Source organism: Cricetulus griseus, chromosome 8 (genome assembly GCF_003668045.3).
Source record: "Cricetulus griseus strain 17A/GY chromosome 8, alternate assembly CriGri-PICRH-1.0, whole genome shotgun sequence".
NCBI lineage: Eukaryota > Metazoa > Chordata > Mammalia > Rodentia > Cricetidae > Cricetulus > Cricetulus griseus.
Genome location: NC_048601.1, coordinates 99,125,157 through 99,196,523, shown reverse-complemented (window position 1 = coordinate 99,196,523; position 71,367 = coordinate 99,125,157). Strand labels below are relative to the sequence as shown.

The 71,367-nt window shown below is 45.1% G+C and overlaps 2 protein-coding genes and 1 long non-coding RNA gene across 8 annotated transcripts in view; 1 reads left to right on the top strand and 2 right to left on the bottom strand.

Annotated features, from left to right (window-relative positions):
- Nucleotides 1–26,270, bottom strand: part of Znf777 (zinc finger protein 777) — a 27,840-nt gene extending 1,570 nt beyond the window's left edge. The window contains exons 1-5 of one of the 3 annotated variants that reach the window (XM_027428503.2): nucleotides 26,133–26,270; nucleotides 21,297–22,145; nucleotides 20,044–20,170; nucleotides 15,497–15,610; nucleotides 2,783–3,034 (exon numbers count right to left, since the gene is read on the bottom strand). In XM_027428503.2, the coding sequence (XP_027284304.1) occupies nucleotides 2,783–3,034; nucleotides 15,497–15,610; nucleotides 20,044–20,170; nucleotides 21,297–22,130 (1,327 nt within the window). In that variant the 5' untranslated portion in view covers nucleotides 22,131–22,145; nucleotides 26,133–26,270. Of the gene's footprint in view, nucleotides 1–2,782; nucleotides 3,035–15,496; nucleotides 15,611–20,043; nucleotides 20,171–21,296; nucleotides 22,146–25,050; nucleotides 25,238–25,399; nucleotides 25,541–26,132 lie in introns of those variants that run through there. The other 2 variants (XM_027428504.2, XM_027428501.2) reach the window with 2 other exon arrangements.
- Nucleotides 26,271–30,573: 4,303 nt separating this feature from the next.
- On the top strand, nucleotides 30,574–39,431 carry LOC118237783. The gene is made up of 2 exons (XR_004771018.1): nucleotides 30,574–31,004; nucleotides 37,178–39,431. It is a non-coding gene; the product is annotated as an uncharacterized LOC118237783 (long non-coding RNA).
- A 583-nt stretch (nucleotides 39,432–40,014) lies between these two features.
- Nucleotides 40,015–61,128, bottom strand: Znf746 (zinc finger protein 746). 4 transcript variants are annotated; one of them, XM_035448595.1, is made up of 7 exons: nucleotides 60,827–61,126; nucleotides 57,932–58,231; nucleotides 57,735–57,816; nucleotides 56,772–56,885; nucleotides 44,438–44,629; nucleotides 43,722–43,847; nucleotides 40,015–42,555 (listed from the first exon to the last, which is right to left on the bottom strand). In XM_035448595.1, the coding sequence occupies exons 1-7, from the start codon at nucleotides 60,848–60,850 to the stop codon at nucleotides 41,459–41,461; spliced, it is 1,935 nt and encodes a 644-aa protein (XP_035304486.1). In that variant the 5' UTR covers nucleotides 60,851–61,126; the 3' UTR covers nucleotides 40,015–41,458. The 4 variants fall into 4 exon arrangements, with proteins under 4 accessions (XP_035304486.1, XP_035304487.1, XP_027284300.1 ...); XM_035448596.1 differs by having other exon boundaries at nucleotides 40,015–42,552; XM_027428499.2 differs by lacking the exon at nucleotides 60,827–61,126 and adding an exon at nucleotides 60,122–60,718.
- Between the last annotated feature and the right edge of the window lie 10,239 nt (nucleotides 61,129–71,367).

Genomic DNA, 71,367 nt, shown 5'->3' with positions numbered 1-71,367 from the left:
AGAGGTCTCAATGGCACTGCTGACTGGCTCATAGTATCTTCTCCCTCTTCAGGCTGGTTTCTCCCTAAGCCCACCTGGTTTTCTCAGCATGCCTTCATTCACCCCCCTCCTCCTCAGTCTCTGTCTTCCTTTGTGATACTGACCTGTGAGTGACATTCAACATTAACCGAGCTCCTCTCTGGTGGTACTCAGGCTCTGGTTTTCTGTGGCAACCCAGGGACTACACAAGCAGGTCTCATTGTGCAGCCTGGAACAAGGTGCTTTGAAAACACCAGGCTCATGGCTTCCTTCAGGCTCCAGAGTTCATGCATGCCCAATTGGTGGAATGATTCTGCTTACCTCTAAGCCTGGCTTGTCCCTATGGTGTAGGGGAAGCTGTAGCCACGCCATTGTTGTATCTTCTTATATTTCACCTTTATGATTGTTAATTTTGGATACTTTACACTGTTAAGTTTTAATCCTCTTTCAGACTAAAAGGGGGATTGTAGGGGAAGCTGTAGCCATGCCTGCTTAGGGGCTGGCTAAAGGTCTGCCTGACCTGCGAGGGCGTGGTCAGGGTGACTAGAGTGAGAGTTGGTCAGGTGGCTGGTTTCTGGTTTCGGCTTGCTGTACAGACTGCTGCCCACTGGCTGGCTAGGTCACTCTATAAGTAAGGCTTTTTCCCTATTAAAAACCTGGCTCCGTATTGGTAATTTCCCGCCATACTATGGGACCTAAATAAAACTATATTCTACAGGGATCCATGAGAACCTAAGCAATACTTGTCTTATTTGAATTTCTCCAGGTGCTTTGCAGTCTGTCATCTGGCATTTCCTAACTAGTGTTAACTGGAAAGGACTTTTGTTTGCTTTTGAGACAGTGTCTCTATGTATGGATGGCTGGCCTTGAAATCAAGAGTTCACCTGTCTCTGCCTCTTGAGAATTAAAGGCTCAGATTTTTTTGGGAAATATAATTACATTTATTCCCTTCCTTTCCTTCCTCCAAGCACTCCCATTTGCCTCTCCTTGCTCTCTTTTCAAATTCATGGCCTCCTTTTCAGTTGTAATTCTCCCTCTCTCTCTCTCTCTCTCTCTCTCTCTCTCTCTCTCTCTCTCTCACACACACACACACACACACACACACACACACAAATTAATCTATTCAGTCTGTGTAATGTTACTTGAATATATGTTTTCTGGGCTGACCATTTGGTGTATAAGATTTTTTAAAATTATCTTTTAATTATGTATCTGTGTGTGGGTATAGGATCCCACTGGAGCTGGAATTACAATTTTGAGTTGCCCAACATGAGTGAGTGCTGGGCACTGTCCTCTTAACCACTGAGCCATGACTACAGCCCAGTTTTTGAATTCTAACAAAATCTTTCTAGACATTTAAACCTGTCCTTTGTACCTGACCCATTGGGGGTCAAATGACCTTTATACAGGGGTCACCTAAGACCACTGGAAAAACACAGATATTTACATTATGATTCGTAACAGTAGCAAAAGTACAGTTACGAAGTAGCAACAAAAATAGTTTTATGGTGGGGGGGGTCACACAATGTGTGGGACTGTATTAAAGGGTCACAGAGAATCACTGCCCTAAAGCTTGTAAACTGCAGTGTTAAATAGACAACATAGGAGTAGTGAGAGCCTCCAAACCTGGCCTCTGCATACTTATTTAAGGCATTAGATCCTGAGCACTTGACCAAGGATTAGTTGAAAATATGCAAATTATAGCCAGATACGGTGATGCATGCTTGTACTCTCAGCATTTGGATGTCTGAGGCAGGAGGATCACAAATAAGGCCAATTTAAGCTACAACTAGAAGCCCCCAATTTCAAAAACAAACAAAACACAAACACCCAACCAAACAGTGAAAACCGGAGCACCAGAAAAGCTGTCACGAAGGACATTCCAGGATCAGCATCGAATGCCCACTGTTACCAATCTGTACTCATGGGAGCAGAACCAGGACACTGGGATTATATAGTCACAAGGATTGTGACTAGAGTCGGCCAGAGAAGGATAGGAGCCAATCTCTCTCTTTCCCTCCCTCCCTCCTCTCTCTCTCTCTCTCTCTCTCTCTCTCTCTCTCTCTCTCTCTCTCTCTCTCTCTCTCCTTCCCTCCCTCTCTCCTCTCTCAGCTTAAAAAGAAAACCCCATGGCAGGCAAGCTATAAATCTCCTCAGCTGCTCGGAGGAGGAGAACGGACAGGTGAGGGAAAAAGCTATGCTGTTTGACCTGGGCTGGCACTGAGGCACTTCAGAGAAATAGTAAAGAGAAAGAAAGCATAGTTAGGCTCTGGTCAGCATCAGGGTGGGATGGGCAGGAAAGGAAAGAGAAGAGTTAACCCTTTCTAGGTTAGGACTCAGAATGGCAGGCAGAGTCAGCAGACCCTTGTATTGGCTCACAAGGACTGCCACAGTTGTTTTTAATACATTATTTTCTCGAAGGGTGTGTTGGCACACACTTTCATTGCCAGCACCAGGAAGCTAGCCTGGGCTACTTAGTGAGACCTCTGTCTCAAAAATAGACACCACCACCCAAACAAAACAATCAAACTCCAAAGTCACAATGATGTTGAGGTTAATGAGAAGAAAGTTTGAGCTTTGCCACTACCGTGTGACCTTGGACATGTTTCTGACCACATCGGCCTTTGAGCCATTGGCTTGTTTGAGCCAATCTTGGGCAGAACAACTTCCTTCCTAGATGGGGAGATTCTAATAATTTCTGAGTTTATTAGGACCACTATTCAGGAGACAGGGCCCTCTGCAGCCCCACCCACCCAGAACTTACCTGTGCAGTTTCTCTGCTGCACCAGCATCTGCTTGAGCTCGCTGAATTCACTGGAGCCTTCGGTGGACTCCTCTAGTGTGTTCTCTTGTTCCTGCATGTCCAGGTCTGGCTGCTCTCCACAGGGGTCACCCAGCTCTGAGTCCTGAAAGCCGTGTTCCTCCACTTGTCCCATCAGTGGCTCTGGTGTCTCCAGACCTTCTGAGCCCTCATCATTGGTCTGCACCTCAATCTTGATCACGATGCCATCGTGTGCTGAGGGAAGGTGAGGACACACAGAGCGGTCATGCCACCTCCCCAGGGTTCTACAGTCCTAGCATTAACATTCCAACAGGTCTTTTTAAAAAAGAGACCCTAAAAAATACAACAGAGTTAATGGTGAGCAGAAAGAATTTTCTGGACACTTTGTAGTCTTGAATGCTAATACGAATTAGAGTCAAGTTATAATAAATTAAAACCTTATTCTCTACAAACTCTAAGTTGTTTAGAAAACTATTTCGCTTTCCAGACCAGGCATCCAAACCCAGTTTTTCTCTTGTTTGTCCATTCATGTTCCAAAGGCCATAAAAAGGTGGGCTATCTCCTCACTTCTCCATCTGACCTGTTTCTAACAGACAGAAGCCCTACTCTTGACCCACATGACTTCCCAGCATAGGTGTGACTGTGAGAGTGATGTCTGGGTTTTGTCTGTTTCTAGTTAGACAGAACACCATTAGATACACAGCTGTAACATGTGTTTTCTTGCACAGATCTACATTAGCTTCAGATGAGCTTTATAGATATAGCATCACTCTACACAAATGGGAGCATAATACACACTTTTGCTTTTCAGTACAGTCTTTTGTTCCTGCTAATTTGCTTTCTCCTCTCATTTCACCATTAGAACCATGAAGATAACTCCTGTAATTAGTTCTGATTGCCTCCATGCTTATATAGTTACATTCAAATCAGCATACATACATTAATTTTATTATTGGGTCACTGTTGGAGTTAAAATAAAACAGCCTTCTTTTCTCCTCTTCGATCAACTATCTTGTAGAAATCCCTTCAAGATGATTTTCCATAGTGCTAACCAGTCTTTTAAATGATCCATATATCTCATCCTGTGGCTCATACTGTAATTTAGCAAGTTATTCCCTAAAGAAAAAAAAACACTTTTTGTCCTCATCTTTTGCTATAGTAAACAATAGTACAACAAACATCTGTTTATGTCCCTGATTACAAAATAGTGGTTTCATTTCTATGAGACACTCAGCAATGGGACCACAGAATCCAAAGATTAAATATTGTTAATTTTGGTGGATGCAATCAGGTTGCTTTTCAATAATGTAACAGCAGCTCATCCTCCCACTAGGCTTGGGAAGACAACCCTCTCCCCATATCCCTGCCAGCAACATTTTCATATGCTCATTGTCCTCACCTCAACAAATGTAAAAAGTGGCAACTTTGACTCTGTTGTTGTTTTGTTTTTATTTTTTGAAACAAGGTCTCATCATGTAGCCCTGGCTAGCCTGGAACTCACAGTTTTGCCTGCCCCTGCCTCCAAAATGCTAGGATGAAAGTCACTAACATTAAAGTGTACCAACATGCCTGGCTGATTATATTTATTGGATAGGGGGATTTAGATATCAGTCCTTTAGAAGGATTTTGTGTAGTGAATACCAACTATTGTTAACTTTTTTCTAGAGGTAAGTTTAGTGATGCATCCTAGTCCTTGGAGGTAGAGGCGGGAGGATCAAGAGTTCAAGGTCATCCCTGGTTGCATGTGCTCTTAAGTGAGGAGCTGTCTCTCTAGCTCCTATTTTTCACTTCTGAGAGAGGTTCATGGTAAATTTTCCAAGCTGTCTTTGAACTAACTCCAGCCAGTTTAAGACCAGTCAGGTCTTAAATTTGTGATCCTCATGCCTCAGCCTCCCAAACTTCTAGTCCTGGTGGTCTTTTGAGTATCTTCTAAATGAGTGGTTTTCAACCTTCCTAATGCTGTGACCTTAAATACAGTTCCTCTTGTTATGTTAACCCTCAACCATAAAATTATTTTTGCTGCTAATTTTTTTTTTATTTTTTAATTTTATTAGTTTAAATTAGGAACAAGCTTGCTTCACATGTCAATCCCTTCTCCCTCCCCTCCCCCCAGCCTCCCACCTGCTCCCCTCGCCATCCACCCTCCACTCCCCAGGCTGGGTAGGGCCCTCGACGGGGGCTCCCCAAAGTCCACCACATCATCCTGGGCCGGGCCTAGGCCCTCCCCCATGTGTCCAGGCCGAGACGTGGGATGGGCTCTCAAACTCCCTTCTTACACCAGGGAAAAATACTGATCCACTACCAGGGGCCCCCTAGAGTGCAGAGGCCTCCTCATTGACATCCAAGTTCAGGGGTCTGGATCAGTCCCGTGCTGGCCTCCCAGACAGCATCTGGGGTCCATGTGCTCTCCCTTGTTCAGGCCAGCTGTTTCTGTGGGTTTCACCAGCCTGGTACTGAACCCTTCCATCTTCATTCCTCCCTCTCTGCAACTAAGTTCCAGAGTTCAGTTCAGTGCATTTCTGTGGGTATCTGCCTCTGCTTCCATCAGTCACTGGATGAGGGCTCTCAGTAGGGGTCAGGCCGGCGGACTTGTTGCTAATTTTTAACTATTTTGTTACTGTAATGAACTGTAAATAATTTTTGTAGAGGTTTGTCCTTGAGAACCACGGTTTGAAAGGCTCACATGCATTGTGTTTGGTCCTATGCAGTGGTATGGGGGGAGTAAGGCTTTAAAAGATGGGTGGATTGGAGGCATTGTTCTTGTGAAGGCAGTGATGCTGGCTTAGAAAGTCATGGGTTTCTTTTCTTCAGGATGCCATCTGCTGTGCTATAATGCAGCCAAAAGGACTTCTAAGAGTAACGAGGTGCTGGCAACAAGCTCTCCACAGCCAAAACTGTAAGCTAAACACACTTGCTTTTTTTTCTAGTGTCAGGGTCTCACTTTTCAGCTCAGACTGGTCTGGAACTTACAGTACGGCCCAGGTGGATCTTGAATTAGCTTTACAGCCAGGGATGACCTTGAACTCTGATTTTCCTGACCTCTACTTCCCAAGTTATGAGATTACACACCACAATGTCTACAACAAAATTACTTTTTGTATAAATTACCAATTTCAGGGTAGTTTGTTAGAGCAATACAAAATGGATTAAAAACCTTCCCCTTCCCCAATCTCTCCTCCCTCCTTTAACTTGTGACCACTGTCTTTCCTTACTGCTGCTTCTGTCTTCACTCTGCAGGTCCCCAGAACTGTGCCTCTTCGCCCTGCTTCAAGCCTATATCAAATCATTACATGCCCTCCCTAACTTACATAGACTCCTGAAAGTATTTACTTGTCTACTCCCTAAAATAACACTTCAAAACTGCCTCTCTGTACCTTTTTTGAATAAATATACAGGTAAACTGGGTCACCACTATAACCCTAGCACTTGGGATGCTGAGGGAAAAGTGTCACAAGCTTGACACCGTTCTGGGGTACAGTGAGACCATCTTTAAAAAAGTCACAACAAAAATGTAATTTCTAGAGTAAACATTGAGCTAGAAATAAGCTTTTTCCTCATCCCTTAATGTTACCCATGGAATCTAAAAACTCCAGCAGTTTTAAACCCAACATTATTTGCTTAAAAAAAAAAAAAATCAACAGACAAGTTCTCCTTTGATAGCTGGGATCTTTACTCCATTCCTTGTCACCCTGAGCTGGTTTCCAACCCCACTCTGCCCATGGAATGCTATCCTAATAGAATGCACTTTCATGCCTAGGAGCCTTTTGCTGATCCCCTCATCTGCCACAAAAATGTTCCTGTAAATTGAAAGAGAATCTTGCTTTCATTTCTAACAGTCACAAGGCTGTGCATGTTCATTTCTTTCTGATTGAAGTTATCCTTAGCAACAATTATGCAGAACAATAAACAGTCATCCAACATGGGGGGGGGGGACTTTGGAAACAAATCCCTTTTAAGAATAAACAGGGTTTCCCTCAATTAGTTCACTTACTAAAGAATGAGCATTCTTACTGTATGATTAGACAGGTCAGAGTCAGGTGTATTCTCTTTTTCATTTTTTACAGACACAAGTACTGTGGATGGGCTACAAGTTGCTCAGTTTGGAAATGTCACTTGATTCTTTGAACTTACTCTAAATTACATGTTGCAAAAACCATGGGGTTAACACTTGATCAAAAATTCTTTCTTTCTTTTCTTTTTTTTTTTTTTTTTTGGTTTTTCAAGACAGGGTTTCTCTGTGTAGCAAAAATTGTTTCTTAATGGCCATTGGCAGACACCTATATTCTTTTAATTTTGTTGTAAAGCAAAATATTGCAAAAACTTAACTAGTAATAGGACTGCCATGCATGTCCCAGAGCAACGCCCTTCTGCACATGTCTCCACCAGTTTGAATGATATGGGTGGTGATGCAGGGGTTCACCTCAGAAATGTTCCATGTAAGATTGGAACAGGCAGGGTACACTCTCATTTCTTGTGGTCCCTGGGATAGAACCTGGGATCCCATGCAAGCCAGACATGTCTACCACTGAGCTGAGCTCCCAGCCCCCATTTTACTGAGACAGGGTTTCCTGTCCAGGCTGTCCTGGAACTCAGTCTGTAGACCAGGCTGGCCTTGACCTTACAGAGATCCGCCTGCCTCTGTCTCCTGAGTGCTGGGACTAAAGGCATTCGCTACCACTGCCTGGCATTTTACTTTTTAAAATTTCAGACTACACCTTAAATGTGAATAATGAAATCATATTAATTCTATAGTAGAAAAAAGCCTGGGCTTGTAAACCTTACAATTTGAGCTGAGAAACAGGCTGTCTGGTTGTGCACACAAACCATTAAATGCTGCAATTCCACATCAACTATAAGCTTTTGCTGTTGATCCTTTTTTTTTTGGCTATGTAGCCCAGGCTTGCCAATTAGAACTTGGGGTTCTTTTGTCACAGCATCACAAGTATTGGGGTTACATGTCTGTGCTACCATGCCTAATTATTTTGTTATTTTATCACAGTTGTGTGTATATGCTCGCCAACGGATACATGTGCCACACTTGCACAGGAGGTTGGAAGACAGCTTTTAGGTCTTGGTTCTTGTTGTGGAATAATCCTTTTATGAATATGTACTGCTCTTACTGTTAACAAATAGCTGACTGCACAATAGCTGCGCAGGAAGAGGTTAGGCGGGAGAACCTAACTGAGAGAATACTGGAAGAAAGACAGAGTCACAAGGAGTCACCAGCCAGATGCAGAGGAAGCAGGAGATGAAGCAGACATGGTAGAAAAGGTACTGCATGTGGTCGTGTAGGTAAGAAATATGGGGGCGGGGCTGGAGAGAGGGCTCAGAGGTTAAGAGCACCGACTGCTCTTCCAGAGGTCCTGAGTTCAATTCCCAGCAACCACACGGTGGCTCACAACCATCCGTTATGAGATCTGGTTCTCTCTTCTGGTGTGCAGATATAGAATGTTGTATGCATAATAAATAAAATCTTTAAAAAAAAGAAATATGGGCTAATTTAAGATGTAAAGGCTAGTTAGTAACAAGCATAAACTATTGGCTGAGCATTTATAATTAATAATGAGTTTCTGTGTGGTTATTGGGGAGCTGACTGGTGAGACAGGAAACCCCGCTTACAAATGGCATCCAACATGGAGCAAAGTATATCCACATAAGACCTGAAAAAAACTTTTAAAAAGGTTCCAAATACACAAAAATGGAGCCAAACATGGCTCCATTTCTAGTCCCTCAGTCTCTCACATAGGCTGCAGTACAAAGAGGTGTCTCCAGGCTGCTGCTTGTGGGCTGCAGGGACCAGGGCAAGCCGCACCAGCACACCATGAGCAAGTCACATGGCAGGTTTAAAGTTTTGCTCATGTAAACAGAACAGATTACAGATATGCAGTAAAGACAGATCTAGATGAATAAAACATCAAAACAGGTTACAGTGTGTTTAAAATATACATAGGCTTGGGAAAGAAAAGATATAGACAGTCATAGAAAAAAAAAGTATGTAGTTTAAAAATAATAATGTCTTTAAAGAGGGAAGTAAAATAATAGAAGTAAAATCTATTATTTTGTATGTTATTGTATTGTCTTTGAATTCTTTAATTGCTGATGAATGAGCAAGAGTTGCTAAGAGACATTGGATTATGGAAGCTGCCAGATTAAAACAACCTATATATTTCAAAAGTGTCTTGACTTCAAAAATGTAAGTCAAAATATGTGTTTGTTTTGGGGAAGAGGTTATTCTTTCATTACCAGAGAAAATGAAAAGCTGTGAATTCTTCAAGGTTAAAGATGATCAGGTTTGGGGGCTGGAGAGATGGCTCAGTGGTTGAGAGCACTAACCCAGGTTCAATTCCCAACACCCACATGGCAGCTCACAGCTGTCTGTAGCTCCAGTTCCAGGGGAATCTGATACTATCATTCCAATGCACATTAAATTAAACTAATAAAAAAAAAAAAGATGACCAGGTTTCTTCAAGGAAGACCCCCTGAAAATCCTGGCTACAGACATAAAGAAATAAACCTAGAAAAACTACAAGACATGAATGTGTATTTCACCTGCTCAAACATAAAACAAAAAATCATCTTTGACTGACTTGTGTACAAATACTTGTATTAATGTAGATATCTTACCTTTAAAAATTTATGAATTTTCAGAGCAAGGAGACCAGACAGCATTAAAAACAAATGGCCCAGGTGCCAGCACCCCCAAACAAAAGGAAGCAGTCTAGAAGAAACAATACCCACATTCTCCAGAGATGGATTATGGATGTTTGTCATCATTTGTGGGGGGTTGGTTACGAGTTATTATTGGTCATGGTAAAAAAACAAAAGCTAAACAAAGGAGTTAGATTCAAGGATCTCTTTCTGAAGGAAAAAGATGGATATGATATAAAATAATAGGATAAAAGGATAGATTATTGAATGTACTTTAAAACTGAATGAAAAAAACCTACTAGTCTTGAATATTATACATTGGTATGGATTTTTGTTTATTGATACAAATTTAAAGTTATTTTTGTTATACTGTATGTATGTTTCTAATTTTGTTTTAGGTACTGTACCTATGGAGCCTGTTTAATGATATAATATAAAGTTTTAGTCCTTGAAAGCTATTTAGGATAATAATGAATACAGGTTAATAGTCACTTATAACTCTTAAACTTATAGTAATGTTAGGTATGTTTTCAATGTCATACACAGATATATTTAGATAGATGAGTGATCTTCAAACACTTTAAAGATCTACAGGATATGGCATTTAAAATGTTTTAATAGCAAAGTTTTTTTTCTTGATAGTGAGACATGTCTGCTCCTGGCAGCACCAAATTACTTCAGAGAAGATGATGGCCATTGAAGAAACTCCATATTGACTTTGCTTTCTTTGTGGCAAAAGCTAGCCAGTAGGCAAGAAACTGCCCTTGCCTCAATTACTGACAGTATACTGTCCAAACTGGACCAGCAGGATGCAAAAGAAAGCAACTGCCAAACTTTGCCAAGACAAGGTAGGACAGTCTTTCAAAATTCCCTGCTTCTCAGAAATGTTTGCCAGACACACTAGGCCTGTAGGCCAAAGATGGATGCCCTAATGTTACAGAACTTTGGATGACTGTCCAGGCAGCCAGATGTCCCTGTCATTTATACCCTTCTGAGGTCTTTGATGAAGTTAAAGACTAAATAATTAAACTTATAGTTTTCCTTAGTTATGATAAAAGTAAATTAGATATAAAACTTTAGACTCACAAAGATAGATAAGAGTATTTTCTCTGATTTTTGCCTAATACAAATGAACTGGATATTGTGACTGTAATTCTTTTTTTTTAAATTTATTTTATTTCATGTGCATTGGTCTTTCTTTCTTTCTTTCTTTCTTTCTTTCTTTCTTTCTTTCTTTCTTTCTTTCTTTCTTTCTTTCTTTCTTTCTTATGTATACAGTCTTCTGCCTGCATGCCAGCAGAGGGAACCAGATCTCATTCAGGGTGGTTGTGAGCCACCATGTGGTTGCTGGGAATTGAACTCAGGACCTCTTGAAGAACAGTCAGTGCTCTTAACCTCTGAGCCATCTCTCCAGCCCTGTGACTGTAATTCTTGATAACGATTTTTGTTGTATATAGTTTTACTATGTTGAAGTTAAAACCTTCCTTTTTAATTAAACAAAAAGAGGGAATGCTATGGAACAATCCTTTCATACACTGCGAATCTATACTGGTCTCATTGTTAATAAAGAACTGACTGGCCAATAGCTAGGCAGGAAGAGCTTAGGTGAGAGAGCCACACTGAGAGGATTCTGGGAGAAAGAAGGGTGGAGTCATGAAGAGTAGCCAACCAGATGCAGAGGAAGCAGGAGATGAAAATGCATGCTAAAAAAAAAGGTACTGACACGTGATTGAGCATAGATAAGAAATATGGGTTAATTTAGTATGTAGGGGCTAGTTAGTAACAAGCCTAAGCCATTGGCCGAGCATTTATAATCAATAATAAATCTCTGTGTGGTTATTTGGGGAGCTGGCTGGTGGGACAGAGCTGACTAGCAGGACAGAAAATCCCACCTATAGGTTCTTTCTTTACACCACATATGGGCTCAAGGATCAAATTGTCAGTACTCTTACCCACTGAGCCATATTATGGTTCCTGTAAGTCATTTTGAAAGTATTTTTGCAGCTTGTTTTTATTTGTTTACAAAAAATTAATTTAATCTGTGATGCTATATCCTGGCTAGCTGAGATTAGCTGTGTAGACCTGGGCTGGCCTCATCATTGCCGGGATCCTCCTGACTCTGTGTCCCAACTGTTGGGATGACAAGCATATATTACTGTGCCATCTGTGTGTGACTGATTTTTAATCTCTGTAGTCACTTTTCATAAAAACTGTTATAAGACAGGGTTTCTCTGTGTAGCTTTGGAACCTGTCCTGGAACTGGCTCTGAAGACCAGGCTGGTCTTGAACTCTGCCTCTCAAGTGCTGGGATAAAAGGCATGTGCCACCACTGTCTGATATAAATGGTTACTTATTAATAGAGCTTATGCAGTGTTATATTTGGAGAAACTTAGCTAATTATGTTTAGCATTTTTTGTTTATTTTGTTTTGTTCTTCAGGGCACAAAGTTGTTTAAGTTTCAAATATTTTCAGTGTTAGTCCTAGTCCTTTTCTGCCTGCCTCTGCCTCCCAGGTGCTGGGATAAAAGGCATGTGCCACCACGCCTGGCTCTTCTTTTGACTTTTGAGATGGCCACTCACTAAGTTGCACAGGTGGGCTGTGAACTTTGGATCCAACTCTCATCTTTCTAATTAGCTGACATTATAGGCTTTTATCAGTTTTTCGGAAGCCCATAGTATCTCCAGTATATACTGATTAAAATGGCTCAGTATTTCTGTAGTTCATGTGAAACCCAAACACCACAAAGTGACTGATTAATCTCAATAAATAAAAACTGGAAGTGGTTAGACCAACACAAACATAAATACCATACACAAAAGTACTCCCCAAATTAGGGAAATATTTTCATAGATTTGACAGACAGGAGCTAGTATCTTTGGTTCTGTTTGTTTTTTGAGTTACAGAGATCTCACTATGTAGTCCAGCCTGACACTCACCGAGATCTGCCTGCCTCAGCCTCCCTAGAAAATCCATTTCTAAAAGTTTCAGGCCATTGCAGAGATCTATTTATGAGGGTCTTTACTGATGGACTAAAACTTGTGAGCCTCCTAAATGCATATCAACAGGAGAGTATGCAAGTAGATCATAAACACTAAAATATGTTATTAAAAGTAATCTAGATTTAAATATTTGGCACATATTAATCCTCCTGCCTCTGCCTTCTGATTGCTGGGACTGAAGGTGTAAACTATTTAACCAAAAACAGCTGGCAAGCGATGTGCTTCTGTATTATTTGAACTTGTTTTACAGTCGAACCAACTTACTATAATTTACAACACATGTGCAAGCATACACAACACTGGAAAGAATAAGAAGGTGACTTACAAGTTTACTCTTACCCCACCCCAGCTTGCCTTTTCTTTCTGAGAACTGCTGGTATAGACAGAACTCTAAAGCCCTTCTACAGTTCTCAGCAGACTGATGTGCACAGTTTTACCTTTGTGTCTATTCTGCTAACTGTCCTACAGGCAGGGCCTCAGGTAGCCCAGGCTGGCCTCAAACTCACTCTGTAATCAGGGATTCCAAGGATTCGTGTTTCTCACCTCCAGACTCCTAAAAACACACCTGCATGGGTACTTCCTCAGCTGGCTAGATAGGACCATTCCCTCCAAACCCCTCACCAGCCACCAAATCCCTTCTGGTTTCAGTGAGCCTGACGTGGACCCACGGTCAGCATGGATCACATCTGCAGTTGCTTTTATCCCCTAGAGGTGATCATCTTTTCTTTTGCTTTACTCACTGTTAAAGGCCACACACTTAGCTCCAAATTCTCCTCAGTTCCCTCAGCATTTATCAGTTTCATCTACTTGTAAAAGCTCTGGAACCTTCTGGTATACCAGGGTCTTTCACAGCTTTCCACTTTGTCTTCAATTCTCTCTCCCACCCTTTTATTTGTTGGATCTCTCTGAGTTTGAGGATAGCCTGGCATACACAGCAAGCACTAGGACAGCCAAGACTAGAGACCTTGTTTCAAACAAAACAACAAAAAAGGAACACTTTTTCTTGCAGAGAACCTGGGTTTAATTCCCAGCCACCACATAATGACTCAAACTGTCAATAACTCCAGTTTCAGGGGACCCAAAGCCCTCTTCTGACTTCCATGGACACCAGGCATGCATGAGGTGTGCACAGACTGATATTCAAGCAAAATACTCAGACACATTAAATAAAATAAATAAAAATTACGCTAGGGAGATGACTCAGTGGTTAAAGTTTTTGCTATATAAGCAACCACTTTGGATCACCAGAACCTATGCAAATGCTGGTTGGGCATAGTGGCCCCCTGTAATCCCAGCAGGGGTGGGGTAGGTTTTGAGACAGGGTTTCTCTGTGGCTTTGGAGGCTGTCCTGGAACTAGCTCTTGTAGACCAGGCTGGTCTTGAACTCACAGAGTGAGTGCTGGGATTAAAGGAGTGCTCCACTATTGCCCGGCAAGTTTTCAGTGTTTTAGATGCTCCTACTTGGTAGCATACTGTTGTATCTGGTTCAGGGGTGCCTCTGCCACCTTCTTGCTAGGGAGAAGACACTGGACAGATTATTCCATGTATGTAGAAGGCCGACACTAGTTTCCCAGGTAGCAATTGCCTTTAGCTAAATACTCTTGTGCAGTGGTCCTGTGTCACCTATCCTTCTTATTCATGTTAGCTCCAAGGCTGGAAAGGAGAAGTGCAACAAGTGACACAAGTGACTGTCTCTGTGGAAGCTCAGGCCATGGACATGTGTGCCAGACTAAACCCAGCTCAGGACAAAGTAGGCTAGGTCATTTGCTTTCACTTTGAACCCTATTCAACGGGAGGCCTGTCTGGGATACAGATGACAAACGTAGATAGGGAAAGAGTTAAATGTTACCAGTGCAGCCCCTGAGCCTCAAAACCAGTCGGGGCAGCAGCCATATTTCCGGGTTTTGGCCACAAAGCATTCCTGTCAATTGTCAAATTAAGCGTCCCTGTCTCTGAGCTCTTCCACGTGGAATCTCTCTATCTCACCCAGTTCCTGTTTCAAATGTGGTCTCTCAGACTTTCCTCTAACAAAAATGTAGCCCTAGATTAACCCCTCAACCTTATCTACTTTCAAATTCATCTTTTTTTTTTTTTTTAATCTGTGGTATTGAGTTGGGGTAAGCCTCACCCTCCCACTAGATGTTTGGCATTGAGTACACAGGCCCAGCATCCATGGCCTGACCCCTCTGAGACTGGGAGCTCAAACAAACCTTCCCTGCCTTAGAAGAGCTAACAGTCTTCAAATCAATGACATTAAATCATAACAAAGCCTGTCTGTTGGTCACCAACTGAGCTCCCCAGCAGGATAATCTCCTTTCTGCAATCAATAGAATATGCAATGCTTTTTCTAGTCTTGCCCCCCACACCCCCAACAGGGTTTCCCTGTGCTGCTAGCTTTGGCTGTCCTGTAACTCACTCCCAGATGAGGCTGGTCTTGAACTCAGAGATCCACTTGCCTCTTCCTCCCTAGTGCTGGAATTAAAGGTGTGTACCACCACCACCTGGCCGATGTTCTATTATTCTTGATTGTTATATTCACCCACCAAGAACAAAGGGATGTTTCTACTGAAAATTTCTGAGGCAAATCCAAAGGAAAATCACCAAGCAGAGCCTACAAAACTGATGCACCAAGAGATCACTCACAGTGAATGTGTATGGTTACTGCCTAGTAAATAAAGTCCATGTCTGCCTTCTATTCTGCAGAGATATGGCCCTTGTATGGGATGTCTAGGAGGAATGAGCATAACATAGGAATGCTTTCTCTGTGATTCTTCCTATAAAAGAACGGCAAGAATGGGTCATGTCAAAAACAAAAACAAAAAAAATCTCCACGACAATGAACTCTATGCATTCCTACTCATCAGCTACCTGGGCTACTGGTGATCACGGAGACCCAGGAGGAATATCTACCTGCAGGCCTCCTTCCCCAACAGTATGCCAGCATATCATGCCTTTCAGGCCTTCTCTTGACTGTGGCACTCCAAACTGAAGCCACAAATATTGAAAAGACCCAGGATGTAGGGCCCTGGGACATCCACCTGCCACTCACCAGCACTGGGGTCTGTGGGTGTCTCACCCTCCTCAGAGTCCTCTTGCTCCTGCATGGCTGGCCTTTCCCCGCGCTCCATCTGTGACATGAGGTCTGGTTTGGATATTGCATAGTCTGGGCAGAAGGAAGGAAAGAAAATATATGTGGTATGAGGTGGCATTGTATGCTGTAAAGGAGTCATCTGTGGGGATTTGATGTAGTATAGTCCCTCTACCAGGGACTGGCAATGCTGGAAAATAAATGGGCAAGTATCCAGCCTCTTTCTCCAGGGCACTTTGTGCATGTGTGTCTCATGCAGCTCACAGGTACTGAAGCTCGCCCAGGAGCTTCATGACAAAACTGAAATTATATGAAGTAAAAACTAATCCTGATAAAGTATGAAATCCATAAAACAAAATACTGATAGGAGTTCCTTGTATAATAAAGGGTTGCCAATCATGATGGCTCATGCCTGTAATACCAACACTTGGGAGGTAAAGACAGAATTGTTGTGAGTCCAATGCTGGCTTGGGCCACAGAGGGAGATCCTGTTCCAAAAAAAACAAAATAAGAGGCCGGGTATAGTGGCACACACCATTAATCTCAGCATTGGGGAGACAGAGGAAAGTAGATCTCTGTAATTCAAAGTCAGCCTGGGCAACTTTGTGAGCTTCAGGCTGGCTGAGGCTACAGAGGCCTTGTCTCCAAAAGAAAAAGTTAGGGCACGTAGCTCAGTGTTAGATCATGTGCTTAACGTGTATGAGACCCCAAGTTCAATCCTCAATACTCCTCAGAAAATTTAAAATTATTCTGAAGTAAAAAGATGAAGAAACACGGAAAAAATATTACAAACATAGACATTCATCAAATATAGCAAATGGCTAATATTCATAATTATGTAGAAGCAACCTTTATAACCAGTGAAAAAGGAGCAAAAGTATGAATGGGTAATTCACAGGAGACATAGTAATGACCAGCAATTATATAAAAAAGACGCACAGTTCACCAATTACCAAATAAACACATTCAAATAAAAACAGTATCACTTTTTCATCTATCAAATATCTGCCTATATTAAGTACTTGGGATGCAGAAGGATCGGGAGTTCAAGGTGAGCACATCTGAGGCAGTCTGGGTTACATGATCTTGTCTCAGAAAACAAAACGAAACACGACAGAGTTAACAAACAGAATAATCCAGGGTGTGGAGAAATGGCATTCTCATGTGCTGCTGTAGACAAGATGCTAGCTAGGTCAGCCATCGAGGAGGCTCCATGCCATGGTAGTGCATCCTCTGCCCCCAGCCCTGCATTTCAATCACCGGGCTGCTTATCACAGCACTCAGCAGTGAGAGAGACAGAAGAGCCATGGCTTAGCAGCAGTACTGTCAAGAGCCAGAGTTCAAAGGGCCAGCAAGAAGGCTAGGGACTAAGAGCATTTACTGCTCTTGCAGACAACCTGGGTTAGGCTCTCAGCACCCACATGGTGGCTCACAATCACCTGTGACTCCAGTTCTAGGGGCCTCAGTACCTTCTTCTTCTCCATGTGGTACACATGCTACCATGCAGGCTGAACACCCATACACGTTAAAAGAAAAGCCGAAGTTCACCTGGATCCTGGATACTGCACTTTCTTCCTAAGGATTTCGGCCTACAGGTGCTGATAAAGAAAGCCGTCCCGGTCTAATATGAAGTACTACTGTCAGTGAACTGTCACCTTTGTGCAAACTTGACACTACATGTGTAATAGGGCACACACTGTACATATGTTACATATGTACAGGGAAGATGAGAAAGAAGGGAACCTAAGGGGGCCTGGTGGCTTCCTCTGTGGGGTGGCTGCTTTTTATTATGTCATTATAAATTGTTAACTTTTCATAATTGATGCTGTATTTAAAAAAACACAAATTTTAAAGAGTAATGTTAGCCTATGGAAAGGTATGTCTAAAATTATCTATTCTAGCATGAATCAAAGTTTTTTAAAAAAGGATTTTTTTTTTTACTTAAAAGTTTTTGAGATTTTCACATTATGTCTATGGCTACATGTATGCTCATAGAAGCAAGAGGGCATCAGATCCTTTGCATAAAGTTACAAATGGTGTGGGCTACCACGTAGGAACCAAGTCCAGGTCCTCTGGAAGAGCAGCCAGTGCTTTTAAATACTGAGTTCTCTCTCCAACCCCATATTTACTTATTTTTACTTTATGTGTATGAATGTTTGCCTGCATGTGTGTATGTGCACCTTGTGTGTGCCTCATACCTACAGAAACCATAAGAGGATACTGGAGTTACAGATAGTTGCCATGTGGGTGCTGAGAACCAAAATGAGGTCCTTTGCAAGAGCAGCAAGTGCTCTTAACTGCTGAGACATCTCCAGCACCTAAATCAAAGTTTCTGTCCAGCAGTGTATTCAATATTCAAATCTTTCTCTCTTGTATTTGTGTTTTAGGGTGGGGTAGAGGTGTGTATGCAGGGATGCCCACTGGTATGCATATATGGGAGCCAGCCAGAGTTTTACATCAGGTGTCCTTCTCTTTCACTTTCCCCCCTTATTTTTTGAGACAGGATCTCTCACTGACCTGAAGCTATTTTTAACTAGATAGTAAAGCTCCAGGCACCTGCAGAACTGGAGTTAGACACACATCACTGTGTCTGGCCTTTATGTGAGTGGTGGCAATCTTAACTCAGGTTTCCTATGTTTGCAGAGCAAGCTCTTTATCCACTGAGACCCTCAGATTTTTGTTTTATCTATGTCAAAAAATTCTACACATGTGAGAAAAGGGTACATACATACATGAGGTCCATCTTTCCATTTTCTTTATCCTTACATGTTATTTTTGTTTGTTTTTTGTTTTTGAGACAGGGTTTCTCTGTGGCTTTGCAGGCTGTCCTGGAACTAGCTCTTGTAGACCAGGTTGGTCTGGAACTCACAGAGATCTGCCTGCCTCTGCCTCCCGAGTGCTGGGATTAAAGGCGTGCACCACCACCGCCCGGCTCCTTTCATGTTTTTAATGAAAACAAAAATCCACAGATCTTGGTATAAGACAAACTTTTGTGAGATTGTGACTTCCTAATGGGACCAGGACCCTGGGCCATACAGCCTCAGTAAGTGATGGCATTCAGTTGTATGAGTAAGAAAACTAAATCTCTAATCATGTCCTCAGTCCCTCACTTCATGTTACTCTTGGGAAGTATTTTACACACTGCTGACACACAGTAGGCCCTCAGTACATTTGTTCTCTTCTAGTTTCTTTCCTTTTAACAATAAATTGCTAGATAAATGAATTTTGTAAGCAGGATGCAGGGGGAAATGCTCTGATGTTGAGGCCTGCCAACATCCAGCCAGCTCTTCCCATGTTGCCCCAAGTACTTCCCTGCAGTGTGGGGTCTCCATGTATAGATTGCTCGAGCTTATGCCATACTGACATATAAGAGCATATGAGAGGTTTGGTTTTTTGATTGTGTTTTTCAGTTATGTCACTTTTTTTAAAAAGAAAAAAATTACCTTATTTTTAATTAGATGTATATGTATGTTTGTACACATGTGATTCCAGGTGCCTGCAAAGTTCACAAAAGTGTGTCAGATCCTCTGGAGCTGGAGGTACACGCAGTAGGCTACCTGATGTGTGTGCTGGGAACTTTTAACCACTGACCAATCTCTAGCCCATTTGTGGCACTCTTTAAAATTCTGTTTGTAGGGCTGGAGAGATGGTTCAGTTGGTAAAGTTGCCTGCTCTGTATGAATGAGAACAAGGGTTTGATTCCTAGTACCCATGTAAAAGCTAGGTGCAGTGGTGACCATCTGTAACCCTAGTGCTGGCAGGAGAAGGGAGGGGGAGGGGAAAGAGAAGGACATAGGTCCCAGAAGCACTCTGGCCAGCCAGCCTAGTCAAGTGAACTAGTTCTGTGACAGGCCTCATCTCAAAAAACTAATGAAGAGAACAGAGGAAACATTTGAGATCGACCTCTGGCCTCCACATGCACCACATTATACACACACACAAAAACAAGCAAAACTCTGTTGTCTATGTCTATAATCTCAACATTCAAGAAATTGAGGCAGCAGGATTGTGAATTCAAGGTCAGTCTGGGCTAAATGGTTATTTCAGGCCAGCCTCTCTCAACAATAAGATCCTTTAATCCCAGCACTAGGGAGGCAGAAGCTGGAGGATCTCAGTGAGTTTGAGGCCAGCCTGATCTACACAACAAGTTCTAGGCTAGCCAGGGCAGCCCTATCTCAGAACAAAAGAACACACACACACACACACACACACACACACCCAAACACACACACACACACACACACACCAAACACACACACACACACACACACACACACACACACACACACACACACACACACACACACACACACACACACACACACACACACACACACACACACACACACACACACACACACACACACACACACACACACACACACACACACCACACACACACACACACACACACACACACACACACACACACACCCACCCAAACCCAAACAAGCACTCCCATCATTTAACCAATAATCCAAAACCAAACAAAACGTTTGCCTTCTCACCCATGGAGACCAGAGACTCGTAGTTGCCCCTCATTACATTCTTGTAGAGCTCCTTCTGCCACTCAGAGAGGTTTCCCCACTCCTGCTCTGAGAAGTGGACAGCGACATCATCGAATGTGACAGGGACCTGAAACCAAACAACTGGGTCAGCAAAGACCAGAGGGACAACAGCACAGACTGTCAGACCCAACTCCCTGCTTTAAGGACTAGGGAGGGAAGCCCTCCTCCCCTGCTCCTGCTCAGGGGGCTTTACTAAAACCCTGTTGAAATCTGGCCACATGCCTGGCCAATGGGGAGGGGGGAGGGGGAGGTCTCGACTTGCCCAGGCCCTTCCCCAACTTTAAGACATGCAGCACCAGTAGTAGCATGGAACCTGCTGCAAATGCAGACTCTTAGGCCTCACCCTGGACCTTCAGAAACCACTATGCCTTTAGTGAGATCCTAGAATTCTAATGGACAACAGTCTTCAAGAGGCTCACACTCAGTCTGTTTGGAACAAAAAGAAACCAGTCTACATTCATGATGTTAGTCTTCTGGAAAAATAAGATTAAAGCCTGTTTCTTAGCTCCTTAAGGATACTTTCTGAAATGAGTTTTATTGGCATTAAAGATTTATAAGTAAATTGACAAGAAATGTTAAACAGCATAAAACCTCTAACAGTTAAACTATATTCTTCTTCCTGTCCAGGCTGATGGTAAACCATTAAGCACTGCTTATTGGTACAACTGTCTCTTGGTACCTGCAAGGGATTGGTTTAAGAACCTCAGGACACCAAAGTCTGCAGATGCTTACTTAAGTCCTTATATATAAAGGCACAGTATTTGCATAAAACTTATATATATAAAAAAAAACCTCCAGCACTTTAAGTCATCCTTTGATGACATGCAATGCTGCCTCAATGTGTCAGGTACAGTTGTTATAATCTGTCATTCAGGAGTCAGCTAAAAAACTTGTTCATGTTTAGTGCAGACATATTACCCGGAGTGCACAGAAAGAACTCCGCATGCAGAACCAGAGCATGTGGAGGGCAGACTGACAGGACAGGCTCTCTGCACACCTTCACAAGCCTTCCTTTTGCATCATGTCTCAGGCTCTGGGAAGGGCTTTGCTCATTCCTTTCTAAGTGGACTTTTGCTCTTGGTGAAGCAATACTGAATGTTTTTTCTTTCCCAACCATCACTTTCCCTTTCTTTCAACTGAAGTAAATCCCTGCATATGGTTTCCTTGGGGAGACCCCAATGGAATGGGTGTACCTTGGGAACTTCTCCATTGCTGCCTGGGGGCAGCCGCAGGATCCAGAAATTTCTGTTTTTCAGCAGGTTCTCCATGTTCTCCAGCCTCCGCTGCAGCAGTCCATACTCCTGCAGCAGGGTCCCCAGCACAACCCACTTGCTCTCCAGATGGTTTGCAAACTCCACAGCCGTTCTCTCACAGTCTGCTATCTTCTTCTCATTGGTCCCCGTCCTGCCCTCCAGGGTCAGTAGCCGCATGGCCTGGGCTTCCAGCTTCCTCTCCACTGCCTGGACAGCAGCCCACACAGCCAAGCGAGTGATCTCTGCGGTGGGCAGTGGCTGTTCCTTCTCGGCTGCAGAAGAGGTATGGAAAGGAGTGTCCTTTTGCAAAGTGGGACTCTGGAGCAGGGTGTCCATGTCAGTCTCTGGACCAGTAGGTGACAGGGTCAGCGAGTCTTTCTCAGGAACTTCAGGAGAGTGGGGTGGGGCTTCCTGATGGTGGGTGGAGTGGGAAAGGAGAGGGGTCCCCTGACCAGCAGCTGAAGGAGGGCACTGGGTTTCTTCTTGGGAAGCCAGGGATACCTGGTGGTGTGTGTCTTGCTCAGGATACAGGAGTGAAGGTCCCTTCCGGAGAACATGTGACATCTGGCCAGAAGCCTCTTGCTTAGGAGTACTGTCAGTCTGGGGCAGGGCACCTTGCTGGGGGGCAGTGGGAGACAAAGAAGGAATTTCTTTGGGGGGAAGAATGCAAGAAGGGAACACAGTTTCTCTGGAGAGTCCAGCAGGGGCCTGATGCACAGACTCTTCGTGTAGAATGCTGGAGAATGACAGAGGTGATGAGTGTTCGTCCTCCATGTCCAGCTGCTGGACCTGTGTTCAAGGAGAAAAGGAAAGACAGCATTGAAAGTCATGGTCTCCAGCTGGCAAAACAAATCCAAGAGACAAGCACTCATGCTAAAAGGCCCTCTGTCTTTGCAACAACAAGACACATTCCAAGGAAGCAAATCTCTTCTGATAGTGGCACTGATGGAGACATCAAAGATAAAGCTATTAAGAAAAACACATAAAAGATGGCTATGCCACCTTCTATTTTCTACAGAGCCATCTTACCCCCCAACTCATTTCAGATATGATAAATGGTGTGCAGGACGGGACGGGTACTGGGGAAGAAATCAGAACACTCAGCTGTTGGCTCTATCAATACCTATTGCTACCCTTTCTACTACAGCCTGCTCGTGTGACTGCTGCCCTTGTTTGTCTGAAAAGATCTGCAGAAGTTGGATGGGCTTGGGGCATGACAACTGGTTTCTGCTCCAGGTAAAGGACACTGAGACATGGTGACAGCTAATGCAGGCAATTCAGCCTCCCTAGGAGCCCAGGTTTCCTAGGTAGATGGTCCACCGGGGCAGGTGTACATTGCTGGGCTGGGCTCCCTCACTGTGACAGTGAGGTAGGGAATAAGGGAAAAGTAGGCCTGTAGTGACTGAAGCCATGCAGACATTACACTAGTTCTGAGAGTTGGTGAGAGTGTTAGGGACTAGAGGCAGAATAAAGACGAGTTTTCTTTTGGCACTCTGATCCCCATCTTGCCACATCCATATTAAAATCTTGAAGCACTAGGGAGGTGAAGTCATGCTCTTCTGTGAGTGCCCAGTCCATTTACCTAGCCATTCAATACCTTTACTGGGTCTGAACGGAATTTCTCTATAACCATTTTTATTCTTTATATTCCTCCAATGAATCGGTTCAGCTTCTATACTGTCTTTAAGAGTGTTCTGTAAGGTAGCTAAAACTTGCAAAACTAGCATATCCCTTATGTGTGTGCTCAATAAATGCTGGTTTAATGAGTCAACTGTATACTAATAGGTTAAAAAGATTATCTAAGTAATGAGGTCCTTTCGCCATCTATCAAAGACTTATCTAAACTCACATCATACCTCCCATAGCTGTCTTTCTTATGTCTGTCCACTTATTCACGTATAGGTGACTTCACTAAAGCAGCATTCTACTTTTATGCCAATGATTGAAGATTCTGAGACCTTGTCCAGCAAAAATCTTTGAGAAAGGATGACCCATAGCTCTGCTATATGGGAGCTCATTAGCAGAGTAAATGTTTAGCATTTACTATGTGACATAAACTGTGTTTTAAAGGATTATCTCATTTGAGCCCCACAAAACCTGATGAAATAGGCACAGCTAGATTACCCGCCTTTAGCCTATGAAAACCCTGAAAATAGGAGAGGCTACATGCACCTTGCCTCCGGTCACAGACACTCCAGGTGACTCAATTATAGACAGAGGCCGCTGATAGGTTTGAGACTTGAGTCAGAGGATTGGTAATTTAACAGACCTATGGGAGGTTTACTACAGGGTCATGTTGGGATGGAAGGCTCCATCTCTTAAAGATATCACTGATTATGGTGTGTCAGGAGCCCCTTAGAAAACCAAATGCAAGTGATGAGTTCTCCTTAAAATACATATAGATGCACAATTCCACAAACACCGAAAGAGTTCAAAGACCACTGAACTGTCAACCTTCCACTGTTAAGTTGGTAGCAAGACTAGACAGCTCTCTTGGGCAGAAGCCTCACTCACACAGGTAAAGGAATCAACAGAGCCAACACAAAAGGTACATTAAGACTGTTGACCTGAGGGGTATTTGCCTACAATTAGTAGGAAGAGGGGAAAAAACAGCTGGAGGGCAAGTTAGCTGTCCTGGTAACACAGGGTTTTAACTCTAAAGAGAAAAAAAGGCTCACTGTAGTAAAATAAAGCCAGCAGAGCAAGACATCTGTATTAGCCAGTTGAATCAGAGCTTAAAGGAAATGGTAATTTTTGTTTTCTCCATTTAGGGGTTTGGCGTACTGGAAAGGGGCGAAGGGTCACAAGATAATGTCCTTTTCCCCATCTGCCACTTAAGTCTTGATACAATGTCATCAGTTCCAGTAAACCTGTGGCTTGATCTTAGCCTCAAGGAAAGATATCTAAAAGGAATAAGCTCAAATTCTCAAACTGCTAGCAGAGAGGTTAGTACTCCTCTGCATCACACTTCATAGATCCTACCTGTTTCTCTTTCTCCCTCCTTGAGGGACTCCAGGACCCATGCCAACATTCCAGAAAAATGCACAACAAACACATCTGACTTCTTATAAAAGATGTGCCATTTTCTTACATGACCCTGGATGGTTCACCCAGAATTACATGCTATGAAAGGGCTCTGGAGACCTAAGCCCAGAGCTAGGCATGTTTAAATTTTTTTTTTTTCGTTTTATTTCCCAGGAGTTTCGTTATTTTAAGAACTGCGAGGCTTTGAGAAAGCCATCCCATCTCTTCCTGTACACATAGGAAAGAAACAGGTTCAAAGGCACGGACTCCCGAGCAGCAAGCCTGCCTAGCTCAGCCAGGGTGCCTCAGAGAGCACGTTGGGTGAGAGGGCGTTTAATTATCGAACGGCCCTCCGAAGAGAGAGGCACGCCAACCTCTTGGGTGCTCAATCCCCAGACCGCATCCATCCGTACCCCAAGTTTGACTCGGGGTCCTCCCGACGCGGAGGCTGTGGGTCACGGAGCTGCCCACACCGGAGCCGCTGGGCTGGGCGCTGCCCGGCCTTCCCCTCCTCCCCCGACGGGCCGCAGCCGGTGCTCGGCCAGCCCAGGCCGCCCACCCCGGTGAAGCCCGCCGCCAGCGCCGCCCCCTCCCCGTCCAGGCCCGCAGCACGCCAGGCAGGCCTCAACGGGGCTGCGGGCACCCAGCCCGGGCCGACCCGCTACGTGACCTTGGGGCAGGCAGGGCAGGTCGCCGCCGGGTGTCCGTGCCTCAGTGTCTCCGCTCTGCGAAATGGGAGAGCCGCGTCAGCGCCGCGCCCAGGCCGGGAGCCGCTCCGCGGGGCCGAGCTCTGCGGAAAACGTGCCGCCGGCCACCCCGACGGACGCAGCGCCGGCTCCGCAGCCAGGGAGCGAGCGCGCGCCCGCGCCCCACCTCGGGCCGCCGTGTCCGGGCGCCGTGCGGCCGCGCGTCGCACGGACGGCCGCCGCTCCCGCCGCCGCCCCGGCGGCCTCCCCCAGGGGGCCGCGCGAGCCCGCCAGGGCGCCCCCTCCCCGCAACGTCGCCGCGCCGGCCCTTACCGAGACCCCAGGCCGGGCCGCCGAGCCCGGAGCACGCAGGCAGTCCCCCCGGCCCCGAGGCCGCGCGTCCGTGCGCGCGCGGGCCGCCCTCCCGGAGCCGGGGCGCCTCGGCCATGGCCCCTGCGCCGCCCGGCCGCGCGCGCAGTCCCCGCCGCCGCCGCCGGCCGCCGCCGCCGCCGCCGGCGCGCGCCCACCGCGGCCCACGCAGGCCCGAGCCGTGGGCGGGCGGGCGGTGCGGCGCGGCCTGGCCTCGCCCGCGGGGTGCGCGGCCGTCGGGCCCCGGCCTGCTCGGGCCGCGCGCGGCGGGCAGGCGCGGAGGCGGCGGCGGCGCGGCGGCGGCGGGCGGCGGCGGCGGCGGCGTCGGAGCGCGGCGCTGTGCCCCGGCGGCGAGCTGGGCCCCAGCGCTCCGCGGCCGCCCCCGGCGCGCTCGCCCGCCCGAGCGGCGACGCTGCGACCCCCGGCTGCGGCCCGGACCCCGGCTGCGAGCTGCGCGGCCGTCCCGGCGCCTCTTCAGCAGGGGAGCTGCACCGCAGCTGCCATGTTGCTGCAAACTGCATCCTGGGAGGCATGTCCCTCTCAGGCGTTTCAAGAGGAGCGCCCGGAGGCTCGTCGGAGGCGGCCGGAACCCAGACAGCTCCATCTACAGCCGGTAGGAGCGAACAGTGAGGCGCGGGCCGCCGCGGCGCCAGACACGCCCTGAGCCCGTCGCGGCTCCCGGGCCCTCGCGGCTCACCTGGCGTCCTGGCGGCCCGGCGCCCTCGGGCCAGGCCGCGGCGGGCGGGCGGCGGAGCGGAATCCCGGGCGCGCGGCTCGCGCGGCGCGCCGGCTCTGGAGGCGGGCCGATGGGCTCCGACAGCCTTCCGCCCGCGGCCGCCTGCGCGTCTCAAACCCAGAACCCGGTCGTTGGCTTTCAAAACCTGCGCTCACAAAGGGATCGGTGGGAGCCGTCACACCAGAGAAAGCCGGAGTTCATGTGACCAGCGCGGTGCAGCCCGGGTTCCAGGGACGCGGGCTGTGGAGCTAAGGGGAGCGAGGGGTGGGGGTGGGAGTGCTTTGTGAAAAGCCTCAGTGTTGTTTTCGGCCAGAAAGGACAGAATTCCCGGAATCCTGGAGGGCACGGGCTGGAGGGGGCCGGACGGGCTGCTTCGGAGGAAACTGAGGCCGAGCGGCAAGAGGCTTGTTGACCCCAAGTTGCTGTTTGGCCCCCCGTGTTCACAGGGCTCTTTCCAACCTCGAGAGATGACCCTCTTTCTTGGACAGGTTCGTTGGAACCCGTGCTTATTGAATGCCGAGGAGCTAGCGAGATCTTGGAACGGAATGAAAACAGAAAACAGAAGAAGAAGAAAAAAAAAAAGAGTCTGAGCAGGTGCCCTGGTTACAGTTAGGATGCACCCCAACTGGAACAGAGAGGAAAAGGCAGAATAATTTTTTCACTTTATGGAACCCTGGGGATGTCTGGGTTGGAACGGGTCTTAGAAGGCAACCGGGATAATACGCAGCCCTCGATAAAATGAAGACCAGGCTAGGGACATCTCATTCTGCCTCCTCACCAGCTCTCCAGTATGTCTGTGAATTGCTTATCATGTATGCATCCACATTGCTTATCATGTATGCACACTACTGGATTCAGTATTCTTGAAATTTTACATAAATGTTATTTATTCAGCCAGCCCACATCCTCTTTCAGCGTTTAGTTTTCATGGCGGATCATTGTTACTTTGAGATACAGCATGTATAAACGAGTCTATTTATTTGGTCTATTCATTTTGACCGATATATAGTATTTCATTATCCTTTGGGGGAAATGAAAACAAACCTGCTGCCAGGATGCCGCCACACACACATCACAGGCACAGCGGCTCATTGTGCTGTTCACCGGCAAAGGAGTAGTGGGTGGCAGGAGTACCTTCAACTCTCCCAGGCTTCAAACTGCTCACTAGAGAGGAGCCCACTTACCCCACCACCCAAAGCATGACTTAGTGTTTTCATGTCTTAGCCAACGTCTACTGATAAGTGACTTGGAAAATTTGTCAAAAACTTGAATGAGAAATGCAACTCCTCATTATCATTTACATTTGTCTTTATGTTGCCCTCATTAAAGAAATTGTCTTTTTATATTTACAGCACTAACAGATTTCTCACCCTGTGAAGTTTTCTTCATATCCTTTGCCTGTTATGTTGGGTGGTTTTCCTCTCACTGGTTTATTGTGTTTTATCAAAACTACATCCTAGTTATTAAGCCTATCACTCACCAAAAATTTAATGTAACTACTGATGCAGCTACATTTATTTATTTGTTTGTTTGTTTGTTTGTTTGTTTAACGCAGTGCCGAGGCCCAGGGCTTCATGTATGCTAGAACACTGTTCTAACCCTGAGTTAGATCCCCAGCCCTTATTTTTTTTAATTTACATTTATTTATTTAACTTACTTATTCGTGTGCACGTGTGAGTGCCATGGGTGGGAGTTGGGTATGGGTGAGCACCTGTAGAGATCACAACTTTCCAAGAGTCAGTTCACCCCTTTCATCAAGTGAGTTCAGGATTGAACTCAGACCATTAGGCTTGGTAAAGTACACTATGGCATTTCATCATTTCAGTTTGTCTATACAGCACAGATCAGGACAACTGCCTTATTCCTTAGTTCATACCTTTACCGTTTTTTTAGGTTGGAACTACCCCAGATCCTCTTGGCTCAGGCTTCAGCCATGCTAGGCAAGCACTCCACTACCCAGCACCCCCAGCCCTCTGCTGGCTGTTTTGAAATACCCAGTCAACGGGAGCCACAGTTTACTCTGCTTTGCTGTAAGAATACAAAGATGATTCCATTTAAATCTACAGTCTTATGAGTTATTTTCTCTTACAGATGTTCAAAGATTTCTCCGCACCCTGTTTCCCCTGCCTTTTATAGGCTAAGTATATTAGCATTTACTTTGTTGTTTTTTGAGGCAAGAGTCTTACTCTTTGTAACTTAGGCTGGTCTGGAACTCACAGTGCATCCCAGCTAGCCTTCAACAGTAGCGTTATTTATTGCCTTAGCTCCCAAGTGCTGGATTACAGAAGTGGGTTTAGCACCCATGGCAGCATTCTAATTCTAAAGTTACTTTTTGCTTTTCACCATTTACTTACTAGTTACACTTAATTTTAAGTGGTTGCCTTAAGTTATAGAGTATCTAGACAGGTTAGTTTTTTGTCAGTTTGACACAAGTTCCAGTCATTTAGGAAGAGGCGATCTCAATTGAGAAAAAGCCTTCAACCTTCCTAATGCTTACCGCATTTAATACAGTGTGTTTCTGATGGTCTTTGGCCACCTCTGTGAAAGCTTCCTTTCATCCTCCAAAGGGGTCACGAGAACCTTTGAGAACCATTTGAGAACCCCTTTGAGAACCATTGCTAGCAGATTGGCTGGCAGGAAAGGCTGTGGGGCATTTTTTTTTTTTTGATTGATGATTGATATGGGAGGATCCAGCCAATTGTGGGTGATGCCATTTCTGGGCAGGTGGAACTGGGTTGTATAAGAAGGTTGAACTGGGCAGTGGTGGCGCTCGCCTTTAATCCCAACACTCGGGAGGCAGAGGCAGGAGGATCTCTGTGAGTTCAAGGCCAGCCTGGTCTCCAGAGCGAGTGCCAGGATAGGCTCCAAAGCTACACAGAGAAACCCTGACTCGAAAACCAAAACAAACAAACAAAAAAAGAAGGCAGGCAGGTTGAACAAGCCACGAGGTGGCAAGCCAGTAAGCACTAGCTCTCTGTTTCAGTTCTTACTTCCAGGTTCCTACCTTGAGGTCCTGTCCTGACTTCCTTCATGAGGTGTGTAAGCAAAATAAACCATTTTGTTCCCAAGTTACTTATTGGTCATGGTGTTTATATCACTGCAGTAAAAAAGCAAACTAAGAAAGTCGTGCTATGTAGCCCACTCCCTGGCATCAAACCCAGCATCTTCCTGCATCTGTCTTCTGAATGCTAAGATTAGAGGTGTGTCACCATCACAGCTATCATATCCATCCAGCTATGTCTTTCATTAGAACTGTTTCACATGGGCTGGAGAGATGGCTCAGCAGTTAAGAGCACTTGTTGCTCTTGCAGAGAATCTTTTTTAAAAAATTGTGTGTGGGGCTAGGCAGATGGCTCAGTGAGTAAAGACATTTTCCCTCAAGCTTGATAACTGTAGTTTGATCCCTGGGACCCAAATGACAGAAGAAGAGACTCAAGCCCCACAAGTTGTCCTCTGGCCCTCCACACATGCCTCATGGCACCCCCGTAATATATAAATGTGTAAGAACATCTAGAAAATTGTATCTCTACAGAATTTTTTCTTTGCCATTCCCCAAACAATACTGTATAGCAAGAATTAGGTATAACTAATTTAGTGATGATATAAAGTGTAAGAGAGGGCACACATAAGTTCTGTATAAGTACACTGACATTTTAGATGAGAGCCTGAGCATCCACTGGTTTTGGTACTCTCGGGTGTTCTGAAACAACCGTCCTGGGTACCAGGGTGCAGCTGTGTGGGGTGCCATGCCTCTGGGGCCCTGGACTGCATTCCCTTTCACACCTTGCAGGAATGTACTTTTTTCTGTTTCTCGGCATTTTCTTTCTTACACAGGTGTGTTTGTTTCTGTAATTGTATGTACTCTTTGTATTTCCCCTTTCAGGGTTACCAACTGTATATTTAAATATCAGTGTTTTATGTTCTGTAATCAGATGAAATTTTGTTATGAACTTCCCATAGAAAAGATTGCTCTGACCTGTGCCTTGAACTGGTTTTAGAAGCTAAACCAGGCCAGGCCTGGTTAGTACTTGGATGGGAGTGAGGATTGCTTCCCCAAAACACTATTAAATATTTTACATTTCCTTCAGTAAATGGCTATTCTCTTTACAGATTTTTTTGTTTTGTTTTGAGGTTCCACTGTGTATTCCTCTGTCCTGGAACTCAGTTTGTAGACCATACTGGCCTTGAACTCCGAGAGCTGCCTGCCTCTGCAGGGATTTAAGGAATTCACCAACATGCCTGGTTACAAAGACGTTTTATAGGGTCACAATTATAGCTGGAAGGTAAAATATTTGCCTAGCATGTAAAAGGCTCCAGGTTAAGTTCTCAGATATATATATATATATATATATATATATATATATATATAGTGTATTGTGATTTTTAAGAGCAGTCTGGAAAAAATAGGCTATTTGAAAGTGCTATGGTTTGCTTTTCAGCAGTACTTTTTAGATTTTTTTTTTTTTTTTTTGAGATTGGATCTCACTTAAGTTGGCCAGGAACTTGCTTTGTAGATTAGGATGACCTTGAACTCAATCCTTCTGCTTCTGTCTCCTGAGTGCTGGGATCACAGCTGCACACCACCTCACCCAGCTATTGATTTTTGTAAATCACTGAAAAAAAAATCTGGATAAAAACTAACCATACCTTCCAGGGTTTTGGGGTTGCCCATTGGACTTCACGCCACAGGGTGAGATGCCTGTATCACAAAGAGGAGGGATTTCCATCTACCTCTCTAGGACCGAGTTCAGTATCTTGGGATCAGGATGACACCTGGATCAGCTACTCACAATCCGCTACTCACAGGCAAACATGGACCCAAGCTGATGGCAGGTTGTGTATCCTCTGCCCCTAATTCCTGTGTAAACACTTTTGTCTCTTTTCTCCTTCCTTCCTTCCTTCCTTCCTTCCTTCCTTCCTTCCTTCCTTCCTTCCTTCCTTCCTTCCTTCCTATGTACCTACCTTCCTATTTTACTGGGTCTCTCTATAGCCCTGGCTATTGCAGAACTCTATGTAGACCAGGGTGGCCTTGAGCTCACAGAGATCCACCTGCTTCTGCCTCTCAGGTGTGGGATTAAAGTTCTGGGCTACTAGGACCTGCTCCTGTATAAACTCCTAAAGCCAGAAGAATGCACCTTCTGCATTAAAAGGTGGCACACTTTTAATCCATTGCTTAGGACTCAAAGGCAGGCAGATCTCTGAGTTATAGGCTGGTCAGGACTAGTGAGACCCTGTCTGAAAAGTAAGTCTAGGCCAAAGTCTGAGCAAAGGAAATAAGGGAAGAAAAAAAAAGGCTAGGAGGGAAGGTGGGAAGAGCATTCTGCTGTGTTCACCAACTGCTGAATGTTTCACCCTGAACCCTAAATACAATCTGGACTCAGACAAGCATGCACTTTTCCTGGTGAGAGCGAGTGACAAAATCTTTTGGCATTTTAGCAAGGTGTCATTGTGGTACCAAATAGCCAGAAAGAAAGGAAGGTTTGACACAGGGTAGTCGCTAGAGAAAGGAAAGCACTTTAATGTTTCTGCCCCAGGGTTCATGCTCCTGAAACTTGAAAGTATGATTTGTTCTTCATCCAAAGAGCTTTTCTGCTTCATAGTGAAGGTTTGTATTGTCCCCTATCATTAAAAAAAAGTTAAAGGGTTGGAAAGACGGCTCAGTGATGAAGAGCATCTGCTGTTTTTCCAGAGGATACAAGTTCCTTTCCCAGCACCCACGTCAGGAGGTTTACAGCCACCCTGACTTCTGCTCTGGAGACTCGGGCACCTTCACTGGGCTGCTTTGGGCACCCGCATATATGTGGCATAAACACAAACATACACAGAAATTAAAAATTACTTAAAAGTAAAAACAGAAAACATTCTTAAATTGGGCATGGTGGCACACACTTTAATCCCAGAACTCAGGAGGCCAAAGCAGGTGGATCTCGAGTTCCATGTCAGCCAATTTTATATAGCTTGTCACAGGGATGCACAGTGAAACCTAGCCTCAAAACAAACAAACAAACAGCACATACACTAAAATTGGAATGATTTGAAGATTAGCATGTCCCCTGAGCATGAATGACATGAAAATTTGTCTTATTTTTTTTTTTTGAGTTTTAAAATTATATTCACCTCTTCATTTTGTGTGTGAGGAGGTACATGGGGAATGAGAGGACGGCTGTGGTGAGTTGGTTCTCTCCTTCCATTACGTGGACCTCAGGATGAGACTCCGTCATCAGGCTTGGGAGCGAGTGCCTTAACCTGCTGAACCATCTTGCTAACCCTTCCCTGTTATTTTACTTTTTGGGTTACTTTCTCCTTTACTTAGATTAAGCAGGTTTCCTTCCTTCCTTTTCTTCTGGGGGGATGTGCACCTGTGCAGCCAGCTTTATTGATGGTATTTAAGAGTTCCCTAAGCCCCTCCTCTTCTTCTGAGGGTCTGGGATGGAAACAGAGAGATCCTGCCAAAATTAAATGAGGTTATGCTGGGATCTCCCCTGGAAGATGGAGATGATCTTCCCAGTGATGACAAGTTTCCCGTTCTCAGCCTTGACTGTGCTATTGAACTTGCCATGGGCAGAGTCACACTGGAACATGGGGCCCTGTTGTTGAGGTCAATGAAGGGGCTATTGATGGCAACAATGTCCACTTTGCCCAAGTTGAAGGCACCCCTGGTAAACAGGTGCCTAATACAACCAAGTCTGTTCCTTCAAGTTTCACCATCATGTCTCAGGGATGAGGCTGGTACTGCACAAGAAGAGAAGATATGGCTGTCTCTGGAGAAGCAGAGAGCCCCCCTCCTCCTTCCTTTCTTTTTGTTTTTAAAGATAGTGTCTCACTGTGTACCCCAGGCTGCCTGGAGCTCAACAGATCCCTCTGCCTGTGGGTGCTGGGAACAGAACTCAGGACCTCTGCTGGAGCACTAAGTGCCCTTAACTGTTGTGGGATGTTTGTCACGGTGTGAAGGTGTGTTGCTGTGATTGGTGTAATAAAAAGCTGGACGGCCGAGAACTAGGTAGGCGTTATAGGTGGGGCGTCTGGGCAGGGAGAGGAAGTAGGAGGTGCATGAGAGATGCCAGGAGACACAGAAGAAGAAGGATGGGTGGCACGTGACAAAACATAAATAAAATGGGTTAGTTTAAGTTACAGGAGCTAGTTAAAAACCAGCCTAAGCTAAGGCCTAGCTTTCATAATTAGTAACAAGTCTCCATGTCATTATTTGTGAGCTGGCGGCCCAAAGGAAAGTCCCACTACACTTAGCCATCTCTTTAGTCCTCTAATTTATGCCTTTAGCATAGATATTTCCATTTCCCATTCTCCCTGTGCTTCATTCCAGGCTCGCTCTTCATCTATCTTCGATGTAACTACAGTTAGCTCTCGGTATTCGTAGGTTTAGACATAACATAGTATACAAAAATAGTCACTATTCCTTAAATAGTATAGTATACCAACTATTTGTATAGCGTTTGTATTGTATTAGATGTCACTAGTATTATTGATGTGATTTAAGTGTCTGGGGGATGTGCATAGGTTATACACAAATGCTTTGGGATAAGGGCTTTAGAACGAGTCCTCCCCAACACTGATGAATGACCATGAGTTTTTTCAGTCATTGTTGATTCTGTTTAATTACTCCATTAAGTTTTTTTCAAGTTCTGTGACTGACTATATGTCCTGGCTAGTTTTATCTCAGTTGACACAAGTTTAAGTTATCTGAAAGGAGGGAACCTTATTTGAGATGCCTCCATAAATGCAACTGTGGGGCATTTTCTTAGTGATTTATGGGTGAGGGCCCAGCCATCCCTGGGCAGGTGGTCCTGGGTTCTATAGGAAGCAGGTGAGCAAGCCACAAGGGGCAAACCAGTAAGCAGCACCCCTCCGTGGACTCTGCATCAGCTCCTACCTCCAGGATCCTGTCCTGTTTGAGTTCCTGTCCTGACTTCTTTCAGCGATGAGCTACAGTGTGGAAGTGTAAGCTGATCAACCCTTTCCTCCTCAGCTTGCTTTTTGGTCATGGTGTTTCATCACAGCAATAGAAACCCTAACAAGACATCAATCATACTTTTACTCCTAGAAATAACTTATTTATTTGTTTATTTTTGCAGCAAGTTCCCATTATGTAACCCCGAGTGGTCTGGAATGCCATATGTAGACCAGGCTGGCCTCAAATTCAGAGATTTACCTACCACTGTTTCCTAATTGCTAGGATTAAAGGTGTGAGCTAGAGGACTGGAGAGAGGGGTCAATGGTTAAGAGCACTGGATGCTCTTCCAGATGTCCTGAGTTCAATTCTCAGCAACCACATGGCGGCTTAGTCACAACCATCTATAGTGGGATCTGATGCACTCTTCTGGCATGCAGATAGAGCACTCATAAAAACAGAAACAAAAAACAAAAAAAGGTGTGGGCTATCATGCCTGTCTAGAAATACTCTTTTTTTTTTTTTTTTTGAAGGTACATTGGGGCATTGGTGGCCACACCTTTAATCCTAGCACTCAGGAGGTAGAGGCAGGCAGATCTCAGTGAGTTCAAGGACAGCCTGGTCTATAGACCCAGTTCCAGGACAGCCAAGGCTACACAGAGAAACCCTGTTTTGAAAAACAAAACAAAAAGGTACATTGTTCATCATAGTATGTTGATATAGTTGATACATGTAATTGAGAATTCCCCATTGTATTTTGATCATATTCCCTCCCCAACTCCTCTCAAATCTACCCCTAATTCCATGCCCACCCAACTTTATGTCCTGAGTTTTAAAAAATCCAGTCCAATTAACACTGTTTATATGACGTTGAGTGTGTGGCCATCCACTGTAGTATGTTTAACCTACTAGGGACCATACCCTTAAAGAAAACCAACTCTCCTTCTGGCAACTGTCTATTACCAACAGCAATTCAGCATTCATGCCCACCTCCTCCTCTATGCTGGGATTTCTGTTTGGCTTGAGCTTTCACACTTCTTGACCATGCTTTCATAACTGTTGTGAATTCATATGTGCAACTGCCTTGCTGGAATTGTTTGTAGTCTTCTACCATCTTTGGCTCTTATAATCCTTCTACCCTCACCCTCTCTTCTACTGTGATCCCTGAACTTTGGTAGGAGAAGAGAGTGATAAGAATGTCTCATTCAGGGCCAAACACTTTATAGTTACTTATTCTCTGCACCTTTACCAAATGCGGGTCTCTGTGTTAATTGCCATACACTCTAAAAGAAAAAAACAAAAAGCTTCTTTGATGAGGTTTGAAAGATACACTAATCTATGAGTATAACACAATAAATCATTAGGAGTCAGTTTAATACTGTGTCCCTTTAGCAGAGTAATAGCAGGTTCTCCCCTAGAGCCTATGACCTATCTAGCTACAGGTTCTTTACCCTGATAATGGTACCAGGTATGGGTTCCAGCTTGTGGAATGGGTCTTAAATCCAATCAGAAAGGGATCATTTGTAGGGAGAATTCCCACATACCTGTAGCGCTCACAAGTACACAGAAGGGATGGGATAAAAGGACTAAAGAGGCTCTCACCCTCTTTCTGGGTGCAGGCCAGTGGGTCTGAGACTGGGCTTCTTGGAGTGCCAATCTGGTTATCAGCTTCTTATGTGAGTATTCCTTCTTAATAAATATACCATTTAATAACCATATCGCATGTTCGATTCTGATCCCTATCAGACATTCATACCACTATTACACCAGGGGACATATCTTACCAGTCTGCTTTTTATTGTAGCTTGTAGGATTCACAGTTGCATATAAGATTGATAATTAAGGTTTGGTGGTTTCTATTGACTATGCATGTTCTACTTTCTGTCTCTGTGCTGTTTGCTTTATACACCCTAAACAAATCATATTATCTTTAGGAATATATATACATATATACATGTACATATACATATACATATACATATATACATACATACATACATACATACATACATACATTACTTTATAGCTCTGACTGTCCTGGGATTCACTGTGTAGACCAGGCTGTCCTAGAATCCACAAAGATCAACCTGCTCCTGCCTCCCAAGTGCTGGGATTAAAGGTGTGAGCTACCATATCTGGCTTTAGGAGTATCTTTATATGAATTTGAGTTCTTGGATATTTATCATGCTTAGTGTTTATTAATGATAGATGGTTTTGTTCTTATTTTTTGAGACAGGGTTTTTCTGTGTAGCCTTGGGTGGCCTCAAACTCTCAGAGATCCACTTGCCTCTGCTTCCTGAGTGCTGGGGTTAAAGGTGTGCGCCATCCCTCTCAGCTGCTTCTGTTTTTGTAATGTGTGATTGTGTGTTTATATTGAGCAGGGTTTGAGGTCTGTATTCTGGTATGGTTCCTCCTGTTGTCCACCCTGCTTCATCTGGAAACTTCAGTTTTATCATTCTCTGTCCAGTTTTTAGGTCCATTTATCAACCCTTTAGATAATGTAAATCCTAACCTGCTAGTTTGGTATTAGCAGATACAAGCTCTGTTTTTTTTCTTCTTTTTTTCTTTTTTTTGTTGCTGTTTTGCTTTTTTAAGACAGGGTTTCTTTGTGTAGCTCTTGTCTGACTGTCCTGGGACTCACTTTATAGACCAAGCTTGAACTCACAGAGATTCACCGCCTAGTTCTGGTTTTGAATTCTCAAGGAGGATATTGCTCATAACCATGGCAAGAGCCCAGTTTGAGATGGACAAGCTTTTGTCATCTGTGACAGCCATGTTGCTCCACAACTTGGATCTCAGTGTAAGAGCTTGCCATTCAGCTCTGCCTAGGAATACCTTTGGGAAATACCTGGGTTTTGATGTTCTGCTTGACAGGGACTGAATAGCTGGGGGTCGGGGCCTGGTCACTTCTGTCCAGTGTAGGATTCCTTCAGTGGGCAGCGTTTGCTCTAGATCACCTTGTTGAGCTGATTGAAACTGCCAGTTCTGCATCCTGTCTGGTTTCCAAACCTGCTTCTTCGCCCCTTCCTTTGACAGATCCTCCCCCTACCTTGTGGCCTGAGATGTAAGCCCTGCTTCCTCTTTCTTTCATCTTCCACAGGTAAACTTCCTGTACTTCAAACTGTCTCAGCATTTGTTTCCCAGAGGACCCACCTTCACATGGTATTATGGTGCCAGGATGTGTTTTTCAACCTTGTGTGTGTTGATGACATGGTGTACAAGGTTTTTGTAGAGTTCAGTTTTGCCTTGTACTTACGGCTGTTCCCTTCTCCAGACCCATCCAACCCCAGGTAGGTACAACAGGGACTTTTATGATTGTAACTTGGGCATACAGTTGTCTTCATTTTGGACATACAGTCTTTCTCTTTCCCTTTATTTATTTATTTATTTTTGTCTTAGCTTTGTATTTGAAAGCATGTTTATTAAGTCTTATTCAGAATTTCAAGATACACACATCAGCAATATGTTTGGGTCATATGGTTCATAATATCTGCATTTATTACTTTACTTAGAAAGTTTTTTAGATTTATTTATATGTATAAGTGTTTTACATGCATGTATGTGTATGTAGTTTTTTTATATTTATGTGTATGAGTGTTTTGCATGCATGCATATGTACAATGTGTATGTTTTGTACTTGTGGAGGTCAGAAGAGGGTGTCAGATTTCCCAGAACTGGAGTTATGGGTGGGTGTGAGCTACCATGAGCATTCTGGGACTTAAACTCGGGTCCTTTGCAGGACCAAGTGCTCCCAACCACTGAGCCATCTCTCCAGTGCCCCTCCCCCACTTGTTTGAAATAGCCTCACTTTGCAGCCCAGACTGGCTTAGAAAGTGGCCTTTAACTCAAAGTGATCCTTCTGCCTCAGCTTCCCAAATGCTGGAATTAATAGATGTGAGCTACCACACTTGATACCCCCACCCCATTTTAAGAATAACAGAAATTATTTGAGAGTATATATTAATATCTAAATGGTCTTTTAATATTTTTTAAACGATCATGTTACATTGTAGGATATTTGTCAGTTACACCCAAATTAGAATTGTCTTACAGTTGTCAATGAAAAAAGGCGGTGTCTTTCTAAGCCTACTGCCTTGTTTTTAAATGGGCAACTTCCACAGACATCTACAAGGTAGGAAAGGGTTGGATAAGGTGACAGATGGTGTCTACACAGGAGTCTTGGAGAAATGCAGGTCTGGTGTCAGCTCCACTGGCAGAGACCAGAGGAGGGTGGATGAGTCTTTGAGCCAAGACCCAAGGGTAGGTAGGAAGGTACCAGGCGAACAGGGTACAAGGGGAAGGTGGATATTGTTCTCAGTGGATGTGGCATGGAGTTTAGAGGAGAGCCACTGGCTCTGTTTGTCTAGGGTGCAAATGGGATTTGGGAAAACACAAAGTGCTATGCTGAGCTTTAGATTTTAACCAGCAGATAATGGAGAATCATTTATCAACCAGGGAGCAATAGTGACCAGGTTTCCCAGGTAGAAGAGTTGCCCTGGAGCAATGTAAGGGATGGAATGGGGCCTCTATGGTAGTGAGATCTTTAGTGATGTAGAAAAGTTAAGTGTTAAAAAACAAAACAAAACAAAACAAAAAAACACATCATAGTTAGGTTGGAGATAATGGCTTAGCAGTTAAAAGCACTTGTTGCCCTTGTACAAGACCTAGTTTGATTTCCAGAACCAGTGTGGTGGTTTACAGATGCCTGAAACTCCAGTTCCAGGGGATCAGATACTCTCTTCTGACTTCAGAGGGCTGCCACACACACGGTATACATGAACTTACATAAACATACACATATACAGAACTTAGTTACTTTCCAGTTTTTTTGTTTGTTTGTTTGTTTTTTTGTTTTTAAACAGGGTATTGCTATGAAAAGGCCTGGCTTACTTGGAACTCACTAGGTTGGCTTTGAATTGCAGTGGCCCTCTTGGTGTGGGCTCAGGGTACTTGATGTTACTGATACGGTTAAAATGCAGCTTGACCCATCTTGTCCTTTGTCATCTGGCAAGGGACACCCAGCCCAGGATGGAGAAATTCTTTATTAGGGAACCATGGCCAGGCTCTGGCTTCTTAGTCTTGCATTGCAGAGTATGTGGATGCATGCAGGAGTGTAGGGGGTGGGGTAGAGCAAAGGCACAGTGAACTGGGAAGGACTCCATGCTGGTTTTCAAATACTGGAGACAGCCAAGGGGGGGAGATGACAGAAGTGAAGAAGGGGTCAAGTTGACAGAGAGTTAGGCATTGTCATGATTCCCCATCATGAACCTGGTAGAACCATCCCTTCTTTCTCATTCTTATGTCCTTCATGGAAAAAAAATGAAAAAAGTGAAAAATAAAAATTTTAATACATCTTTATTCTTAATTATGTGTATCTGTGTGGGAATGTGTGTGCTCATGAGTGCAGATGTCTTCAGGGGCCAGGGGCCTCAGATTCACTGGAGCTAGAATTACAGCAGGCTCACAGCACCTAACATAGGTGCTGGGAATTGAACTTGGATCCTCTAAAAGAGCAGCAGGTACTCTTACTGCTAAGCCATCTCTCTAGCACATTTTTTTTCCCTTTTCTTTAAAAAATTATGACCAAGACAAAAAATACCAAAAGTGTGAGGTAAAATATGAACAGTGATTGGCCCTTGGGTGGCAGGCAGTGTGGCAAAAATGCTACTGGAAGCAGCAAGACAAGGATGCAGCTGGAAGGGTGGGCGGACTCAACAGCGTACATCCATTTTCTTGACATTCCATACTTTTCTCCAAGAGTATCCGGAATACCATCTCAAAATGAACTAAATCATATAAACTTTGCTTACAGTCGGTGGCAAAGTGACCCACACATAGTTCCCGAGGTGGCTACAGTGGTTGAGAAATGGTCTGGAGGTGTTTAGAAGCAGCAGGGAAAATGACCGAATGTCTTAAGAATGGAAGCCATCAAACAGCCTTGGTGCTGGTTAGGTTTTATTTTTAACAGGATGTTTTCTGTTCATTTGTTTTCCAAAATATCAGTTATATCAATATTAGAAGTGTAAACAGGTACAAAATATACAGTACATAGAAACAATCTTCTTAACTAGTCTATTTCTAATAAAAGTACGCAGGAGGGAGCTGAATGGGCACCATGGTCTCTGCCCTCTCAGGGAGTCATCACCCATTTGGGCAAGAGGACCAGTGGCTACTTTAACAAAATGGGAATGGCTGTGTGTGGAGGGACAGCACTGTTATGACAGAAACTTGGACCTAGCTCTAATCCCACTATGAAGATATTCCAGGCCAGCCTGAGAAAGCCACTTACCCAGTTGCCTGGCATTCCAATTACCTCCAAGTGCCTAGTGACGCGGAAACACACGGGGGTGGGGGTGCCAGCTTGAGCTGCCAAGGCAGCTCTTGATGATCTGATCCATTTGTGTGGGACAAATCTTCTTAAGAGGGCAAGACCTCAAACCCTTTCCTCCCCTCAACTGATGGTCCACGAGTGCTGGGGCTCAGTGATGCTCTTCCAAGTTCCTGGAACACACAGCACTCGTGGTGAGAGGCTGTGTCCCCTTTGAGCCCTTTATTTCTTCTCTCAAAAGAAACACCTGTCTAGCTGCTTCCCAAAGCCATGGTAAGGAAATGCAATGTGAGGTGGAACCACTTTGAAAATGAACAGACTACACACTGGGCAGTCAACAGAACACGCCCCAAGATGGATGGCCCTGGCTTTCTGTGACTTCATGTTCGAGGCCCCAGCACCCTCCAGACCTAACACTACTACAGTGGAAGTACCACCTTAGACCGTACCACAGATGGCTCAAAACAGGGGAAAGTCAGGTCTGGGCTTTAGGCATCTTTTCAGAAGGTAAGGGCTGCTTCTAGTGGCGTCCTTACTGCCGAGTGGAAGCTGTCAGTCTAGGCCTCAGTGCCCTCATAACCCAGGGCCTAAGGTCTAGACCAGCAGCCTGTATAGAACAGGAACTCACCTGCCATAGGGCTGTGTGGCCCAAGGCCGTGAGTGACCTGGCCTACTCTTGCCACTGACCACTTTTCCAAACTTAAACAAGATGACACATCCCTGAAAGCCACAAGTACACTCCAGAACTTCAACTGGTGTTGCTGTTTTCCATCTTTTCCCTCAAGAATTAAAGAGAAAAAAACAATAAAAAATGGGTTTGTAATTAAGTTACTTAAGGTCCTACTAAGGTGTTCAGTCTCACAGTCGGAATCCTACACTCTTTAAGGTGGAGGCTGCATTGAGTTTCTTTCCAGTGATCAGTTCAGCAACATGGAAATTTGGCTCTCTGCCAAGTCTCCCTTTTTGCTTCTGAGCTTTCAGGCCACCCTGATGTCTGCACACGGGGCTTTGTACATTTGTGGCTTGCAGGGGCCACAGGAGGGTTGGGGGTCCTCACAGGTCCCCACTACCATCAGTGGGTCCCAGGACACTTAGGCCACAAGTCCAGTCAGTCACAAGGTCTGTGGAGGCCATGGGTCCTTTGGCTGCGGGGCTCTTGAAGGGGTCGGGAGGAACTGGCAGTGGTGGGAGCGGCTGCCCATGAGTGGGTGCCTTGGCCACTGCCGGGTGGTTGCGCTGGTGCTTCCGGAGGTGGTCCTTGCGGATGAAGCTCTTGCCACACACTGTGCAGGTGAAGGGCCGCACGCCCGTGTGCGTTCGGTAGTGGTCGATGAGCTTGGAGCGCTCTGTGAAGCGCTTCTCACACTCGGTGCAGGGAAAGGGGCGCTCGCCCGTGTGCAGCATGCGGTGGCGGATGAGGTGTGCGGGGCGTGTGAAACAGCGGCCACACTCCCCGCACCGCAGGGCGCTACTGTCCCGTGCGCTGCCCCCGCCTCCACTGCCACTCCCGCCTCCAGTAGTGGTGGAAGCTGCCCCTGTGCCGGCCCCGTCGGACAGTCCACAGCTGCGCTGGTGCGCACTCAGGCTCACCTGCAGCTGGAAGCTCTTTCCGCACGTGGCACAGGTGAAGGGCCGGCCTCCGGGCGGCGCTGCTGGGTGCTTCTTCTGCCCCGGCTTGTGGCCAAAGCCTTTTGTCCGGCCGGGGTATTTGCAGGGATCGTTGAAGGGTCTTGGGGCCTGGCTGGGGTCTAAGATGGTATCTCCACTATCAGGAGAGGAGAAAGGGAGCCCCTCGGGAACCGTCCTCGGGTTCAGGCCCACTGGAGGTTTACACCGGAAATTCCAGCCCCACCTGACGCCACTGAAGAGCCAATCCCCGGCTGGGGACTCCTCCTGTGCTATGGCAGGACTGAGCTCACCAATGTCCCTCTCTGGCCGAGTGGGCTCCCGCAGGCCCAGCACTGGGTCCTGGTTGGGGAAGGAGCTGCCTTGGCTTTCCCAAGCTCCTTCCTGGACAGGGCTAGGAAAGAATCTTGCTGCTTGGCCTGGTGCAAACAGAGTCCCATGAGCCTCTATGTCGGTGGCATGCACAGGTGTTGCCACCACTTCCTCTTCCTGGACTTCTGTTTTGATAACAATTTTTACGTCTGCTGAGAAGAGAGAAGAGCAGAGATCATTCTGAACACTTTTAAAGGACAAAAACGGTCAGTGCCTTCATTTGGAAGCGCAGCAGTTGGTCAGCACCATGGAGCACCCCAGATCAAGTGAGCACCCTGTCCTGGTTGTAAGGCTCACCAAAAGCTTCACCTGGCCCGGTGACTTCCCCACAGTAAAAGAAACCCCCAAACTTTGTCCCAGATTCTGTTTTCTGTTTCTTTGGCTGTTAAAATAAATCATGAGTTTATTCTAAGAAAGGGAGTCTGAGTGTGATGGCCATGTACTAAAAATAAGGCAGAAGCACAAATCTGGCCTCTGAGGGAGGCGTCTGGGACTTTGTACAGGGTTAGGCACAGTTCCTAACCACGGCTCCACTGCCAATGCCCAGCTCCACAGGGCTACAAGATTAGCCTGGACACCACATCTAAAGGTACCTCAGCATGCCATCTGGTACACAGTAACTGCAGTTATCTGATGACCAAAACGCTATTGAATGAATAGAACTGTTTGACTTAAAATATATTGAATTTCAACCCCAAGGCCTATTATCAGGGATCTTGAATCTTTAGTGTATTTGGGTGTACGATGGTAAAAGATGACAGAAATTTTAAGGTGACAGATTTCAAACAAGAGAATGTATATAAGAATGTGAGAGTCAGCTGGGCGCACGCCTTTAATCCCAGCAGAGGCAGTCGGATCTCTGTGAGTTTGAGGCCAGCCTAGAGCGAGTTCCAGCACAGCCTCCAAAGCCACAGAGAAACCCTGGCTCAAAAAAAACAAAACAAAACAAAACAAAAAAAAGAATGTGAGAGTTGTTCTTTCCAACTCTGGCTTCCATTGTCTTTGTCAGTACCAATATCTAGGTTGTGGTTTTAGCTTAGTCTGTTGCACCTGTGCCATGGGAGCCACAGGTTGCCTGGGAGGAGGTGGGAAGGCCTGTCCTCCAAGAAATCAGAAAATTATTTGAATAACTCCACATGAAAGGAACTGGCATCTCTAAAAACATGGCATCCTCAAGAAAGGTTGTTCACACCAGAGAGTTCTGAAGGAGAAGAGAGCAGAAGGCACAGGGAGCTGTGGCTGGCAGGGTGGGACAATTCACCAGTAACAACAGGCTCCCAGGCCAGGCATTCACTCTCCTCTCCTGCCCCTCCTGTACCTTCTGTGGATGCTGCTGTGTTGAGCTTCAGTGTCCCATCTGAGCATGCTGAAGAGGGGTGGTGGGGAGGGAGGTCTGCTTGCCAGGAAGTGGGCGGGATGGTGGTTGTAAAGTTGGAATGGACACCTGTAAGGAAGAGAAATCGCAGTCTGTGGGTTGGGGAAGGACGAGGACATGGAGAACAGTGAACATGAAAGCTGAGGGACAAGGGCAGGGTAGTGAAACCTTGGAAGTCCTGTTATGAATGACCATGTGCCTTGGCCTCTCGGAAGTCAATGTCTTTTGCTCCCTTCTCTGGAGCATTGGAAAGTCAGATGTTATCAACTCATTCACCTTTCTCCAACAAGAGGCTATGCCTCAAGGTAGGTTTGAAAAACTGCTTGTCAGGCCAGATTTCTTTTTCTTTTTAAAAAGACTTATTTTTATTTTATACACATGGGTGTTTGTCTGCATGTCTGTGCACCACATGCATGCCTCATACCCTCAGAGGCCAGAAGAGGGCATCAGATTCCCTGTGACAGTTGTTAGCTGCTATGTGGGTGATGGGAATTTAATCTGTGTCCTTGGAAGAGCAGTCAGTGCTCTTTACTAGCAACCCCTAGGCTAGATCTCCTGAGAGCTCACAGCTCCCCAAACACTTTCAGGAACCTTCCCAACCTCTACCCTCAGTCCCTAAAACTCATCCCAGAGTCTGCTCCCCTGTCTCAATTACTTACCAGAGGTAGCATCTGTGGAGATGTCTCCTGCCCCAGAGTCCAACTGGCTGAGGCCCCAGGGCTCTTCCCCAATATCTGGCTGTCCAGCTGCCCAGGCTTCCACACCTAGAGCCTGCTGCTCTTGCAGCTGGAGCTCCCCCTCCTGCTTGATCTGCATCAGGAGGTCAGGGGCAGGAACTGGAGCTCCAGAGCCTAGGAGAAGGAGAGCATGTGAGCCTCTTAGGCCTGAGCTGGATATGTACATGATCAAGGAGAGCCTTAGGGTCTAACAGCACAAGAAAAGATATGGCAGTGGGCGTGTGGGTTGGTGAGAAGGAAGCACACACAGACATGTTCAGGGCTAGAGCTGATCCAAGGGTGAATCCCAGCTGCCCTGGAGTCCTGCTGTCACTTGTATGTAGTACAGGAATGCTTGAACTCTCAACCCCGTCTTAACCCCTCCTTTCTTTTGTTTTGTTTTTTTTCTCTGTATAGCTTTGGAGTCTGTCCTGGAACCCATTTTGTAGACTAGGCTGGCCTCCAACTCACCGGCAATAAAACCCATTATTATTATTATTATTTTCACTATTATTATTTTTGAGAAGGATCCCTCTATGTAGCTGCAGCTGTCCTGAAACTCACCCTGTAGACCAGGCTAGCTTCAAAACAAAAGGCTTTAAAGAGCAGAAGGAAGCTACACCTGTGCTCAGGCCTTAATTCCAGCTCCTTGGCAGGCAGTGGGAGGGATGATAAGCACATTATTGAAGGTTTCCTGAGCAACATTATGAAACCCTGCCTCAAAATAAAAAGTGGGGAGCAAACCAAACAAAGACAGCCGGGGACATAGTGCAGAGGTAGAGAGTACTTGCCTAGCCTGTGTGAAACCCTAGATTTAACCCCCAGTTTGAGACAGAAAGAATCAAGAATGGAATTAGTATATTAGAATAAGGGAAAACAATGTGGAGAGCATTAGATTAATTTACTGAAAAGAATATTAAGCCCGATCATCTCTAGTAAAAATCCTAGGGGAATGGCTTGAGGATGAAAGAAAAAAAAAGGAGTGGGCTGAGGTTAAAATGGTAAAAAGCATACTTCAAATGGTATTCTGAATGAAAGAATCCCTAGAAAAATTACAACTTGTCAAAACTGACCAAAACAGGAACAGAATACCTAAATAATCTTATAAGTAAAATACACTAAATACACTAAATCTGTTGTCTAAAACTTCCAACAAAGAACATTTGAGACCCACATGGCTTCAATGGTGTCTTCTGAATACTCAGAGTCGATCATTCCAGCATCAAGCAGACTTTTGGAGCAAATGGATCCCACATAATGGTTTACATCTTTAATACTAAAAGCAGGAGGAGGCAGTCTAGAGTAGGAAAATTATACTCTAACTGGCGAACAATCAGCATAATAAATCTACAGTGTACAGCAATGCAATGATCATGATTCACTAACGTTGATTCCAGTACTATAAAGTTGGCTTAATTTTAGGAAATCATGTAACTTACTGTAACAGTACACTAATGGAACAAACAAACAAAAAAACATATTGTCTCAATAGATGCCAAAGCCAACAACAAATCCATTCTATAAAACTCTGTAGTCCCTCCTGTTGGATGTTGGAAACCCCTAGCCACCCAGAATAGTACAACTTTTCAGTGGTATTCTCAATGTGGAAAATTCAAAGCAGTCTCTTTAAAATCATGATCATTAGAGTGCCCATTATTGTAGTGAAAATTTTGTTTGTGTTTTAACAGATAAAGCTTGCTTGAAGATCAGAGTGCAGAGCTAAGCCACTAGAGGCCAGGGAGTGGTGGCACACACTTTTAATCCCAACACTAGAGAGGTGGTGCCCATTTCCTACTGAAGCCATTACAGATTTGACACCAGAAAACAAAACATCTTTATTAATTAATGCTGTGATTAATTTCTGAAAATAATTAGACAATTATTAGAAAAGTTATCAGTATTAATGAGAATTTCAGCAAGATTTCTAGAAATGTCAACAAATGAGAGGCAACTGCTTTTTTGTTTCATTTTGGTTTTTTGCTCAAGACAGGTTTTCTCTGTGTAGACCTGGCTGTTCTGGAACTCACTCTGTAGGCCAGGCTTTTTTAGTACACCACTAGTGTTCTAAGGAGCCAATCAATTGCTACTTTTCTTCTGAGGACAGGATCGCCCCTTTTGTCTGAGAGTCTTAACCTGAGACACAATGGAGGAAAGCAGAGAGGCTAAGCTATTTTTATGATGGTAATTCAGACTTCCACTTTCATCTGTGGACAAGAACTTTTTTACAATGACCCTAGTATCAGAAGTTAGCCTGGGCTGGGCTGGAGCCTGTTCCTAGCAGGGACGTTGAGGACATCTGTTTCAGGAGGTGGCCAGTGGCCCGGGGACTATGCTGGTCTAGCTCCTGATTCTCACCTCTCCTTTATAGAGTGCTACTTCACACTATCAGAGACTGGCTGTATGAGGGGCAGAGGACTGAAAATAGCACCTCCACAGAGCTCCTGATGGATGGGTTCCTGTCCCTAGTCTCCATAAATTAGCAATAAACAGAAACTGCCAGTTAAAACAAGATGTCATTAAGCATAGCAATTAAAAAAATAAAAAAAACAAATCACACAAGAAACATAATTAAAGAAAAAGTATAAAACCTTTTGGTCATAAAATTATAAAATCTAATTGAGATATTACAGATGGAATAAGGAAGGCAGATCATCAAGTATAGCATGGCTCTGAGAGTGGAAAGTATCAATACTTTGCAATTTCAAAACCCCACTTGTATTTTTCATGGTACTTGATTAGGCAGTGAAAGTTTCCTCACAACAGTAAAGGAAAAGAACAAAGTACCAAGGTCTCTTCGGCTATTCAACAGAAAACCTAATCCTGCTGTGTTAATGACTTGATTATGTAAAGCAAAGCTTGAAACTTTCAGTAGGAAATACAAGACTTTATGATCTGGAAATGGGGAAACATTTCTTAATTGTTGGAGACACAAAAAGAAATAGACTCATACATGCAGGGAGTACAGTGGGGTGAGAAGCATGTGGGCTTTACAACATAGTACAGAGCACACTGCTTAGCAGAAGAGTACTGCCTATCATATCCATGGTTCTGAGTTCCAGCTCCAGTACACAAAACAGTCAACAAACCACCCCACTCCAAGAGAGTATCAGCACATATACAAAGATTCATATTCATATATGTTAAGAAATCTTACAAATGAATAAGAAAAACAAATAAAGGATCAATAGAAGAACGGCCCACAAACCTCACACGCATCCAAGACCATTTCACTCCCACATGATCACAGACTTTCAAATGAGGCAGGAGGGACCCCACTTTCAGGGACACTGACATTACTGGGTCATTCCCAGGTCTATACTAGAGAAACCTTTACAAATGCCTAAGAATTTTCACAACAGCATGCACTTATAGCAAAACAACCAAGCCAAACCAAAATCTAGAACTAACCCCAAATAACTCAAAACTTAGAAAAAAGTGCAAATACTCCGCAGCAGTAAAAGAAATGAAATGTGTTAGTCATAGAAACTATGAAGTGAAGAATCATGGAAGTGAACTACTAGTTTTCTACAAAAGCACAGAGGGCTCAAGCACAGATGTGAAATGAGAAAAGCAAGTCCAAGAAGGAAATCTGCACCGTGGTACCATCCCTAAGAAGTGTAAAACCAACAATGGCTTTTGGGAACACACACAGAAGATAACAATAAAGAAAGCAGGGAGGGACTGCTCAGTTACACATTTCTGCTTGTTAATAAGAAGGGAAGGGCTGGTCTTGGAAGGACATGGACTCTGGAGGGTCCTGGTGCGGCTCAATTCTCGTGCTGGGTATTGGCTTCACTCTAGATACTTTACCAATCTTGTTTCTGGGTATTTTCTTACTATTATGTGTGATGCAGAAAAACCATATAAAAAGACAAAAGCAACTCTCTATGTTTGATGATAACACTTGTCCACAATAAAAACTTATGGCTAGGAGATGAGATAGAGTACTTGGTGACCATATGCATGCAAGGATCTATACTGGATTCCCACACAACTTCCCCCAAACCATCCAAAACTTTTGGTTAGGTACAAGCAGAAGGAAATGTCCATGGGCATGGTGCTGAAGGCAGTGCCTAGCACTTTGCATATTAGGCGAGAGCTCTATCACTGAGTTATATCCTCAGCCTTTTCTTTTTTAAGACAGGACCTCACAATGGAGCCTCAAATTTCTGATACTCCTGCCTCCTATATGTCATGATTACAGGTGTAAATAAAACCATATTTTATTTAAAATTATATAATAAATCGCCAATTTAATAGGATAGTCTGAAACAATTTTTAAAGACTTATTTATTTATTTATTTATTTTGGTTTTTCGAGACAGGGTTTCTCTGTGTAGCTTTGGAGCCTATCCTGGGACTTGCTCTGGAGACCAGGCTGGCCTTGAACTCACAGAGATCCACCTGCCTCTGTCTCCCGAGTGCTAGGATTAAAGGTGTGCACCACCAACGCCCAAAAGACTTATGTATATGGTGTGTGTCTTTGTGTGGGTATATGCAAGTGAGTACAGGCGTCCTTAGACTGAAGGTTTAGAAGCCAGAAGCACTGCTTCTCTGGAGCTGGAGTAACAGATGTCTGTAAGCTGCCTGACATAGGTGCTCGGAACAGAACTTGGGTCCTCTGGAAGAGCAGCAAGTGGTCTTAACTGTTGAGGCATCTCTCTGGCTCCTTTTGAAGATACTTTTTTTTTTTTTTTTGAGATAGGATTCTCTGTGTAGTAGTCCTGGCTGTTATAGAACTCACTCTGTGGATTAAGCTGGCTTTGAACTCACAGAGATCTGCCTGCCTCCGCCTCCCAAGTGCTGGGATTAAAGGCATGTACCACCACCACCAGGCTAGATACTTTGTGGGTTTTTTTTTTTTTTTTGGAGACAGGGCCTCACTATGAAGCCTTGGCTGGCCTGGATCTTGCTATGTAGACCAGGCTGGCCTCAAACTCAGAGATCTTTGCCTCTCAAGTTCTGGGATGATAGGCATGCTTCACTATGCCGGATCCTTTAGAAGATATTTTAAAGAGAATTCCTAGGGAGGTAATGATGACACACATCTGTAATCGTGAGACTCAGTAGCAGGGCTTCAGATTATTATTATTATTATTATGTTTTTTTTTGAGACAGGGTTTCTCTGTATTGCTTTGGAACCTGTCCTGGAACTCACTCTGTAGACCAGGCTAGCTTTGAACTTAGAGATCTGCCTGCCTCTGCCTCCCAAGTGCTGGGACTAAAGGCGTGCGCCACCAACGCCTGGCTGCAGGGTTTCAGATGTGAGGTAGACAAGGAAATGGAAGAAGCCGTTATCTTGGTAACTGTGTCTATGTTCAAAGTGTTGCTTTGTGGCTGAACATCCTAAACTGCAGTTGGGTATTTCCCACTATATTAGAAGGAAGGGGAGGAGACTCTCCCAGTTGCCACACATGAGAGCTAACAAAGTGTGTATGCTCCAAGGACTCAGGCTTCAAAACAGCATTGTCACTGTGGTTTTGATCTCTTTAGTGGGTTTCTAAAAAAAAAAACATGGGAAGAAATACCCTAGAAGTGTGGTCCAGTGTACCATGATTTGGGAGGGAAAGGGTTACCTTACCACACAAATTGCTCCTCACCTCATAAATATTCATAACATCTCTTACAAAATAACAAGTGCAAGATCTTTTTCAGCTACACTGAAAAAGTGCTCCCCACTCTCTGACGTGTACTACGGCTTTGCTTCACTCTGCTTAGTAAATTATTACTTAAACTGAGCCCCTCTGATGAATTCTTTCCTTTAAGACAAGCCCAAGAAATCTCCTCCCAGGTAACAGTCCCAGCACTCAACAGGCAAGGCAGGATTTCAGGTGCAAGGCAAGCAGAGGCAATACTGGGAAATGCTATCTCAAAGTGAAAATAAATAAATTTAAAAGGAGGCTTGTGTATAGCTCAGTAATAGAATGCTAGCTTGTCAAGAACAAGGCTCTGAGTTTACTCTTTAGTTTTGAAAACAAAACAAACTACCCAATAAAATAACAATGCATGATGAAACTTTAGAAACATCAGCAAGGGTGTCTATTCTACAACATCTTAGCCAAATTGTTAGAGTAGAAAAACAATGTTGTATAAGTCCCTGGGTTTTATCCCCAGCACTACCAAAGTCTTAACAAATGACTCACCATACCTAATGAGGGCAGCATTTTTTAAACCTAATGAAGTTAAAGTATACCACATACATCCTTGCTACAACTATATAAAACACAAAATTAAGTCTAAAAGAAAATCCTATTTGTTAGAGAAAGGACCACCAGGCCAAGACTGTGAAACCTATTCAACTTCTAAGAAACTATCAATAAAAGAGTCTTCCTGTAGACAGAAAAGCTCAGAGTTGTAATGATGGCAGTTCTCTAGAAATTAAATCATAAAGCAAGTGAATAAATTCATTCATGTTCCCAAGAGGATTTTCTTGAGAACTTAGAGATTCCAAAATGCATACTGAAGAGCAAAGATCCAAGAATAGCCAGACAGTTCAAAGACCAAGCAGGGCAGGTTTGACCCACAATATAAGGCTTTGAGGAGCTGAAAAGTGTGGCGTTGGTGGAGACAGACAGAGCAACAAACAGAACAAAGAGCCTGTGAACAGCCTTGTGTACATATGCAGAAACTAGTTCAAGATGGAGGTACGTTTTGAGTCAGGGTCTCATGTATTTTAAGCTGGTCTCCAATGAGTTTTTTAAAAAACATTTATTATTATTGTATATGTTTGTATGAGTGGCAGTGTCCATATGACATAACACAAGTGTAGAGGTCAGAGAGAAACTTTCAGGAGTTGGTGCTCTCTTACCATGTAGGTCCCAGGGATTGAAATCAGATCATCAGGCTTGGTAGCAAGTGCTTTTTGTGTAGGGTCTGTTAGTCATCCCGCCAACTTTCTCTGTAGTCATGGATGATTTTGAGTTTCTGATTTTCCTGCCTCCACTCACAGTTCGTTAAAGGTATGTGTCATTGTGCCCAGTGGAAAAATTTTAAATTCTCATTTGAAGCCTATATACATATTAATTCTAGATGGAATAAGGACTTAAATTTAAAAAGCAAAACCTTAAAAAAATTTAAAAAATATAATGTGAGCCAGGCGGGTAGGGTAGTGCATGCCTTTAATCCTAGCACTTAGGAGGCAGAGGCGGTGGATCTCTGTGAGTTCCAGGCCAGCCTGGTCTCCAGAGTGAGTGCCAGGATAGGCTCCAAAGCTACACAGAGAAACCCGGTCTCGAAAAACCAAATAAATAAATAAATAAATAAATAAAATAAAAAATATAATGTGGGCTGGCAAGATGGTTCAGGGTGTAATGGAGCTGGCTGCTAAGCTAAAGACCAGAGTTTGATCACTAGGATACACATGGAATAAGAGAACAAACATATTCTACAAGCTGTCCTCTGACCTTCACGTGTACCATGGCATGTGCAAGTGTACACACATGCCCACACCCCTAAATTTAAAGTGTAATTTAAAAATATTTAAAGGGGGCTGGAGAGATGGCTGAGTTGTTAAGGGCACATACTGCTCTTCTTAATGACCAGAATTCAATCCCTAGCACCCTCATCAAGCAGCTTACAACTGCCAGCAACCTCAGCTCCTGGGGATCTGACACCTCTGACTTGCATTCATGTGCACATACCCCCCATACATATAATTAAAATAATAAAAATATTTAAAAAATATTTACAGGGCCTGCAGAGATGGCTCAGCTGTTAAGAGCATTTGCTGTTCTTGAAGAGGACCAGGTTCAGTTCCCAGCATCCCATGGTGGCTCACAACAATCTATAATTCTAGTTCTAGGGGGAATATGATGCCCTCTTCTGGCCTCTGTAGGTCCTGCACACACATGGTGCACCTACATAAATGCAGACAAGACATTCATAAACACAAAATAAAAATAAGTTTATCTTTTAAAGAAAAAAATTAAGACAATATCTTGCTCTGCTTCCTGTCTGCCCCGAGATGAGCAGACTCTTTTTTTCTTCTGTATGCTATGATATTCTGTCAGAGAAACAAATTAAACTGAGATACAATTTCACCCCTGCCTGCCTGGCAAATGTTGATTATGAAAAGTGGGAAAAAGATATCAGAAACACATTTCAAAATGCTGACGGGCAAGGCTTCTGTTGACTCTGAGGAGAGCAGTGGTACTGGCAGAGGGGGTGACCAAGACCGATACAGGGGGCATCTTAGGTCTGCTCCAAAGAGACATGGACATGTTGATGCAAGGATGTGCCACTCCCATGCTGCTGTGGACTGAAAAAAGACGTTACTGGACATATCCTGCAACAGTTTCTTTTCTTTCTTACTTGTTTTTGGTTCTTGTTCTTGTTGTTTTGATAGGGTCTTACTATGTGGCCCTGAATGGCCTGAAACTTGCTTTGTCATCTAGGTGGCCTTGAACTCATAGCAATCCATCTGCCTCAGCCTCCAAAACACTGGCATACATTATTACATCTGGATTTTTCTTTTATCTTGTTTGAGAGAAAATTTCATTATTGTATTCCTAGCTGGTCTCAAGACTCTTTTGCTTTCCAAATGCTGAGATTACAGGCATGTGTCACACCCAGCTATATAGTTGTTTTTCAAATATCAAGCACCTGCTGAAAAGGCTAGGGCAGGTGCAATAGGCTCCACCTCTAAGCCAGTACTGAGGTTATGGTAGGAAGGCCTGCACTAAAATAGCAGGACTACCTCCCACAGCAGCAACACCTAATAAGTGAGTACAGACAAATGTGAAATACAGAGTAAAAATACAATGACATGTACGTTGGCTTCCCAAAACACTTGGGCAATGAAGGTCAAGTAGTTACTGCATGAAGGATGGGACTGAGTCTACAAAGGCAGCTAACGGTACCAGAGATACATCTTAAAGCACGGGACTAAGCACACACACAAAACCACTTCCTGAATTCCTATTCTCTGTTATGAAATATTCATGATCAAAACACACACCTTTTAATCCTTTGAGATTTATAAATGGGAGGGAGGACATGCATATAATGAATAGATAAATACAAAATACTTGGGACAGAGAGACTACAATTGTGGGTGGGAAAGCTACAATGTTAGATAGGGTGACTGGGGAAAGTCCTATTCAAAGGCCTGCCTGTGGTGGCTCTGAACAAGTACACCAGCCAAAGATTTGGGACCAGCAGCCCCGAATGCTGAGCAAATAGTTTAGAGGACAGTGGAATGAGAACAGAAAGACAGGGGAGTGGCAGGTTCGCTGGGCTGTGGAGATTGGATGGAAAGTTAGGATGTGCATTTTAAGGGGTTCTTTGCTCGGTCCAAGCAGACTGTAGGGGCTAAGGGCAGGGCCAGTGAGACTGAGCTGTGGAAGCAGTCTCCATAACTGAGTGGGGGGGTTAGGAAGAGAGAAGGTGGATGGGCCAGAGAACTTGGGTAAAAACCAGCTTATAGCTGGATGGATAGAGAGGCCAGGGAAGAAATGAGGGGAGAATGGGTTTCACAGGGAGATCCCCAGCTTGCCTTGGGTGTATTTGCCATGGCTCTCTATGGGCCACTCAAATGGAAGCACAGGCCACAGGTAGTGGGGTGTGGGAAATTCAGGCAGAAATCAAGGCTAGGGGCACACACGCAGAGGTGGGTACTGAGGCCTAAGCTGCCATGAGGAAAGGACTGTGAAAATGAGGGGACACCATTTCAGAAAGGTCTCAAGGCCACAGGAAACAGCAAAGGAAGGGCAGCAGGGGTGGGGCAGGAACCACAGGAGATAGAGGTGTCCTGTGTATCCAGACAAGACTTCAGGAAGCAGTGCTATGGTTGGGTGTGTCCCTGGGATCCCTATGTTGGAAACTTAGCCCCTTGATCTTTGTTAATGTATTAGAGGCTTTGTAACAAGGCAAAGGAGATTTGCTTTTTCACAATGGGATGTCCTTTGTTGCCTTCAGCAACAAGGGCCTCACCAGGTATGGCCCCTTGACCTTGACTCTACAGCCGCCAGCTAGGACTATGGGGAATCTATAATGACACAGTCTTTGATATTCAGTAGTAACAGAAAATGGGTTATGACAGCAAGTCATGGTGGCAAACTCTCTAGACACAATGAGGAAGGCAGGCCTTTTGGCACTATCAGTTCAGTGGAGACGGATACAGTCGAGCTTAGTGGGAGAGGCACCCAGATAAAAGGGATGGCCTGGAGACATACATGCTCCTTCTGGAGCCAGAATAGGGGCTACAGAAGTGGGGCAGTCTTGGGAGGGTAGTGGGGTCAAGGGAGGAAATGTCTGTTGCCCTTGAGAAGGTGGCATAGGGCAGTGTCTTGGGCCAGGCAGAAGGGAAGTCATTGGACTACAGAATGGCTGGGTTAGCAGAGCTACAGGACAGAACAGGCAGAACACAAGAAGTTGGAGGGCCGTGAGAATTTTTTTTCTTTTTCTTAAAAAAAAAAAAGATTTATTTTCTCTTATGTGTGTGAATGTTCAGTCCATAAGTTTATACAATGTACCATATGTGTGTCTGATAAAGAAGGTACATGTGTGCCTGTTGTCTGAGGCGTCAGATCTCTTAGAAAGGGAGTTGCACAGACGGCTATGAAATACCATGTAGGTACTGGGAAAAGAACCTGAGTCCTCTATACAAGCAACACCTGCTCCCCCCTCCCAGGTTTTTAAAATTAAAAATGAAATTCTTAGTTTGTGAGCTCTATATAACCAGGACTAGGTTTGGTCTGTGAGCAATAATTTGCCAGCCTCTGAGCTAGTGAGGCAACTGAGATGATGCTGGTGACGACTGGCTGATAAAAAGCTCCCACTAAATGCTGGTCAGGAATACCACATGGGACTGGCTGCAGGGTTACGGGTTTGGCATTGGCAGCTGTGTGGGTGCAAGTGCAGAGCAGGCAGATGATTTCTCTGGGATTATGGAACACATGCTAGGAAGGAATGAGGAATCCATCAACAGTGCCAGATGGTGAAGCAGGGTAGAGAGGTAAGGCCACCACATGGATGTAGCAAAGCAATCTTCAGGAGTAGAGATCTAAAGGAAGTCTTAGCTCAAGACAGGGTTTCAGACGAGAGAGAGAGGCTAACAAGGTCAATGAGCAGGAGCAGGACACTGGCCTCTTGAAAGCCCAACGTCAAAGGGACATGGAAAAGAGCTTCAGGGCAACGGCACTTGCAAAGACAGATGGGAATATTCCAGCCCCAGGAGTACTTGCTAGGCATGGTGGGTCCTGAACAGCACCATGGAGACATTAGGGGTAAAGAGAAGAGATGAGGCCTGGCAAGGGCCTGGGCCAGCTCAATGAAGACTTGGAGGAGGGCAGGGATCCTAGATGCTAGGACTGAGGAGGGAAGAAAGGCAACAAGTCCCAATGGACAGTGGAGAGTGAGGGCCAGCAACTGGCTGCTTTGTGGACCCTACCGGTTCTCACAAGGGATATTACCACATGTTACAAACATTAAGAAATAAAAATCAGATACCAGGAACTTCTCACTTTTGACTTTGGAAGTCAAGGTTACATGTGTCCCCCACCTCTTCCAGGCAGAGAACTCAGTAGGCACTTTTCCACCATCCAGCTGACACACTGTCCTTGGTACCAACAAAACTCTCGTGAAATACATCTGCTGAACTACATTGTTACTGCATCAGTGAAAACTGGCCATGTGCTCAGCTCTAGACCTGTTTCTGCTCTTGTCTGAGATGAAGCTTAACTTCCATGAAGTAAGCACGTAGAACACATAGGAGTTAACCATAGGGAGACCCGAGTGACACACTATCAAGAGCACAAACCCAAGGTGGCAGGACAGGCAAGGAGCAAAGGAGAACGCAGAGGTTGAGCAGAGACAATGTTTCGCACCAAATAACCCAGCAAGGGAGCCCAGCATCCCCACCCTCCCTAAACTTGCAGAGGTGCTGACTGCTCCAGGGAAACACGAGGCACGATGTTTAGGACCCAATCCACTTGAAGTGAACATCTGATTCTAATCACACCGGACCATCCAGCTTGCCAATGGGTTCTGAAACACCTACTATGTTTACAACTAGATGACTCCTTGCTCGGCTCTGAACAGTGAGAATTCTTCACTCCCTCTTCTCTCATCCCCTGCTTTTGGCTTTGCTCTCTGTGTCCAGGATGGAAATCATTAGTTTCTACAACATGACTGAGTAAGTCAGTTATGACTCAATCATGAAAGATTTAATCTGAAACTTTGTGTCTTTTTGGAAAGAAGAGTAACACTACCCTAGACCTTTGATTTTCTATGTTCACTTGGTCACCTGGTGTGCCCCTGACCTTTTCCCAACCCTTCACCTGGACTTGGGTCCACAGGAACCTCTGGGACCTTGGGGCCGGTGCGACGCCAAGTGCATGGCTCCTTGCCTTGTTCAATCTGGGAGAGGACCTCAGGTTTGGAGATGGCATAGTCTGAGGAAAGACAGGGGGTTAATTTTGCCATGTTTTCATCAGAGCTGGGGACAGGCAGCTGCAAAATCACTAGCAGCCTAGAAACTAAATGCCTTGACTGGTATAAAACAGTTCTCAATGGCAGGCATTCTGCTGAAAAGTCTAGGGACAATCTGTGTAGAATCTAGGGGGTGGGAGAGGTGCTATTGCGTATTCAACAGTGCATATAAAAGACCCCACCCCAACAGTCCACAGGGCTAGCCGTGCTGGGATACAGGGCCACATTAAGTAGCAGCATGTCTGCAAAGCAAAACATACTGTGAGTGTATTCACTCACAGTTCCACCAAACACTCCTGACTAGAAAGTAAGGCCAAGAAATGGGGTCTGGGCCTCTCAGGACAGTAGCCCCAAGGGCTGGGACAGCAGGATTTGGGGGCACAGAAAGAACACCTGTTTTGAGAAGCAAGGTCTACCTTATTCTCCACAGATCCTGTGATGGGTTACATAAAAGCCACCCAACTGATGGTAAAAGAAGAATCCTTTCTAAAGTAGAATTGATTAAAAACACACTGGAGTGCTGTGGCACACCTGTACTCCAGTCTCGACAAAAATAGAGATGTCAATACTCTGGGACTGGTGAGGACAGAGGTTAGCACTGTCCTGGGTCTGCTAATCCACCAAGCAGAAGTGAGTATCTGACACTTCACCCCACAACATGAGAAGGGAAGGATGGCTAGGTGAGGCAGGAGAACTTTCTTTGCTCAAAGTATCTCTGTATCTACACATCACTGAACTGAGAACAACTCTATCACAAAGAGAGGTCTGTGAGCTCTAAAATCCCACCTTACAGAAGAGTGTGTAGGCCTTACCCAGGGAGACCAGCGTCTCATAGTTGCCCCTCATCACGTGCTTGTAGAGCTCCTTCTGCCAGTCCTCTAGTTTGCCCCACTCCTGCTCAAAAAAAGACACGGCCACATCATCAGAGGTCACAGTGTCACACTCACTCACCCACATACTTGCAGGCATGGACCCTTGGGCTCTCCACCCCAGGGGCCCCAAAAGTTACCTTGGGGACCTCGCCCTTGCTGCCAGGGGGAAGCCTCAGAATCCAGAAGTTCCGGTTGCGTAGCAAGTTCTCCACGTTCTCCAGCCGCCGCTGTAGCAGTCCGTACTCCTGCAGCAGGGTCCCCAGCACAGCCCACTTGCCCTCCAGCTGGTTGCTGAACTCCACAGCTGTCTTCTCACAATCAGCCAGCTTCTTCTCTGCCATCCCAGTTCGACCTTCTAGAGAAAGCAGTCGAGCAGCCTGTGATTCAATCTTCCTCTCCATGGCCTGAATTGTAGCTGCCATTGTCCATGGAGAAATCTTCAAGAAAGAGGAAAGAACATCATTCTTTGCACTGTGATCCTTCTCTCCTAGGCATGAGGGGAGCCAAGCTGAGAGTGGGGAGCCCATGTATGTGGGAAGTAGGGACATCCTCTATTATGCACCACACCTTGCTGTAGCGACAGCCTCTTTGGTATAAAGCTCTGGCCTGAGGCTGGCAGGTACCTTGCTCGGGATCCTGCAGCATACTGTGCAGATTCCTCCCTTGGTACTTTCTACCCTAACCCTATTCAGTCATCTTCTGTATGTGCCTACACTGAATATCTCCTCTGGAGGACAGTGTGTCTTTTCACAGCACAGTGTTAAACACATGGTAAACACACAGTGCAATTTTGCAAAATAAACAGTGACTTAGCATTGCTGGGGTGTTTTAGTGGAGAAACGATAAACTGCAGATTTACTAGGGCCCAGCCTGCACTCCAGTCACAATCGTACAGGAACTGCCTGATGATGACCCAGCAAAAACTCCAGCTGCTTCAACTGAGAGGCACAAAGAAGGGTGTTGCTTAAGTGTGTTTAAAAAAACATCTCATGCCCCCTCTTAACACATAAATGGCAATTCCCTTTCCTCTAGGACAATCTGATTTGGTCCCTTCCTAACTGCCCTCCCCTGTGAGCTAAAATTACTATTTCTGCCAATTTTAACCAATCAAAGAGTTATTTTGTTTGTTTTTGTGATAAAGTCTCACATGTCCCAGGCTGACCTAGAACCTGCCAGGTGGCATAGGATGGCCTTGAACCCTTGCCTTCATTACCCCAAGTCCTGGAGTGACAAGTGTGTTACTATGCCTGGCATTACACCTCGTGAACTCCCTGCAAGGTACAATTCAGTCTCAGACATAAGTTGTCCTGAGATCAGCGACTACTTCATCTAGTGACGAAGGTAGACAGTCATACTTTTACATGTGCCAACAATCACAAGACTGATATGTTCCTGTCACTGGAAATGGCAGAGGCTTAAGTGACTTCCCAATCGACATGAAGAGCTCATTTTGGGCGGGAGTGGGAAGAATTCCTCCTTGTACATTGGAGGTGCAACTCACAGGACCAATTAGAGACCCCGAATGGGTGCCACTTCTGGTCAGTGTCTGAAGACAGATGTTCCATACATTTTAGAAGAATACAGAAACAAAAAAAGGTGGATGACTACTTGCAAAATAAAAGTGACTTCTAGGAACTAATGTGGACTCATTTGAGTTGCTGAGAACCAGAATGTGGGAAGACACATCAGAAAATGGGGCCAAGAGAGCTTGACCAGAAGCAGAAAAGCTGGTCTGGATAGTGCTCAGTTTCTCAGGCTGTATAGAAGGAGGGTCACTGTGTCAGACTGAGGACAGAACTGTTCAAAGGGAAAAATTGTTGTGGGATGATACTTCTGGCCTCTTCCTCCTCTTTAAGGCCAGCCCTGTCTGTTTCAGCCATACCCTTGTACTTTGCCACGGTTCCCCCTGCCGCAATCTCTGTGTTACACAAAAGGGCATGTGCATGAACATCTACCTCAGTGATGTTATCCTTGTTTAACATCTGAACAATGGGTCATTTTTTTGAACCATTCTTATGGGGCCCATGGCCTCCGAACTGTGTAGCGGTTGTGCTCTGCTGAAGTCAAAGGGAAGGTGGAACAGACACCTGTGAAACAGGCATCGATGCCAAAACTCGGAGCTCAAGAGGATGGTCTAGCTAAGACGATGCCAAATCCCTCCACTGTTTCCCACCCACATGACGAAGGGCCTTCCAGCCCCTTCCAACTCTGCGCCTCATAACCGAAGACACCATCTCTCCAGGCTCGTGGACCGGCCCTGTACTGCCCTGTCTCTGCCCACGTCCTATGAAACCCTCGTTAACTCAACTCACAAAAGCACAGAATACCTGGCCAGGCAGGAGAAACACGGTCGGCTAAGCACCTGCATTCGAATTTCCGTTTCCACCAGGTTGCCACAACCTTTCTGTTCGACCATATGGCTACTCGTGTACCTGTCTGCTTTCCTTATCACAGCCACTGAACTGTGAGCACTGTCTTCCCACACTTTCTCGCCGAGACAGATCCTCGGCGAGTTAACTTCGCCGGGCCGCCTGCTTTTCTTTTCTACCAGATAATAACTATAACAGCAACTACCCCACGGGCTTGCAGTGCGGACCGAATCATTCCTACACCGGGCTGTGTACAGCGCCAGCGGGGCTGGACAAACGAGAGCAGCCCTCGCGCGCCGCCTGGGGAGGGCTGGGCACATAGTGGGTGCTCAGTGTCTGCGGAATCGACGACGGACACCTCCCAGGTGCCGCCAGGCCGCTGGGGGAGCTGGGGGAGGGAAGCACCAGCCCGGGCGCTGAGGAAGGAGCCCGGCCCGGGGACGCGCGGACCGGGAACTTGGCGCGGGTCGGCCTCCGGGGCGCGGACGGCGGTTCCCGGCGCCCGGCTCCACCCGGTGCGGTAGGCCCCGGCGGACCTCGCGGCCGCTCGCCGCAGCCCCAGGACCGCAGGCCCGGAAGCCCTCCTGGGGCCTGCGGCGCTGCGTGCTGGGCCCCGGCTTCCGGGCCCGAGGCCGCGCGGCCAAGCGCGCGGGCCGCCCTTACCGGAGCCGCGGCCGCCTCGGCCATGGCCTGCGCTGTCCTGCCCGGCGCGGAGGAAGTCGACGCCGCGGCGCGCGGCCCCACGCAGGCCCGGCCGCCGGGTCCTCTCCGCGGCAGCGCCGCTCCTTCCCCGCCGCGCTCCTCGCAGGCTGGCCTCCCGCCGCTCGCCCGCCCGCCCGCAGCCGCAGCCGCAGCCGCACCGCCACCGTCAGCGCCCGGCCGCTCCACACTGCATCCTGGGAGCCGGCGCCGCGGCCAGGCAGACGAAGGCCCGTGAGGCTTCCTGGAGGCAGCGCGGCGGCACAGCTCCACTGCAGCTCGAGCGCGCGAACGGCAGCGCCGGCACCCGCCCGCCCGCCTGCCCGCCCGCCGCTGCTGCCGCCGGCCCGGCCCCGCCCTCCTCACGAGGCCCCGCCCCGGCCCAGCCTCCCGGCCCGCCCCCCGAGCGTCGCCCCGCCCGCCCCTTGCGGTCCCGTGGCGCTAGCCGTGCGACTGGAGAGACTGCCTGCCAGAACTGTCAACTCGGCGGCGGCCACCCGGTTCGGCGGTCTAAAACTTGGGCCCAGGGCTTCGGCGGGCAATGAGCACCCCTGGCTCGGACACTTCTGCAACAGCAGCACGCCTATCTTCGCCTTGAAGGGGAATTAATACCTCCAATAACAGAAAAATGGCTTGATAAGTCACAGGAGGCATCGTGTAGGATATTCTATAATATGTATTATAATAAACTACTACTCATGTTTACGTATCCATCCCCCCCATTCCCTCGCCCTCCCATCCTCCCACGTTCCCCACCAACCCCCTAACCCACCCCCCACCTCCACCCGAGGCATAGTGAGGCCTTCCTTCCACGGGGGACCTTAAAAGTCTGTTATATCATTTGGGGGAGGGCCCAGGCCCTCCTTGCTGTATCTGGGCTGCAACAGTATCCCTCCATAGGGAGTGGGCTCCCAAAGTCCATTTGTGCTCTAGGGATAAACACTGGCTCCACTGTGAGAGGTCCCATAGACTGTCTTGGCCTCCCAGCTGGCACCCACATTCAGAGGGCTTGGTTGGGTCCAATGCTGTTTCCCCAGATTTACGACTAGGGTCTCTGTGCTCTCACTTCGGCAGGTCAACTGTTTCTGCGGGTATCTCCAGCACCGTCTTGGCTCCTTTGCTCATCCCTCCTCCCTCTCCACAACTGGATTCCAGGAGTATGGTTCAGTGCTTAGCTGTGGGTGCCTGCTTCTGCTTCGAACAGCTACTGCATGAAGGCTCTAGGCTCTAGGTAACCAAGGTAGGCGCCAATCTCTATAATAAACATTTTAATGACGTGAAAAATGGAATAAAATGCTATCGTTTAAAATGTTTTGAATGGAGCTGGAGGCACTTGCTGTTCTTGTAGAGGGTTGGGATTTGGTTCCCAGCACCCACATGGTAGCTCACAACCGTCTCTAAATAAGTCCAGTTTCCGTATATCCGACCCCCTCCTGTGGTGTACCTGGACACCATATACGCACCAAAAGATATTGATTTTATACACACACACACACACACACACACACACACACACACATATGTGCGTGCACACACACGGGGAGAGAGAGAGAGAGAGAGTGTAATGTGGAATGATTTCATCATTTTGGTGTTAAAATGGTGTTAAAATGCGTGTATAATAGGATGTGTATTATGTATATTATTCATGTTCATCTAATGTTCAAATAAAATTTTATGTCTAACAAAGTTTAGGCAGGTTTGCAAGTATATACATTAAGGCAGTACTGTAGTTTTATGTTAATACAGAAACCACAGACTGGGGGCATTTTTGTAAAAACAAGGGAAGGAAGAAAAAAGTTAAAATGCAAAATTCCTTCAGAACCCTGGTGTGGAGCCCCCGTGTGGCACCAAAGATGTATTGCCTTTCAGAATGGCCATTGGTGCCAATCCCCAAGCAGGAACCTGAAAGACCTGGACTAGCTAGTAGCTGAGATCTTTTCTTTGTAGCTGCTGGTTATTTATTTTATAATTTACTTTTATCTTTGATTATGTATGCATGTGTCTTTTGTAAATATGTGTACTCATGTACAGGTGTGGGAGGGAGGCCAGGGGTGTCAGATCCCTGGGAGCAACCTGAGAACAGAACTTGTTCTCTGCAAGACCAGCACATACACTTAATCTCTCTCTCTCTCTCTCTCTCTCTCTCTCTCTCTCTCTCTCTCTCTCTCTCTCTCTCTCTCACACACACACACACACACACACACACACACACACACACACACACACAGCTCCCTGATTGTGCTGGCTAATTTTATATCAACTTAAAACAAGCTGTAGTGGTCTGAGAGAAGGGAGCCTTAATTGAAAAAAAAAGCCTCCAGAAATTTGGGTTATAACCAGACAAGCCTGTAGGGCAGTTTCTGAATTAGTGATGATGAAAGAGGGTCCAGCCAACTGTGGGTGGTGCCATCCTTGGGTTCTATAAGAAGGCAGGCAAGGACCAAGCCAGTAAGCAGCTCTCCTCCATGGCCTTTTTGCATCAGCACCTACCTCCAGATCCCTGTCCAGCTGAATCTGATTTCCTTTGATGGCGAATAGTGATGTGGAAGTATAAGCCAAACCCCTTCCTTCCCAAATAGCTTTGGTCATGGTGTTTCATCACAGCCATAGTGACCTGAAGACACTGACTGATACCTTAGCACTCCCCTGCATCCTCCAATCAGCCCTCGTGGTCTATCGGGGTGTGAGAAGAGATGGAGCCATTAGAATGCATCCTTCTCAGTGTGTAAAAATTGAATTTCTCCTGAGGACTGCCTTGGGTGAGCCCTTACTCTTAATATTTGGGGAGGCTGGTTCCCCCAATCTAACTTCCCTCTCTTCCTGCTAACTCAGCTGTGTTGAGGTCTCCAAAGTCTTGGGATTTATAGCCTCTCAAAAGAATTACCCGGATCACTTGCCTTTTGGAGCCAATCCTTCAAAGGGTTAAGTCCATCTCACCCTTACTATAGAGAACAGGTCCTTTCCTATTGTTTCCTTTTGGTAGTTCTTCCAAGGAGGCAATTCCTTCCCCTTTCAACACATCCCCTTTTCTGGGGTGGGCCCATGTGTGGGACTGAAGTTTTATAATTTGAAGGGAATTTGATAAGGGAAACACCTGACTAGACTACAACTGTAAAGGTAGCTGCAAAGAAGGGGCTCCTCAGCTTGTGCCTGTTAGCTTTGCTGTGAAGTCTTGGGTTAAAAAAGAGCAACACAAAGGCAACTCTCTACTGAAGAGCCACAGCCACATCTCATTCGTACTTTCCTCAGCCATCCTCTCAGGTGTGTTTTACTTTTTCCTGAGCATATAACCTTCTAACTTTTGTGTTTAAGCCCACATTAAATATCTAACATATATTATGCATATATATGGCTAGCTATAAATATGGCTAGAGAGGAGGCTCAGCAATTCAGAGCACTGGCTACTCTTTCAGAGGACCTAGGTTGAATTCCCAGCACCCACATGGTGGCTCACAACTGTCTATAACTCTAGTTCCAGAGGATCTGACGCCCTATTCCTACTTCCAAAGACACCAGGCACACACATGATGCACATACCCACATGCAGGCAAAATGTTCATGCACATAAAATAAATAAATCTAAAGAAATTAAAGCCAGCAAATATTTTAGAACAAGTCCTTCTAGCCTGAGAGGTAAATCCCAGGGACTCACAGTGGTCATGAGAATATAAACAATCACACAGAATGACCAACAGCAGGACCAACTACAACTGTGGGTAGCGATCCTGTATGGGGTTGTGTAATTGAATGTGGGAATCCTGAAACATTTGTCTACAGTGAAAGGTCTCTGAGTGCATGAAGACCCCAAATTAATTCATGGAGCCCTGGGAGTCTAGAAATCTGCAGCTTCAGCCATTACTGTCAGAGATTCTTGATCAAGTCAGCCAGTTTCCCAGGGGTCTCTTTGTCTCGTGTGTAAGATGGTCACCCTAGAGATTCACTTGAATATTCCTTCCTTTTGATATTAATTTACCTTTTTTTGAGACAAAGTCTTTCATGTGATAGAATATTATTTTTAGGTGTGTGACTTGTTTATGCTGCATTTGTTTAACTCTGTGAAGCCGTGTCACTGTGCCTGTTTAAAACACCTGATGGTCTAATAAAGAGCTGAATGGCCAAAATCGAGGCAGGAGCAAGGTCAGGCAGGGCTGGCAGGAAGAGAGTATAAATAGAAGGTGAACCTAGGAAAAGCAGCAGCAAGAGAACAAGAGGAGGAGGACATCAGAGCAGCCAGCCAGCCATCCTTGGAATAAGAGCAAAAGAAAGATATACAGAAGTAAGAAAGATAAAAGCCCAGAGGGAAAAGATAGGTGGGGTAATTTAATTTAAGAAAAGATGACAAGGAAGAAGACAAGTTAAGGCTGGGGATTTATAAATAGTAATAAGCCTCCGTGTATGATTTATTTGGGAGCAGGGTGGTGGGCCCCTCAAAAAAGCCAAAAGAGTAAGAGCAAAAACATCATTCAATGATTTCTATGCCATCCTGGTTGTTCTGTAATGCAATATGTAGACCATGCTGGCCTGGAACTCACAGAGATCCACCTGCACTGCCTCCCTCCAGAGTTCTGGGGTTAATGGCTGTGCCACCACACCTAGGAGATACTCATTTGGTTTAATTCTAGACCCAGCCGCAGCCCAGCACTTCCTCAATCCTTCCACTGTGGTTTTCTTAAGACATTTGAACATTAAAAACATTTTATTTTATGTGTACAGGTGTTTTGCCTGTTTGTATGTTTGTGCATCACTTGTATGCTTGGTGCCTGCAGAGGCCAGAAGAGAGGCCCTGGAACTGGAGTTATAGACAGTTGTGAGCTGCCAGTGGGTGCTGGGAATCCAACCCAGGTTACTCTAGAAGAGCAGCCAGCTTCTTAACCACCGAGACATCTCTCCAACCTTAGACTTTTTATTTTAGTATGAAAGAGAACAGCTTATTTTTCCCCAGATTTTTTAATTTAAATTACAAACAAGCTTTTTTTACATGTCAATCCCAGTTCCCTCTCCCTTCCCTCCTCCCCTGCCTCCCACCAATCCCTAAAACCATTCCCTTTCTGCTCCCCAGGGAGGGTGAGGCCTTCCATGGGGATCTTCAAAGTCTCTCATATCATTTGGAGCAGTGCCTAGACCCTCCCCAGTGTGTCTAGGCTGAGAGAGTATCCCATCTATGTGGAGTAGGATCCCAAAGTCCATTCTTGTACTAGGGATAAATACTGATCCACCACCAGAGGCCCCATAGAGTGCCCAGGTTTCCTAACTGACACCCATGATCAGGGGGTCTGGGACAGTCCTATGCTGGTTTCTCAGCTATCGGTCCATGAGCCTCCCCCTTGTTCAGATCAGCTGTTTCTGTGGGTTTCTCCAGCCTGGTCTTAACCCCTTTGCTCATCACTCCTGCCTCTTTGCAACTGGATTCCAGGAGTTCAGCTCAGTGTTCAGTGTGAGTTCTTAGACTTTTTATGCTTGGGATTGTTGAGAAAAATTTATATGTCCCTAGGTATATAAAAATGGGTCTCCAAATCAAACATTTTCTCATAGTAAGTTTAATTTATTTTAAAATAATTCTTTGGCATATGTATAATCCTACCAGTTATTTACAGGGAAAACCAAGTTGCATTCTAATGTGATAGGGGTGCCTATTTATTTGTATGTTAGAATTAAATCTTGGAGCCAGGGTTGGGTGGTGACAGGGTTGGGTGGTAACAGGGTTGGGTGGTGGTGACACATGCCTTTAGTCTTTAATCCTAGCATTTGGGAGGCAGAGGCAGGTGGATCTCTGAGTTCAAGTCCAGCCTGATCTACAGAGTGAGTTTCAGGACAGCCAGGGGCTGTTACACAAAGAAACTGTCTCAACCCCCCCCCCCAATTTAAATCTTGGCTGAACATTTGATATTACAGGATGAGGGACATCTTTCACCCTTCTCAGATTGGTTGAATGTTTTGATTTTTTTTAATTTTCAATGCTGAGAACTCCACTTTGCATAAGGCAGTTTTGTTTAGAACCATTTTAGAAATTGTTGGAAATTCTGCCCTAATCGCAAGTCAAAATTCATTTAGATTTTTAAAATGAAATTCACGTCAGCATTTCAAACAGCAGGTTTAAATTTCCAACATTCACATATACAATAATCCAAAGGCACAATATAATACAGTATGAAACTTAACACAGTGAGAAATGGATGGTAGGACAATATAAATAATCTTAATTTTCTGTAAACCATTATGTTTCTACTTAAGTAGAAAACTGGTAACACAATTCAGTTCATAACACATTATTTCTTTGCTTATTTCTCATGGTATAAATTTATTTAGCCTTTAGAAATGTAAAGGGACTCCATGATTATTAAAACCTGAGAACCACGACTGGGAATAAGTAGATCTGCAGATTATTGATGTAACACAGTATTTCTAATTCTGAGTCAAGGTGTCCCAGCATACAGCTTCTAAGAAAGCATGTAAGAGATGTGTCTAAATATGTCTTGGAGCTGGGAAGGTGACTTAGTGGTTCAGAGCACTGGTTTTGGAGGATCTGTGTTCAGTTCCCAGCACCCAAGTGGCAGCTCACAACCATCTGTAACTCCAGTTGGGAAGGATCCAACATCTTCTCACTTCCACAGCACTCAGGTGGTGCACAGACAAAACACCCACATGTGCAAAATAAAAATTAAAAATAAATATGTTTTATCATTTGTTTTTCTTCAAAATGGCAAGACTTTATAGAGTAGATAAGATTTGAACTGATCTTGCAGGATAGGCAGAATTTTAGTAGAGAGAGTTTCAGATCAGATGGTGACAATAATGGTAAGAACTGGTGTCAGCCTGGGAAAAACTTGAGGCAGAAAGATACAGGGCATTTTAGAAAAAGGAGAGAAGGCCAGTGTGGCCAAAACTTGAACAATGGAGGAAATAGGCTGCTAGACATATTTTTGTCATAACCGAATACCTGATACAATGAACAATGACAAGTTTATTTTATTTTATTCTCCATTTTACAATTTAAATTAGAAACAATATTTTTTCCATGTCAATCCCAGTTCCCTCGACAAGTTTATTTTTTGTTTAATGAATTTTATTATTTAGGTATGTGTGTATTCACACACATATACATGTGTCTGTGTTAGCACTCACGCACACACACACACACTCACACACTCACACACACACATATATATAGTAATAAAATTATAAATTTTAAAGATTATTTTGGTCTAGAGAGATTGCTTAGTGGGTTAGCGCACCTGCCATTAGGTCTGACGACTGACCTTCAATCTCTGAAACCTATGTGGTAGGAGAGAACCCGTTCCCACAAGTTGTTCTCTGACCATCACATGCTGCTATGTCACATCAGTAAGTTTGTGTGTTTTTGTGCATGCATGTACACACACACACACACACACACACACACACACACACACACAATAAATAAATAAATGTAATAATGAATTTAAAGGTTTGCTTGCTTTACTGACTACTGGCTACAGATCAGGCATATGCTGCTTCAAGAGCCCTCTTGGGCTGGGAACATGGCTTAGTGGCTAAGAGCACTTGTTCTAGCAGAGGGCTCAGGTGTGATTCCCAGCGCCCACACGGGAATTTATCACAAGTGCACAGACATATAAACAGGCAAAACACTGATATACATAAAATGAAAAACACATCTTAAAAGAAAATGTCCTCTCTTGTTCTCACATCACTAATGCTCTGGGTACCTCTCTTGGAGAGGGCCCAACCTTCAGTCTGAGATGTGGAACTTTTATCATGACGACATCACACTTGGATAACCTGGAGGTAAGGTTTTGATGTGACTTTGAAACAGGGATGAGATGGACAAATGGCATGCATGGGAAAAAAAAAAAAAAAAAACAACCCTCTGAGGTCCACAATTGCCTTGTTTCCTAGAACCCTCTGTAATCACAGTTATTGTGATGGGTCGATGTTGGAGTTTTTGTACAAGTGTGTCAGTGACTGACAGCTGCTCAGAGGGTGGCCCAGCCCAGGCTTTGGCCTGAGCTCTTCAGGATGGAAAAGGGGTCACTTAGCTCCAGCATTGAAGAAGAATGTCATGAAAGAATAACCAGATGGAAGCAACCTAGATGTCCCTCAACTGAAGAATGGATAGAGAAAATGTGGTACATTTACACACTGGAGTACTACTCAGCGGAAAAAACAATGGCATCTTGAAATTTGCAAAGCAAATGGATGGAACTAGAAGAAACCATCCTGATCGAGGTAACCCAGTCACAAAAAGACAAACATGGTATGTACTCACTCATATGTGGATTTTAGACATAGAGCAAAGGATTACCAGCCTACAATCCACACCACCAGAGAAGCTAGGAAACAAGGAGGACCCTAAGAGAGACAGACATGGTTCCCTGGAGAAGGGGAAAGGGTCAAGATCCCCTGAGCAAATTGTTAGCATGGGGGGAGGGGAGAGGGAGTTAGGAGAAAGAGAAGGGGAGAAGAGGAGGGGTGAGGAGGACATGAGGGAGAAGGAAGATTGAGTCAGGGGAAGAATAGAGAGCAAGAAAAAAGATACCACAATAGAGGGAGCCATTATAGGTTTAAAGAGAAATCTGGCACTAGGGAAATGTCCAGCGATCTACAAGGTTGACCCCAACTAACAATCTAAGTAATAGTCGAGAGGCTACCTTAAATGCCCTTCTCTGAAAATGAGATTGATGACTACCTTATATGCCATCCTAGAGCCTTCACCCAGCAGCTGGTAAAAGCCAAAGCAGACACCCACAGCTAAACACTGAACTGAACTCTTGGAATCCAGTTGCAGAGAGGGAGGAGTGATGAGCAAAGGGGTCAAGACCAGGCTGGAGAAACCCACAGAAACAGCTGACCTGAGCAAGTAGGAGCTCATGGACCCCAGACTGATGGCTGAGAAACCAGCATAGGACCAACCCAGATGCCCTGATCATGGGTGTCAGTTAGGAGGCCTGGGAAATCTGTGGAGTCTCTGGCAGTGGATCAGTCATTATCCCTAGTACAAGAATGGACTTTGGGATCCCACTCCACATAGAGGGATACTCTCTTAGCCTAGACACACTGGGGAGGGTCTAGGCCCTGCTCCAAATGATATGACAGACTTTGAAGATCCCCCATAGAAGGCCTCACCCTCCCTGGGGAGAAGAAAGGGGATGGTTTAGGGGTTGGTGGAGGACAGGGAAGGTGGGGAGGGAGAGGGAACTGGGATTGACAAGTAAAACAAGTTTGCTTCTAATTTTAATAATAATAATAATAATAATAATAATAATAATAATAATAATAATAATAATAAATAACCAGGTGGGCCTGTCTTTAAGTAGACTTCAAATATGAAAAAATCCAGACACATGAAGGAAGTACCAGTTTGTATTTAGATTTATTTTAAAATTTCAGTAACTACAGTTATTGAATTTCCCTATAACTGATGTCATTTAAGTTCCAAATTAAAATAATCCTTCTTAAAGGAAGGAAACTCACAAGACTCAGGAAGCTAATGAAACTATAAGACCCAGGAAGCTTACAAAGCCACAAGATTGATAGGTTGAGAAAAGCACTAACCAGTGATGGGTTCACTCTCTGATGATGCTGACTGCAAAGTGTGCAAGGATCTCCAGGAATGTAGCTCCTCTGAGTCAGCCCCACACTGGAGTGGGTTTCTGGTGCCCCAGCTTCCTCTTGTGTGCATTCCCAGGAAACTCATTGGTTCACCAAGTAGTTTCTTTGGTGTGTTCTCCGGGGTGGATAGGCATTAATTCGCATCTTCCTAGGAAAAGTCACATAATAACTCAGTTCTCTGTGACTGTTGAGAATAATGGTATAGGTATAAAAAAGTTGAGTTCAAGAACACCATTGCTCAAGAGTCCAGTGTGCCCCAGCAATGACATTAGTAATTATAATAGAGACAAGCTTATTACTCAGATCCTGACTCATATTTACAAGAGATTTTGAAGTTTTATGAGGCTGATGGTTGAGTCATCAATTTTTGATGATCTCATAGTCAATACAACACTGCTTTATAACTTAGTGTGGGAGAAAGATGTCACATCAAAGGCTAGTCAGAAATTTAAAAAGCTTTACAGGGACACCGAGTCTTTTCTAGTATGGGTACAGACAAACCCACTCAGCAGGGATTAGTCAAATTTATATGGAGTTCTTACTGGGTCTTCTTGCTGGTCTTAGGTATGCCGGGAAGGCATAGAGTCAAGATGTATCAAGATCTCCTCTAGTCCCAAACTCAGGGATTCTGGTATTTTAAAGATTTTTTATGGCACTTATTATTGCTGGGAAATAGAGTCTGGGCCACAAATATAGAAAATGGAACAATTTTTATATTCATCTGGGTAAAAGACTATCTAAGATTATAATTGACCTACATAGACAGGTATGCACAGTCACTGGTTCAGCACAAACTGCTCCAGGGTTGAGCAGAAGCTTGAAAGCCACAATCCTTCCTTAAGGATCACATTGTCTAGTGGTGTGCAAATTCACATTAAGAGGATGAGTAAGGAGTTGGA

Coding starts and splice junctions, on each gene's coding strand:
- Znf746 (XM_035448595.1), bottom strand. CDS start 60,850: ATGGCCGAGGCGGCCGCGGCTCCG. Junction 58,232..60,826: donor CCGAGGCGGCCGCGGCTCCG/GTAAGGGCGGCC, acceptor TCTTTCTTGAAG/ATTTCTCCATGGACAATGGC. Junction 57,817..57,931: donor GCAAGGGCGAGGTCCCCAAG/GTAACTTTTGGG, acceptor TTTTTTGAGCAG/GAGTGGGGCAAACTAGAGGA.